The following is a 71893-nucleotide window of genomic DNA, read 5'->3' on the forward strand; positions in this document are numbered from 1 at the left end:
TCCCAGTGTTGGGGGCTGAGGAGAGACAGGAGGATCTCTACGGCTTCCCAGCCAGTCTTGCTGAACCAGTGAGCTCAGGATACCTGTAAACAAGGTGGAGAGTGACTGAGGGATACACAGATCTCGACCTCTGACCTCCACGGACACACTTGTTCACACATGTACACACATGCATTGGCTCCATTTGTCACATCAGAACCCCTCTTTGCAGAGGAGAAGGGCTTGTTAGATATGCAGATTGCTGAGCTCCACCCCAGACCCTTGGAAAGCTCAGCAGCATCCTTAGAAACAGGCTGAAGAAATTTGCATGGCTGATGACTCACAGGGGCATTTGTGTGCGTATAGGGCTTATGTTTTCTTCCTCTCCCTTTTATTCAGGTTGTGTTCCCTTTGTGGCCACTCTATTGTGTCTCTGCTTTTGATCATAAGCTACCTTAAGCTTCCCTTTGGAATCTAGATAGAAGCAGTGAATGCAAGAGCTTCTCACGTGACCAGGTGTTGCAGGGAGACACCCAGCAGCCTGGATATTCTTGTCAAGTAACCCACTAGCAAAGCACTCCTCAATTTACAGTTATTCAGACAATCTATCCCTCAAGCCTCAGGGGAGCCAGTGGGTCTGAGACCTGCCTCAAAAAAGCATCTTACACCACCAGATGTGCCCAAACAAGAGCCACACCTTCCTATTTGGTCCCAGAGAAGTGTCCATTGCATCTGACCCCTAGTAAATAATATGATTTTCTCTAGACAATCACTGGAAACTTTGAATCTCTTTGGGTTAGTCTTCTCCCAGACCCAGAATCACTCCAAGGTGGGGGCTAGGGATGCAGTTCCGCTGGTACAGTATTTACCACATATGCAGAAAGCCCTGGCTGGGTTCAATAGCACCACATAAACCTGGTATGGTGATGTTTGTCTATAATCCCAGCACATGGAAAATGGAAGCAGTAGGATCAGAAGTTCAAGGTCATCATCAGCTACATTGAGAATAGAAGACCAGCCTGGAATATATGAGACTCTGTCTTAAAATTAAACAAACAAATAAAAAATAAATAAAACCCACCAAACCTAAAGTAAACTAAATGAAGTGTGAATGAATCTGAGTTCTGGGTTGCTATTGTTTCACACATTCAGATTTTTCCATTGAGTCCAGGTTCATCCTCCCTATCCTTCTCTACATAGCAATTCAGTGAAGACCGTCACACTTGTGGCAAGCTGTCTCTTTCCCCTCTCTCGATTATCTCTGCAGCCCATCTTTGCTCTGCCCTCTGTAGTCTACCTTCCACACTCTTTCCCACAGGGCCTTTGCACCCACAACATCTTATTTGCTGAACCAACTCTCACTGACTCTTCAGATGGCAGACCTAACTTCCAACACGGCTGCCTTGAGAGAGACCTCTCTGGTATCCCATGGGAGGTGGGGGTTGACAGCTAATATTGGTTGCCAGTTTGACAGGATCTAGACTCACTTATGAGCATGTATGTCTGTGAGGGGCTGTCTCCCATTCCCCTAAGTCCGAATGGCACCATTCAGTGGGTGGGGTCTTGGACTGAATAAAAGGAGGAAGCCAGGGGAGCACCAGTGCCCTTCTGTCTTCTTCTTGACCACAGAGTCAATGTGACCAGCCGCCTCATGCTCCTGCTACCCTGGATTCCCTGTCAGCATGGACACTCCCCTCCAACTGTGAGTCAAACAAATATTTTCCTCCTTAAGTTATTTTTGTCAGTTTATTTTATCATGGCCGTGAGACAAGTAGCTAACACAGGGAGTGAAATTTTCTTAACATCATCTCATAAACTGCTGGGCTCCCTTTTGTCATGGCACTCTGTCATGTATGTTCACGTATAGCTGAGGAATTATCATTAATTACCTCTGAGGTGACTACACATTTCAGTTTCCCTGGACATTTCCCCACACAACTGGTCCAATGAAGGGTGCAGCTATGAGGCAGGAGAGGGACCCTTGTCTGAGTCCCAGGTTTGGCTTGGTGCCAGAATGTCCAGTAAGCAGTCCTCCAGGGAACCAGATCAGCCTGCTTCACCTCTTATGACTCAGTCTTGGAGAGTCATTGATATGGTCATATCAATCATATTCTATTGGTGGACCACAAGCCAACTGATAGAATACCTCCCAACAGTTTGAGTGTCAGAGAACATGAAGACATGTTTTAAAACAATCACATATCCCCAAGGATTTACCCATCAACCACCCATCTTTCTGTCCATCCATCCATCCATCATCCCTCTATCCAAAGTTGAATGGGACCTTGATGCTCACCATGCATCAGATGTTGCTAACTAAATGGTGAGCAAGATAAACAAGGCCTCTGCTTCCAGGAAGTGCATTTTCTGTTGGGGAATGAAGATGATGCATAAGAAGTGTGTGTGTGTGTGTGTGTGTGTGTGTGTAATAGCATACAGATAATTACAGCCAGTGAACAGCATTACCATGGTCCAGATGTCATCTGTACCTCCAAGGGATGAAGCTCCAGATGTTCTAACCCCAGTGTGGCAATGTGAGAAGTTGGTGAGACCTTTAAGAGGCAGGGCCTAGGAAAGGTCTTTGGGTCTCTGCCCTTAGCAGGGATTAGATCCCCCCCCCAGCTCTGACTGGTTCCTGTGAGAGGGATGTTACAAAAACAAAACAAAACAAAACCCCCACAAAACCAAAACAAACAAAAACAAAAAAAGCACAGCTGGCTCCTCCCCTCTTGCTGGCCTCCTGTTCCACCACACTTGTCACCCTTTTGCTCAGGCTCCCACCACTGCAATGCCATCAGCCCAGAAGACTTCACCAGAGCTGAGCTGGTACCTGTACGTGCCCCTGAATTTCCAGAACTGTGAGTTAAATAAATTACTATTTCATTATGTTACCCAACTCAGATGTTTCATGAAGTCATGAATAATGGATGAATACAGGTGTTGTTGACAGAAAATCAAGCAAAATAAACTTTTAAAAAATACGAGTTACCCAACCTCAGGCATTTTGTTACAGTTGTGAAAAATGGAGGAGTACACGTGTTAGAGAAGGAAGTCCTTTGAGTGAGCACCCTGCACACACCAGCTGCTGGAAACAGAAGCCAAAGTCTGGATCCCTAACCTCTGGGTGGGGTGCAGGAAGCATTTGAGGGAGGAATGAAAGAAAGCAAATACACCCAGACTGTAAACAGAAATATTTCAATTCCATCTAGGAATGGGGCCCCAAACGTGCTTTGCAGATCGAGAGTTTAGTTAGCCATCAAGGTTTCTGTAGCTGTCTGCACGGAAGCGTGGGAAGGGCTGAAGTGAGAATGTATAGGTCTCATCCAGCCCTGGAAAGCTGTGACCTTTGAACTCTCAAGTGAGATGGAAGGGTGACTCCTGTTGAAAAGGAGGGATTTCCCTACCTTCCTGTCCTAGTTTGATTTGGTTATAAATGCTGCGATAAAAGCAGCTGATGGAGAGAAGGGTTACATTAGTTTACACTTCTGGGTCACAGACCATCATTAAGGGAAGTCGGAAGCAAGAACTCAGGTAGGAGCAGACGCAGGAAGCACAGCATGAGGCTGCCTGCCTAGCTCTAAGGTGCATGCTCAGCTAGCTTTCATAAATCTCGGGCCCACCTTCCTAGGGCCACTACCTTAGCTGGACCCTCCTACACCCATCATTGGTCAAGACAATCTCTCACAGATGCCATGCTGGCCAATCTGCAGCAATCCTTCCATTGCGGTTCCCTCTTCCCAGGTGACTCCAGGTTGTGTCAAGTTGACAATTAAAACTCTCCGGCACACTGCCCATATCCAAAGCTTCATTGGGACTCATGAGTTCAGCCCAGACCTTACACTTAGATTTGCACAGGGGACCTAAGGTCGGTCGTTTGAGGGGTTTCCCATTGTCTTAAGGTGCCTTAGATATCACTCACACAAAAGCTCCTTGGTGAGCTTGGAAAGAAAACACACGCAGCAACAAGCAGGGTAACAAGTAGAACTTTCTAGCATTGGTTACCTTGTTCCATAAGATAAGAAATGGGGATGCATTTATTACTGCTCTAGTCCCAGGGCCTCAGTGTCTGGTGCAAAGAGGAGTCATACTAAATATATGTTTAATGAATGACTGGGGGAAAAAATACAGTTTCCTTGAGACATTGTTTGACAGAGGGGAGGATTTTGTTTTGAAAAAAGTAGAAATATTTAGAGAACACAAAGGATGCTCTCACAGGCTGAAGGAAGTACATTCATGATGGTACTAAAGATGTCTAGACAGCGACTGCCCAATCCTGGAACATTGGTAACAAGGATTCTCTCTCTCTCTCTCTCTCTCTCTCTCTCTCTCTCTCTCTCTCTCTCTCTTGGTTTTTCAAGACAGGGTTTCTCTGTGTAGCTTTGGAGCCTATCCTAGGGACCAGGCTGGCCTTGAACTCCCAGAGATCTGTCTGCCTCTGCCTCCTGAGAGTGCTGAGATTAAAAGCGTGCGCCACCAATGCCCAGCTCTTTCTTTTCTTTTCTTTCTTTCTTTCTTTTTTTTAAACAGGGTATCATGTATTCCAGATCCCAGATTGTACTCAAACTTACTATGTTGTGGAAAATGTCCATGTATTTCTGATCCTACTGCCTCCACCTCCAAGTCCTAAATTTACAGGCATGCACCACCACACACAGCTTATGGGCTGTGGGGCTCAAACCCTGGGCTTCGTGCATGCCAGATAAAGTACTCTACTAATGAGCCCCATCTCTATCCTAGGCTTTTCCCATCTTTTTCAGGACTTTTCAGTGTCACACTGTACTCTGCTCTTTCTTAAAGGAACAGCCTCCTCACTGGGCTGAGGGACACATTGGGGCTCTCTCCCCAAGCCATCTTTGTCTCCAGATGTTTGGGTCCTGGTGTGGTTGATAGTGGCAGACAGGCCACTTCGGGCCCACTTCTTGCTTCCTGCTATCCACTCTGCTTCAGAGAACTTGAAGTCAGGGAGAAGCCTCAGCTCTGGCCCTATGGTGCCAACGAGCCTGATAAATGAGGGAGCCAGAGTCGGAGCAGCAGGTAATGGCACACATGCACCCAATGACGACAGCAGGAAAGTCCTGGATACACCTTGTATTTCACAGGAAATGTGTGTCCTGTATCTATTATTGTCATAGCTTTAGAAGACACAAGCCAGCCCAAGGCAGCATGCTTTGAGGCTATGTCTCCAGGGTCTGGGAAATTCTGTGATCATTGTCTTTGAAAATTATCAAACCTCTTTGTCATAAGTTAAGCAGACAATATCATAACATTAACGTTTCTGGTTGAATTTCTGAACTTTATGGGGGGGGGGGGAATCACAAGACAGCCAGTCAGAACCAAACCCCCACGGTCATCCATTTCCATGAAGTATTCCCTGAACTGCCAGCTCTAGAATCCCTCACACATGGTCCTTCATGATGCTGATGGCTGGGGACAGAGGATGTAGTTCAGTTGATACAGTGCCTGCCTGGCATTCCCTGGACACTTGTTCCATACTCAGAGTCACAGAAACTGGGCATACTGATGCTTACCTGTAATCCCAGTACTTGGGAGGTAGAGGCAGGAGGATTGCTCAGTATCATCCCTGGCTACAGAGGGAGTTAGAAGCCAGCCTGGGCTACATGAGTCCTTATCAAAAAAGCCAAACAAACAAACAAACAAACAAACAAAACCAGAGCTAGTGGGAGACATGTGCTGCATGGCTGAGGAAATGTGAGTCTGCAGAGGTTGGCTCCTCAGCTCAGCCTCCTCTTCCCTAAGATTGGGCAGCTTTCAGAGAGAGGTGTTCCATCATGTGATAATTGATATCAGTTGTCAACGTGACAGGCTCTAGAATCACCCAGGAGACAAACCTCTGCATATGTCTCTGAAAGACTTTCTAAATTCAGTTAATAAGTGGGACGAGTCACCTTAAAGTAGGTGGCGCTGTCCTATGGGCTGTTTAAAAAGGGGAAAGGGAGCTGAGTGCCAGCGTTTATCTCTCCCACTCCTGACTATGGATGTAGTGTGATCCATAGCCAGCTTATGTTCCAGCCATGGTGGACTGTACCTCAAACTGTGATCCAAATACACCCTTCCTCCCTGAAGTTGATTTGTCAGATATCTTGTTACAGCAAAGAGAAAAGTAATGGAAAGAACCAGCCTATGGGCCATGGTCTCATTCAATCCTTGATGGACATATGACACTTGCAAGAGGTATGGACACTTGTAAGCCATTGGGATTGATATGCACAATCTTGCTTATGCTAATGGGTGCAAAGGCAACAACTAGAACTCAGCCTCCAGATCTGAGTCACCAGGGTTTATTCTATTCTTTGTATATCAGTTATATATTGTTGTGTAACAAATTGCCTCACAATTTAGTATTCCCCAAACAACATGTGTTCATTATCTCACAGTTTGAGTGGATATGGAATCTGAGCAGGGCTTAGCTGAGCCCTCTACCTCAGTTTCTCACAAGGGTTCCATCAAGATGTTGGCCACAGCTGGGGTCTTATCTGAAGTTCAGGTGGGGAAGGATTCACTCACATGATGTTGGGGGATTGTACTTCTTTAAGGAGGATGGGTTGGTCAGACAGTGGTGGCGCATGCCTTTAATCACAGCACTCGGGAGGCAGAGGCAGGCAGATCTCTGTGAGTTCGAGGCCAGCCTGTTCTACAGAGTGAGTTCTAGGTTAGCCAAGGCTACACAGAGAAGCCCTGTCTCCAAAAACACAAAACAAAAAAGGGATGGTGGGCTGAAGGTTTCTGTCCTTGGTTAGGTGTTGACTGAAACGTCTGTCAGTCTTTATCAAGAGTTATCGCAAACAAGCTAGCTCAGATGCATGCAAGCCTAGAAGGCAACAGAGAGCTTGGCTGGTGAGACAGCTGTCACAGTGCTTTGCAACTTAGCTGAGTGGCAGCTATCATATTTAATATGCTCACTAGAAGTAAGTCATAATATCCAGTCTGCTGTTGGGGAAGATGAATGCACACCGACATGCCAGGCACATCAGGTGTTAGAGGTCAAGCATAGCAGCCTAGACACCAAACTTTTCTCCAAAGAAATGGTCCCTGAACAGAAGTCAGTAAGCTCCTTGGCATCTGCAAGGACTCAACTCTCCAGCTTGATGCTTGAGCCACACTCATATCTGATTATTCCCTAGTGACATTAGGACCTAAATCACAACTACTTTAAAATCTCCTTCCTTTTTGATAAGAGCCAATGCTGTCCTCCTCAAGACCTATTCTGTTAATCTGTGTGATGGTTCTATCGATCACCAACTTGGTGAAACCTAGGCTTGTCAAGGATACAGACCTCTGAACTTACCTGTCAGGGGCTTTCTAGATTGAGTTAAAGGAGGTGGGAAACCCACACTGAATGTGGCACCTCTTGATGGGCTGAGGTCACAGACTGAATAAAGAGGAGAAAGAGACCTGAACACCAGTGTCCATCTCTCACTGCTTCCTGCCTGTGTTCTCGGTGTGACCAGCTGCCTCACACTCCTGTTGCCACAACTCCCCATCATGATGGACTGTACCCTCATACCTGGAACCAAAATAAACTCTTAAGTTGTTTTGTCAGATATTGTCACCGCAATAAGACACATAACTGATGCAGGCTGTTTAAGGCCATGATCAGACATGCCCCAGGCTTGTGTAACTCTACACATTCCTCTTAAGACCAAAGAGGAGCCAACAGAAACATTGACAAGAAACTGACAGGACTCTTCAGTGTGTCAGCTAGAACACGACCAACAAGTGATCATTGCATTCTCTAGCTTTCTTTTTTGTCTCTCTTTTGAGATAGGTTCCCACAATGTAGCCCTGTCTGGCCTGGAACATGGAGGTCTGTCTACCTCTGCCTCTTGAGAGCTGGGATGTAAGGCATGGGGCACCAAGCCCAACTGGTCACTCTCTTTAAGAAGAAAATGTGTGTGTGTGTGTGTGTGTGTGTGTGTGTGTGTGTGTGTGTGTGTGTGTGGTGTGTGTATCTGTATGTGCACATGTGTGCAAGGACACATACAGAGGACAGAAGAGGCTGTCAGGTGTCTCCTCTATGATTCTCCACTTATTATTCTCTTGGAGCTTTTACTAGATTAGCAGCCAGCAACTCGCAGCAATCCTCCTGTCTCTGCCCCTCTGAGCTGCAGTTATAGGCATTTTCAGGGATACCCAGCTTGTTACATAGGTGCCAAGAACCTAAACTCCAGTCCCCATAATTCTGGATTAAGTATCTTAACCACTGAGCCATATCCTTAGCCTCTCCAACTCTTTCCTCAACCCTGAGCCAACCCCTAACGTTGTCATTGTCCATGGATTTCCACATCTTCAGATGCCCTCTCTCCAAGCACGATGATCCTGTTATTAATTAGCTCTTGACAAATAGCCAAGAGGCTACAGTGGCATACAGAAATGTCCATGTGTATCTTGCCCCCCTCTCTGCAGTGCTGTGCCTAAGAAGGTACCTTGCAGCTTACCTAGGATAGCTATGCTCCAAGCAGCTTTCATTTTTCTGGGCCAGTTGGGTACCAGAATGCTATTTTACTCATGGAAATGGCAAAACTGTGACAGGAGCAATCTGCTGCCCAAAGGCTTGCCAGCTTTCCCAAGTGCCTTGTTGTTAATTGCTCATTGGCCGAAGTAAATCACATGGCCCAGCTGGAGCTCAAGCTTAAATCACATGTGGGAGAATGCACCCTGCCCACCTGAGGCAGCGAGAGTGGCATGTGTCCTATGCTATCAAAGTGAGTGATGGGAGTGAGAACTCTCTAGGACTACCTTCACATGCCCTCCACACCATGTTGGGGTCTCAGGTTCATCACTGAGATACCAGGAGCAAGAGTGCAGCATATATAAGGCAGGCTTCTGCTCCCCCAACCCTTGAAGAGAGCTGTGTACAAAGAAAATAAAGACCAGTAAGCCAAGGTGAAGGGAACAGGTGGGTGGGGCTCCTCTGAGAGTCTGGAAAAGCCAGAGACTCAGCCCATTCCTTTCTTCCATTCTGTTCAGGACACACCCATCAGCAGGAGGCCTGGGAGAAGATACAGGGAGGAGGCAACACCCAACTTTCTCTCAGGGTGAGGTCCTGGTCCATTTTCAGTGAGTCTGCCTGAGCTGGGATAGCAATCTCCTCTAGGCCCGCCTGCTGTCACAGCTTCCATCGCCCTTTGCAGTAGACAGACCCAAGCCTTGGGCTTGTAGTCCCCTCAGTCAACACCATCTGGCTTCTGTTTGCTAACACTTTTATTTCGGTGATGTTTATATTTGTAAGTTTGTCTTCTATTTTTGGAAGATGCCACTGACTTCCTGTTTGGCAACACAGTTTCCTTTCAAATAAATATATTCAAACAAACAATTTATGTTATTTGGCAAAGAAAGGGTAAAAGGGGGGTTGAAGCAGTCAGCCTGCATTCAAATCCACACTTTGTCATTCCTCTAGGGCCTTTGAACAGGTTCCTGTCTCGGCTTTCCCCAAATCTCAGCTTCATGGATAGAATGAGGCCATCTTTTGCAGGGATACTGTGTTGAATTACAGCTGATGTTTGTCAGACATAGGACATAGCAGTTCGTAGAGGACTTGCCCAATATCCTGGAGCTTTGTGTTCCATCCCCAGCACCACATAAACTGAGTGTGGGATGCACGTCTATCATTCTGGAGTAAAGGCAGGGGAATCAGAAGTTCAAGGTCATCCGTGGCTACATAGTAACAACTTGGAGGCCAGCCTGGGCTACATAAAACCTTGTCCCAATAACAACAATAATAAGCTATGTTGGCAAAGTATCTGACACGTCGCCAATGCTTATTAAATGATAGTAGCCACTGGAACTCTCCCTTCTGGCAAAGCCTTTGGGTTTTCTGTTTGCAGATGACTGTGGAACAGACAGGCCTCAGCTCATAGTAGTGCCTGCTGTCCCCTGTGTGAAGGTTCTCTTGCTTGGGGAAGGAGTGTACATCTGCTTTGCCCCTGCAAGTCAGATATAAGACCAACTGCATCAGCTGGAGGCCCGTGGGAGTGACTCTTTGGATGTGGAGTCTCATGCACCCCAGGGACTCTCTTAGACCCTCTACAGAGCTCTGCAACCAGATTTTAAAATGATGCCCATGAACACTGAAACATAGCAAACTGGGTTAGGGTAGTAGGGGTGGTGGTGTTTGCCATGTGTAACCCTAGCTCTTGGAAGGTGGAAAGGCAGGAGGATTGAGAGTTTTAAGGGCAGCCTGGTCTATATAGCAAGATCTTGTCTCGAAAAATAATAAATAAACAAATAAAACAAATTAGGGGCTGGCAAGATGGCAGTCTTAGTTAGCTCAGCTGTCAGCTTGACACAAACCCAGAGACACCTGGGAAGAGGGACTAGCAATTGAACAGTTGCCTCCATCAGACTGGTCTGTAAGCATGTTGGTGGTATATTTTCTTGACCATCTCTGTGGGCAGTGCCATCCCTGGGCAGGTGGGCCTGGGCTATATAAGGTAGCCGAGCAATCCAGTAAGCAGGATGCCTCCACAGTCTCTACATCAGCTCCTGTCCCCAGGTTCCCACCCTGAACTCCTTCCTGTGTCCCTCAGTGATAAACTGTTCCTGAAGTGTCAGGAGAACTCAACCCTTTCCTCTTTAAGTTGTCTTTGGTCCTGATGTTTATCACAGCAACATGCTAAAGGCACTTGCCACTAAGTGTGAGGACCCGAATTCTATACCCAGCATCCTTATGGTTCTCTCTGATCACCATGTGTGCTATACACACACACACACACACACACACACACGTGAATAAATCAATAAACAAGTAAATGTAATAAAAATTTTGAAAACAGGGAGAAATAAGTGAACCAGCAAAATGGCTCAGTAGGTAAAAGCACTTGCCACCAAGCCTGATAATCCCTATAAGCAACATAAAGGAGAAAATCAACTCTACAAAGTTGTCTTCTTACCTCCATATGTATAAACACACACACACACACACACACACACACACACACACACAGAGAGAGAGAGAGAGAGAGAGAGAGAGAGAGAGAGAGAGCTTTAAAAGTATGGAAAAAAAAAGAAAAAGGTAAAGAAAAAAAATGCAGTGCCCAATTGAGACTATACAACTGCATGTAAGTTCCCGTTTGCTGTTAGAGGCACAAGCCTTTTAATTTTGGTTTATATAAGGAACACAAATCTGTGAAATTAAAAGTCTAAAATAATGCTGTAATATGCTGGGCCCTGTGTCTGAGTGTCTTCAATTTTAAAACATACCCTTCAACACATAGGATGAGGCGAAGGCCCCTGGCTTACTTCCAGAGCCTCGTAAGAGCCTTCTGGGCTGTCCATCTGCTGTTTCAGATGAGAAACTGAGGCAAAAGAAAAAGATAGTTATGGGTCTTTTGGTCATTTTCAGGACCAATGAATTCCCAGGAGTTCGAAGGACTTTGGGAGTGATTTGTGTGAGGATGTGTCTATGTGTATTGGTTTGGGAAGGCTGCAGGGAGGAATTAGAGGAGGGTTTATTAGGGTGGAACCCAGGTTCCAGGAGAGAGTGAGATCATGGAATCCCATCCCTGGCCTTCTTTTTAATTTTTGAGTCGAGGTCTTTCAAGAGTTGGCTTTGAATTAATCGCATGGCTCACCTAGGCCTTGAACTTGGATCTTATACTTCAGACTTCTCAGTAGGTGGGATTTATAGGCTTGGCCATAGTTGGAGGAATCTTATCTTTTTCAAATGATTTATTTATCTTCATTTTATGTGTATTGGTGTGTCTGTGTGAGGGTGTCAGAAACCCTGGAACCAGACAGTTCTGAGCAGCAGCTGGGAAATGAACTTGGGTCCTCTGAGGTTAAGAGGTTAAGCTTGGGACGAGCGCTTAACCTCTGAGCCATCTCTGAGTCCGATTTGGTGGTCTTACCTCAGGGGAGGAACTCTAACCTCTCAGTTTCAGCCACACAGCCTCTCCAGGAACCAGGCACTGTGTAAATATTGCTTTTAGGCCTCAGAACAAGGTCCCACCATGCCTTCCGTTTCCATCAGAGGAAATTGAGGCAGGAGACATTAACAACCAGCTCACTAAGTTAGTAAGAGAAACAGAGAGGATGCTAGGAAGGAAATGGGAATCACGGGGTCCTAACCCTGCAGTCAAGAGAAGAAGGGAGAACAGAGATGAGGAGAGGAGCGATGTCTCCAGCGGGAGGCTTCCAGCTCCCTTGAACTTTGAGAGTGCGAGTGCAGCAGGACGGCGGCAGGGGCTGGGGGTCCCGGACTGTCTCCCGCGGTCCCGCCCCCTGCCTGGATCGGCCGCTCCTGACATCACGGCCCGGGAGGCGGGCTCCGGAGAGGGCGGCGGGGAGGAGGCTCGTCGGCCAGGAGGGCGGAGGAGGCCGAGCCGTCCCAGCCCCGAGCTTCAAAACAGCCGGCGCCTCACCCCGCGCGCAGCCCGCCACTGCGTCTAGACGCCCGCGACCGGTGAGTTGGGGGCGCACCCGGGGACATCAGTAATGTCGGGGATCCGGGCTGACAGGGGAGCAGTCCGTCTCTTTAGGCACAGGCCCGAGGATCCCTGGGTGACAGGGAGGGGCCGGGATGCGGTCTGTGCGGCTGCCCCGCTGCTCTTTCTCCAGACCCCTAGGGCGCAGGCCTTCCTTTTCGGGCCCCCAAAGCCACTGTGACACCCCTGGGTGGCATCCGTCGCCTTTTGCGTCCAAACGGGCGGGAAAAGTTTGGAGAAGAGTCAGGGCGGCTCCCCTCTCCGCCACCTCTGGCCCAACGCTCCGAAAGTTTAGGGTAGCCAGTCCACTTGTCGCCTATGGTACTCAGCGTCTGATCCCCAAGCAGTGCTAAGCAGGCAGGATCTGCTGCGCCCAGACGCGGTACGTGGGTCCCCGTGGGCCGCTTGCTCCTCTGTACCTGGGCTCCCTGGCGCCCCACAGTGGCGAGGGGCAGTTTCTTTGGGTTCTTAGCGGTGTCCCAGAATTTGGGGGTGGGGGTGGGGGAGCGCCAAGGATAACTCCTTGCCTGCTCTTACCTACTATGGCAAATATGGGGGCTTTAAAGGCTAGGAAGCATGCCACCCATGATTCCACGCAAAGTAGGAGGTATAACTGAATGTGCATGCCGGGCTTGGAGAAGGACTGAAGCGTCTAGCTTCAATTCAGGAGGACCCCACTCATACGAGGCACCTTCAATCTGCAACTTCAAAGACAGACTAGTGGGTGGTGGTGGTTGCCAGAGGATGGGAATGGGTGGGATTTGGTAATATTTAACAGGTACAGTTTTGGTTGAGAACGATGGAAAGTTTTGAGTATAAGTAGTTGTGAGAGTTACTCAACATGGCTGGCTTATTTTAGGCCGTGGGCTTGTACAATTACAAATTATTTAAATAATAAACACTATGTTATTTTGCCACAGTGAGAGGTACAAGAGACACCTCTAGCCACCTCTGCTTGGTCATTCTGAATCAGAGAGAAATCCCAAAACCCAGCCATGGAGGCTGTCCACCTCTCCCTGGAATATCACTTTCAAGTAAGGATAGAGGTTCCATCGAATGTATCCATCCAGATTACCTGGAAGACCCAAGGGAAGAGGATGTGGAAGCCCATGGGAGTATACTGTGGGCTCCACGTGCCTCCTCCTCCCAGAGAGCCTTATCCTTCCTTGCCTGTCCCTAGCACAGCACACCCCCCTGTTGAAGGTGGAGAAACCTGGCCCAGAGACCTGGCAGAGTTAGATACTCAAGGCTGTGGAGCCAGAACTTCTCCCTGTCTCCACTGTATCCTCCCTCGTTCTCACCAGGAGATACCTCAGTGGCATGCAGGAAATGGGGAGAGACCCTTTAAGAGGTGTGGGTCCCCTCCAAGGTACGTGGGCAGATAGATGCCCAGCCCACAGCCTAGGTTGGCACTAGGGGTGGCCAGAAGGTGCTGAACCTGTTTTTCCTCCAAGGGGTTTTGGATCCTTACCACCGCCACCCCCACAGGAACTGAGGAGTCAGACTGGGAGGCAGAAAGAACAGGTCGCAAAGCCTGGAGCCTTCTCTGTCCCTCAAATGCAGAAGCTGAGGCTGGCCTGCAATCTGGGCAAGGGTGTTTGTGTGGGAAGCTGGGGAGGGAGCCAGGAGAGGGGGAGGGGAGGGCAAGGCTGGGCAAAACAGTCCTGGGAAGAGTTAGCTTGGGTGGTGCTGCCCCACCTACAGGGGAGGCCCCCTCTGAATCTGACACTGCCCCAAGGGAGAATTTAATTGTAAATACAGAGTGTATTTATTTAGCAGCCCCCAAACACACACACTCACACTCACTCACACACACACTTAAATACTCATAGGTACACTCAAACACCCTCCTTACGGGCATCTAGATTTCTTTCATACCTTCACAGTAGGCATTGATCGAAGGGAGGGTCAGTTTGTCAGTTTTTTTGTTTATGCGCGGGTACTGACCGACAGTCAGCTGCCCAGTGGTTTCCTCTCCTGTTCTCAGAGCCTCTCTGCTCATCCTTAAAATGCACTGGAGGAGGCAGTTCTTGGTCACAGTGAATGAACTCTAAGGGACACTACGTGGAAGGAAGTCTGTGGAGACAGAACTATATAAATACCTTTGCAGGCTACATGGGATGGCTTGGGACTCTGAGGCTGACCAGGAGACTGGAGTCCAGCCACCTCCTGGGGGAGGTGCATATTGCAATGTGTGGCTGATGCCCAGGTCTGATGTCAGGTGGGAGCTCTGACACAGGTTTCAAAATCTAAGGTGGAGCAGGTGCTTAGGCCAAGGGTGGCTCAAGCAGAGCTGGGCATCAAGACCCAAAGGTGAGCTTAGGACCCTGTTCTGGGACTGGGGAACAAAACTCCAGAGAGAGAGGCCTGTGCAGGAACGATGTTCCTGTGTGCTAGAAAGAACAGGAGTCTGCACTTGGAATGTGGTACCCGTAAAGGGGAGGTACCCCCTGCTCACCCCATCACTGGTGAGATGTTGTCTTGCTCCTCGCAGGTGCTGGCCTATGAGCAAGGTTTAGGTAGATGTAGACAGGCCTTTGGCAGAGTCAGGGATTGAACACATCTGACTCTTGTTAGACCCACAGGAGGACACTAAAAATATCAGCGGCAGGGCTGCCACTCAGCCAGAGCAATCGCTAGTAACCCGACACCCCAAGTGAGGCTGGTGGCTGTGACAGATGGTGATGACAACACAGGACCTCTGGATTCTAGAGTCACTTGGACTCCTCCAGGATAACCAACCTGGGGACAGATGCCTGCAAAGGGTGAATGCTGTCTGCATTCACTGGCATGGGCAAAATTTGGAGAATTTCGGGATCTAAAGAATCTAGATTTTTGAGAGCTAGGCACAAATCCAGAGAGGTGGTATGAGTTGTCCAAGGTTGCACAGCAAGCTGGTGGCAGACCTAGATCTCAGGAAGTGGTCCGTGGGATTCCAGCCTCATGGACTGAGAGACTCTTGCAATATATGTCTTTTGTCTAGTTCTCTGGTGGCTGAATGTTGGGCAGAACACTCTCCAGTGTATCACTTTTCCTAGAGCATCTGGGGACTTTCAGATGCAGCTGCTGGGCTCTAGAGAAGCTGGCTCATCTTGGGGCAGGATGTAGGGAGGAGGAAAACCAAGCAGATGGTCTTTCCTCTTCCCAGCTGAGGTACTGTTGGCTCCATTGCTTAATAAGTACCTGTCAGATGCCGAACTGAACTCTTGCCCTGGCCCTCACCTTCCTTGGGCAGCCAGGCTTCTGTTCATGGGGGCTTAGGGCTCTAGAGGGAAGAGAAGTCTGTACCATTCTTTTTTGTTTGTTTGTTTGTTTGTTTCGAGACTGAGTTTCCCTGTAGCCCTAGCTGTCCTAGAACTCCATCTGTAGACTAGGCTGTCCTCAAGCAGAGAGATCACCTGCCTCTACCTCCCAAGTGCTGGGATTAAAGGCTTGCGCCACCACAGCCCAGCTTGGCTGTTCTATTCTTGCCAGGCTTGACTGCACCAGTTTTCAGAAGCTTCCTAGGACTTAGGGTTCAGAGCTGAGTGAGGAGTCACCAGTGCCCTCAGAAATCTGGGACACAAAGCAGCTGTTATGAGGTAGGATATAGGTGCACAGTGTGGCTCCTCACTGCAAATTGCTCCTAGACTAAGATGATTTTCCCCACAGTTGAGTCCCTCATGTAACATATTGTGTGTGTGTGTGTGTGTGTGTGTGTGTGTGTGTGTGTGTGTGTGTGTGTGTGTGTGTGTGGCATGTACACATGTGTGGAAGTCAGAGACAACTTGCAGAATTTGGTTCTCCCCTTCCACCTGTGGCTCCTGGCTCTTTGGGCTTGACTTCCTGGCAAGTGCCTTAACCCACTGAGCCATCTTGCTGGCCCTCAATTTTCCCTTCTGATGTGCTGTCACAAACTCATCTTGTGACCTTGCCTTTCTTGAAATGAAAGTATTTTTAAATATCTCACTAAGTGAATACGGCGTGATTGATCTCATTAATTTAAATTAATGAATTCTCCTCAAAATGTTACGCATTTCTGTTTGTGCCCAGGTTGATTCCAAAATAAAAGTCTATGGCCTGACATAAAAAGAAGAAATATTAATAATGTATTTTCCTTGGTTGGCATTTGAAAAGAATTGCAAACAGCACATGAGCCTACAGTTTCACAGATACTTCTGTGTGGGGTCAAATAAAAGTTAATGTTTCTTAAACTCTACATTTTCTTAATTAATCAATAAGCACAGGTTGTCCAAGTTTGGTGAAAATCTTAGTGTCAGAGTAACTGCCTTTATGGAAGGTGTTTTCTAAGTGTGAGCCTGGAATGGACACATTTCACACGTATTTAATATAACATTTACATTAATTTTCTGAGAATTTGATACATGTAAACAGTATATCTTGATCATTTCAGACTTTAAATAATAATAATGATTATTGTTGTTGTGTGTGTGAAGGCACATACATGCCACCATGGGCATGTGACAGAGGAAAACTTTGGGGAGTTGGTTCTCTCTACCATAGATAGGTTCTGGGGATCACACTCAGGTAAGTCAGGCTTGTGCCACAAGCACTTTTAGCCTGTAGGGAGCCATCTCACCAGCCCCATTTCACACTTCAGGTTTTTATGTTGCTTTTTTATATCTTTGAAGACACTTTTGACGAGAGAACTAATCCACAGACACCCATGAGCTACCATACACTCTCCTCTTCAGCAAAGCCCTATATTCTGCTTCTGACAGAGATGGCTGACTTAGTGCCCAACAGTCTCTTCATCTTCAGTGAGGGTCCCATGACCTTCACTGGTTGCTCTGAGGGTCAGAGTAGGTGGTCTGTAGATGTCTGAGAAGTAACTTGAGATATGGTTTGCTTGACAGATGTGAGGCTGAGGGAGATGGACTTGTCCACTTGAGTCTTAGTGAATATTATTAAGCAGCTGTCTGCTATGAGGAATCTGGAGAGGAATTCCCCATCTTCCAAAGGTGATTATCATCTAGTCAGAGGTGCTGAGTTCAAGTGTACCTGCTCCAGGGCTCCTGGATTCCACTTCCAAGAAGCTTCGAGTGTGGTGGGCAAGAGTTTCCTTAAGCCTATGAGGCTGGACATGGGCTTGGGAGGCCCTTTAGTGTCCACCCCACCCCGGTAGTCACACTTCAGTCATTCTGTAGAATATTTTATAGCATTAAGAAGAACTAGGTTTGGGGGCTGGAGAGATGGCTCAGCGCTTAAGAGCACTGACTGTTCTTCCAGAGGTTCTGAGTTCAATTCCTGGCAACCACATGGTGGCTCACAACCACCTTGAATGAGATCAGGTACCCTCTGCTGGCATGCAGGCAGAAGACTGTATACATAATAAATAAATAAAATCTGAAGAAGAAGAAGAAGAAGAAGAAGAAGAAGAAGAAGAAGAAGAAGAAGAAGAAGAAGAACAACAACAACAACAACAACAACAACAACAACAACAACAACAACAACAACAACAACTAGGTTCAGGCTGTCTGCATGGTCCATGGGGAAAGGTGCACTACCACTTGCCTGCATTACTGAATCTTGTTTTTGTTCTTCTTCTTCTTATTATTATTATTACTATTTCTATATGGGATGTAGCAATAGCTCAGAAAAAAAGCAGCCAGCCAGCCAGCCAGCCAAACAAACTCAAATGGAGTGTTTTGCAATCCTAGTACCGGGCAGATAGAGCTAGTGGACCCCTGGGGTTTGCTGGTGGGCCAGCCTGGACTACTGATGAGTCTAGACTAGTGAAAGACTCTGTCTCAGAAAGAAGGAAGGAAGGGAGGGAGGCAGGGAAGTAAAAAACACTTGAGGTCCTCTGACTTTCATTTATACATGAGCCATTTGCACTTGTACACATATGAACACACACATGCAAATTACTAAGACTATATGTGAAGGACAGTAAAAGGGCTGACTGGGTAAAAACACCTGCTGTGAAAGCCTGACACCCTGAATTGGGTCCTCAGAATCCACGGTGGAAGGAGAGAACAAACCCTGAAATTTGACTTCTGACCTCTGCATGTATACTGTGGCGTGCATACACCCACTTCACCACACATGCCCACCCCCCCCCACACTAACAAAAAAGCAATATATCAAAACATGTACTATTTATGTAAAAAAAATAAACAAGAAATTTCATTACATGGTGTGTCCCCATATGAATTGTGTGTGTTTAAAGAAAATGGCCAGAAGGGTGTATCAGATAGATTAACATGATTACCGATGATGAAAGGGAGGCCAGTGAACTGGTGTAGTCTGAATGAGTGAAGGACTTCCCATCTCATCTATATCAGGGAGTGAATGCATGAGTTACTTCTGTGTCTGAACTGCAATAACAATGAGTTGGTCTTTCCTGCACTGGGGTTTTGCAGGTAAGAGAGTGGGAGCTTCATGGCTTTGGGGCATCAGTTGGACCACAGGCAATCACAGTTATCCAGGAACAAGATGTTGAGCTGAGGTGTCATCCAGCCCTGTGAGCATCTCTGTGGAATGGTACATAGTGGATGCCCAATGAGTAAAATAAGTTTTGTTCTGGGTGCTGTGGGTGAAAAGACCAGCTAGTATTGTCATGGTCAGTCATCCAAGCAGGTGATAGCATCAGAACTGGATATCCAGGGCTTGGCAGAGAACTCAAGCAGATGGGTGAAGACCTGAGTCTCACACTATGCATTAGCTTGACACTACTTAGGGCAGGAGAAAATGGCACCTACTTAGCAGCATTATCAGTAGTAATGACAGTAATTACCATGGCTGCCTTTGGAGCAGTTTGCTGGCCACGTGCAGTACCTCCCTGCACTCATTTAAAGGTAGAAACTGTTATTATCTCTGCTCTCAGAGATAAATGAGCCTGTTAAGGAACATGCTCCAATCTCACAGCTTGCAAGTTAGGATCTGCTTCTGGAGCTCCTGGGCACCATTAGAAACACCGATCACCCTTCTGTTCTTGTCCAAACTCAACATAGGCTTTCTCTTCTTGAAATAACCCTGGTCTTCTGGGTCCAGAATGTTCTTTTGGTCTTCCTCCAAAATAGGTGGTCTCAATCCTCCAAGGCCTTCTATGACAAGATGACATGAGTCACCTCTTTCGCCTGCTCCTTAGTGTACTCTGTATGTGAAAGTGTGTGTGTGTGTGTGTATTCATGCTGGTATGTGTACATGAGGCCGAAAGACAGCCTCTGCTATTGATTCTCTTCTGGTTCCCACCTTCCAAGTAGGCTGGGCTGCATGACCAGTGAGCCCCAGGGACCCACCTGTTTCTGCTTCCCCAGCACTGGAATTATAAGCATATACTACTATTCAAGGGTTTTTAAGACAAAAAAAACTCCAAAAACATAAATTCTGAAGATTGAACTCAGATCCTCCTATGCAAGGCAACCACTTTACCAACTGAGCTATCTCCCAGCCCCTCCTTCATGTATGTCTGTGAATGCATTTAATGTCATTAGATGATATGTTTTTTTAAATCAAGAGAATGTGTAGAACTGTAGGATGTGTCCCAAAGTCCAGCCAGATAGGCGTGAACCCAAGTGTCTAGGGAGGCAGCTGAGGACAAGGCTCCTAGCCCTCAGTGAGTCTCCTGACACTCAGCCTGCCATGGCTGCTAGGACCCACCCTCCACTTTTTCCTGCAGGCCCTATTTCTGAAACTATCCCTTCTTTCTTCACCATGGGCACCATCTTGGCCCAGGCCACCAAACTCTTTTTATTATATTATCTTTTCATTGATAACTACCCAAACTCTTTGATTGTTGTCCCCACAGCCACTCATTCTAGCCCTGAAATTCACTTTCCATATTCATGCAGAAGGATCAGAGACGAAGTTAGCTAGGTGGCTCTTACTTACCCTACTTAAAAACTCTTCAGTGGTTTCAATTGCTCCTAAAATAAAATAAAGAAAATCATCTCAGGCTTTGCATGATCTGGCGCCAAGGTCCTTGGCTGGCTGCCCATCAGAACCGCCCAAGGAGTCGTGATAAAATGCAATTTCCAATCCCCACCTGGAGAGAATGACATCAGCCTCTCAGGAGGGTGGGGCCATTCACAGGTAGTTTTTCAGGTCCCCCAAGTGTGGTTGGGCACAGTACTGCTTCCTTTCCCAAACTCAACAACTTTATTGTCATTCTGCCCTGTCCTTCTTGCTCTGGCCACCTGGCCAGACTCTTTGGTGATGCGGGGATTGAAACCAGTGCTCCTTGATGTTAGACAAGCACCGTCACTGAGCTAAACATCCCCAGCCCTCTTTCTACTTCTTAAAAATTTGACACTGGATCTGAGTTGCCCAGGCTGGTTTGTACTGTCAGTCCCCTGCCTCAGCCTCCAGAGCTCAGATTATAGGCTCCAATTCTTTTTTTTTTTTAAGATTTTATTTATTTATTATGTGTACAACATTCTGCTTCCATGTATATCTGCACACCAGAAGAGGGCATCAGGTCTCATAATGGATGGTTGTGAGCCACCATGTGGTTGCTGGGAATTGAACTCAGGACCTCTGGAAGAGCAGTCAGTGCTCTTAACCTCTAAGCCATCTCTCCAGCCCTAGGCTCCAACTCTTAAGGTGTCCTGTAGCCTATGATGTCTGGAATTCAACTGTAGATCAGGCTGACCGAAAACTCCAGTGTAGCTGAAGATGGCTCTGAACTTGTCATCTTCCTGTCTCTACTCTGGAATGCTAGGATTACAGACATGTACCACTCTACCTGGGATATGCTAATGAGGCCAGCACTGTACCCCTGAACTATGTTCCCAGACCTTACAGGTCTCTTCAGGCTCACCAACTCTTTTTGTTTGTTTGTTTCTTGGTTTTCTTGAGCAATTGTTTCTCTATGTGGCTCTGGCTGTCCTGAGAATTGCTCTGTAGACCAGGCTAGCCTCGAACTCAGAGATCTGCCTGCATCTGTCTCCAGAGTGCTGGGAATAAAGGCGTGTGCCACCACCGGGCTTCAACTCTTTTTGTTTTTCTTTTTTTAATAAAGTAATTCTTTGTTGATTATTTGGGAGTTTCTAATACAGCTCACCTCCCAGTCTCTCCATATTCACTCCTTACCCCTGCACCATCCCCTCCCAAAAGAACCCCCCAAATTAACAATGAAACAAACAAACGAAAACACCTTGCTCCTTCCTTCTTTCAGAGGCACACATTCATTCTTCATGGTACTCTTCTTCCCCAGGTCAATTCAGACAGTTCTTCCGAGGTCACTTTCAGTGGCGTTGTTTTAAGAGTGGCTAGTGACAGCAGGCACAGGGACCTTTTGTCTGTCTGCTGAATTCACTGTTGCATCCCAATAGTTACCAGGGGTACTGCAACCTTTTCAGGCTCCTGGGAGGAGTCTCAGAAGACAGGTTCTCTGAGCTGGGAGAACAGTGAGTTGGAAGCTACAAGCTGTGGGCTGCCTGGATGAGAGAGGAGATGGGACAGCTTGGAAGACCTAAGAGATAACAGCCAGGGGCAGGGCTGCTAGAAGCATGGATTGCTTGTATCTCACAGCTTCCCTGCCATCCTCCCTCTGGGAAATTGTACTGTCATTTGAGGCTCAGGCCCTGGGTCTCAGGACAGGACAAATCTGTGGTGCTTCTCACTTCTGGGGTCCCCTGCAGGGTTGGCAAAGGTGGGTCTTCAGCAAGCCCACCCTACTTCTCTCACTTTTTAACCAAAAAGCCAGCCATCACCAGAAAAATCTCACCAGCTGCCCCATGGCACTCAGTCTCTGCTGCCATTCAGGGACTGACATGCTGCTGCCCTCCAGCCCCTCATTCTGCTGAGCAGTCCAGGGCCCACTTAGTTTAGCAGATGCAATCTACATAGGTTGCTCAGAGACAGAGTTTGTTAAAGGGAAAAGGAGGTGAAGGAACCCACATAAAGAGCTTGCCTCGCCCGACGGTGTGATTGGTATGGTGTGCACCATCCTATCCATGGGTATTGGTATTAGAAACAAACCAAGCCAAGCCTGGTGGCGCCAACTTGTAATTCCAGCTGTTAGGAGGCTGGGGCAAGGAGGATTGCCAAGTCCAAGGCCAGCCTAGGCTATAGAGAAAATTCCTGACCAGCTTGGGCAATGTAGTGAAACATTGAGAAGAAAGCTGCGGATACAGTTCAGTGGGCAAGGACCCGACTTAGCAAGGGAAGGCCCGGAATTCTACCATCTGCGTTGCACAAAGAAACCCATTTCCTCTTCCTGAAGGCAGCATTCCTTCCTTGAGTCTCGAGAGAAGACTGTGCTTAGAACGGGAGGTTTCTTTTTACATATAGCGTATGGAAATGTATTCTGTTTATTTTTGTGTGCACATTCTAAACTCAGTCTCAGTTCACAATGTGAGGCAAATAGTCCTTCAAATATTACTACATAAGGGCCAATGAGATTGTCCAGTGGGTGAAGACGATTGCTGAGAAAGCCTAGTGACCTGAGTTCAATCCCTGGATCCTACATAAAAGTGGAAGGTGAGAATTGGTTACACAAAGTTGTCTCTTACCTCTACATGTGTGCTGTGGTTCACACACACACTAATTAATATAATAAAAATGTTTAAGTAGGGCTGGAGAGATGGCTCAGCAGTTAAGAGCACTGGCTGCTCTTCCAGAGGTCCTGAGTTCAATTCCCAGCAACCACATGGCTCACAACCATCTGTAATGAGATCTGGTGCCCTCTTCTGACCTGACGGGATATATGTAGACAGAACACTGTATACATAATAAAAAATAAATAAATCTTTAAAAAAATGTTTAAGTATGGTAAGAGGACAAGCTGTGGGAGTCAACTCCTAGGAATCAAACTCAGTTCTTCATTCAGGCTTGGTGTCAGGGCCCCCATTTTCTCTGCCATCTCTCTGGCTGCAGCCTGACTTTTCTATAACTCTTATATGTTGGTTGGGTCCAGCCTTGCTGTTTTCTGTGTCTTTCTCTTTGTTCTTTGACAGCTGTAGGAAGGTGAGGGTTCAGGGTGTAACTGTAATCCCAGCTCTTCCACTCATGCTCGCCTGACCTTGGGCTCCCATCCTCAACATCCCTCCCTTTTCTTACCTATGAATTACATGTGGTAATGACTCCCAGGAAATTCCAATTTCAACAGTATCTTTAGGGCTTCCATTCTTCATTTGCTTTTTGGTTTTTATGGGTTTTTATGCCAGACACAGGAGAAGCACACATACAGGCATCAGGATGGGAATTAAAAAAAAAAAAATTCCTTGAATGTCAGGCACAATGACTTAGACCTGGGGTATGGAGACAAGGTCTTACTCTGTAGCTTAGGCTAGTCTTGAACTCACAGAAGCTCTCTTGTAGTAACTTTCCAAATGCTATACATGACTGTTTGGTGATTTGAAGAATCACCTTGAACACAGGGCTTGAGGGAACAAATCTCTTGGGGAAGCTGAGTCTAAAAACATGAATTATATCTCAAATTCCCCCACTTAATATTTTCATGCTGTGGTTGGTTGATGGAGTAGTTGCAAGTAGAAGTGAAATTGTGGGTAGGGGAGGGTCTACAGTGTGTATATATATATGGAAAGAGAGAGACGGGGGTTTTACTTTAAGGGTCTGCCTCACAATGGTTAGGACCTGCATGTAAGTGTAGGGTGAGGTGGCCAGCAGGAAACCCAGGGAGGAGCCTGTGCCTTTGCTGGCCCATTTGGGGAAGAGGGGAAGTGGGGGATAGGGTTGGTGTGAAAGGGGGATTCTGAGGAGTCTATGTAAAACATAGCTCTAGGTCAAAGGAAATGGGAGCCATGGGCCAGGGAACACAAACTTAGGTTGCCCTGGGTGAAATATTCTCCATGGAAGTAGTTACATGAGCTTTTTGTAGTCACAGAATAGAAAGTCATACATCAAGGCATTTTTTTCAGATACACCTGTGAAGGCTGCAGGTAGGTGTTGGGGGAGTCATCTCTGGTAGACATTTCAGATGCTGTCTTAGCTTGTGTGGCTGGGGACTAGTGCTCTGGTAAGCATGTATGTCCCAAAAGGATTTCTCTGATGGTCACAGGATGTTACAGGTCCAACATGAGGGTGGCAATGGCTGGCTAAGGGGACTAAAGATAGAGCAAGGTAATTTGTCTCTGGACCTTCCTTGTTCTAACTCTCTACACTTATCAGTCAGCCTTGTGGGATCTTTCCCATAGATGTAGCCTTGTTCTGGGTACCTCTGCTCACAAAGGTCTACTCCTTGACTGGTGACAATCACAAGCCCACAGTATCTGCACTATGCCAGGCTCTGGCCAGAACGATTTCATTTAATTATCCCCCAGTCCCAGGAGGTGGCTATACCCATGTCACCCCCACTTTCTTGAATGGGGAAACCAAGGCACAGCAGTTATGCAACTTGACCCATCCGTTCTGCCAGACTTCGGCCTTTGGCCTTAAAAAAAGACAGGTCTCCGGTAGCCCAGGCTGGCACCAAACTTGCTATATAGTCAAAGATGACCTTGAACTCTTGATCCTCCTGCTTCCCTGCCTCTCCTTTCCAAGTATTTGGGTTCACAGGCATGTGCCACTCTGCCAGTTGTATGTGATGAGGATCCAACCCAGAGCTTTGAGCATGCTAAGCAAGCATTCTACCTCCCAGGCCACATCCCAGCCCAGCCTGTGTTCACACTTCCTTTTGCTAGAATTACTTCCTGTTCCTAGTCTGCTTTCCTGCTCCAACCTCTATTAATTTACTAGTTAATAGGATGGATTCCTGGCTTTCTGGATGAGTTGCCTGGAAAGTCCATCTACAGAGTGACAGCTCTTACCCCTTATGAAAGAGAACGTGGCCATTGAATGGAGTTCATCTGGGAACTTCCAAGTTACTAATACAAAATGCTGTAGAAAGAAAAGAATATTGCTAATGGGTGCATGGACTTCGAGCACCCCCCCACACACACACACACACTGTATGCTATAAGCACCCTCTCTGGGCTGCCTGGTGGGTTTACTGAGTAGTGTTAATTACAGGAAGCCCCTGGGATGGTCACAGCTGGTGTGAGCTCTGTCATTGTCTGGGGCAGGAAGCAGTATTTAGCTGTTGTGCGGTGCAGACTCACAAACATTCGACAAGTATTGCATGTGAGGTCATCCTGGATTGCTGGGGGTCCCCTTCCTCCCTCATGTTCCATGCCACTCCTCCAAGTTTCATATGTATTAGGAAAAGACGTTCTTCCTTGATGGAGGAAGGCTGACTTTCACTCAAGGGTTTAGAAGAGCTCCTTTCTAGAATCTGGTAGAATGAGCTAGAACATGCGAAAATGTGCTCTCTGCTAGGACCTCCACATAAACTCAACAAGTACTTGCTGAACAACCTCAACACTGGGTGAGATAAGAAGTGCTTTCTGTCCTTGGGGAACTTGGGCTATGATTAAGCAGTATTCTCTGGTATATCAGTCAGCTCCCACTATATACAAGTCTTTCTGGAATGTCACAGCTTCAACAGAACTTGACTGTGGTTTATGGTTCTCCTGGTGGGCACTCTGGGTCATGGTCATTTGGGCTCTTGGGAGTGGAAAAGCTAGGGGCAGGTTCTGACTCTGTGTTCAGATAGAGGCTGGGTAGTCTTTTCTGGAACTGCCCAGTCTGGTCTTGTTCATGTGGTCTCTGGACAGAATACAAGGAGTAGGGGACTTATGTACCTCTCAAGGCTGTCATTTGGAATTGGAGCAGCATCGTTTCCATCACCTTTTGTTGTCATAACAAGTCACAAAGTCAGTGGGGTTCAGTGGTGGGAAATATTCCATCTGTCCAGCAACTTCTGTGTTCCTGACAAAAACAACCTAAGGGGAGAAAGGTAAGGCCCAGATGTCAGAGCAATTTCAATCTGTGGCAATGGGGAGGGCATGGCAATAGGAATGTGTGGCAGAGCTCCTCAGTCTTTTTTTTTTTTTTTTTCAGTTTTTCCTGACAGGGTTTCTACATGTAGCCCTGGCTGTCCTGGAACTCACTCTGTAGACCAGGCTGGCCTGGAACTCAAAAATATCCATTTGCCTCCTGAGTCTGGGATTAAAGTCCTGGGCTACCACTGCCCTCCTGGCTTCTCAGTCTTAATGGACTAGGAAGCAGTTAGGAGTGAAGGAACCAGGGGCCAGGCTGTCACCTTCAAAGGCCCACCCTTTGTTACCTACTTGTAGCCAGGCCCTATTTCTAAATATCTTACAGCTTGGGACAATGAGATGACCTAGTGGGTAACCTAAGGAGGAGAGAACTGACTCCCAAAACTTGTTCTCCCACCTCTACATGTGAACTGTGGTACATGTAAACACCACACACACACACACACACACACACACACACACACACACACACACGAATACCCCACAGCTCAACCAATGTCCCTAGCTCAGGACCAAACATTCACAACATGGGCTTGTGAGAGCCATTTTTCTTCTTTTTTCTTTTCTTTTCTTTTTTTTTTTTTTTTTTTTTTTTTTTGAGACAGGGTTTCGCTGTGTAGCTTTGGAGCCTGTCCTGGAACTTGCTCTGTAGATCAGGCTGGCCTTGAACCCACAGAAATCTGCCTTGCTTTTGTCTCCCCAGTGCTGGGATTAAAGGCGTGCGTCACCACCGCCTGGCATGAGAGCCATTTTAATTAAATAAGTAGCACTACTTTTTCATGGGGACAGGGTCACTTGATCATCTTGCTTCCGTCTTCTGGGGTTCCAGGGCTCTGTGCATGCTAAGAAGCATTCCAGCAACCAGGCTGCAGCCCCAGCATACTTCCAGTTTTCTGAAATTTAATTATTTTTATCATTAAAACTTGGGAGTTAGATATCAGTGATTTGTGGCCCTTTCTGTCTCTGTCTCTGTCTCTGTCTCTCTCATTTGTTCCTCCATCCAAAAAGGCCGATACCCTCTCTAAGCCCTCCCTGCTACTTCCTGTTTCTCTATTTGTCCTCAGTCCTCCAAAACCTCTATGGTTATTTTTGGTCAGCTAGTAGCTAACTCTGCCCTCTGATTCAAAACAAACTTTATTATTAGTCTTGAGAGTGTCAGAATGAGATTTAAAAAAAAAATCACAAGATATTTCCCCCTTTTGTCTAAATAAAAGGGGAAGTTTTAACTCTGACAGAAAAACTATATACAATAAGAACAATTATCAGGTAAGAATTGCATTCACAATGTCCAGTCCATTTGCATTTGGTAAATTCAGAGAAAATACTCCATGCTCTATTCTATCTTTGTAAGTACAACGTTTTATTCCTAATTCACTTTCTATCCTAACTTGTACTACCAACCCAAAACTATTTTTGTAGACCTCAAACATTTTCTTAAACAATTTAAGCTTTTATGTCTCTCAACCTTATACACTTTATACCTCTTTTGTGAGTTTCTTTTCTGAATTTTGTAACAAGGAAAACTATAACTACCTAGTCTTTGGTCTCCATTAGAGACCCAAAAAGGAAATAATATCACCTGAGTAAACAGGAAATGCAGAGCTAACAGATTCTAAAACTATAGAAATGACAGAAACAGCTAGCTGCCTGGGCAGTCACCCAGGCTTGCTCTGTAATGTTGGGGCATCCCTCTTCATCCTACAGACCTAGAATATCTAACACTTTTCTGTGAAGCAGGAATTTTGAAAACTGTCCTACCTTGTCTTGGCAAAGTTCAGCAGTCACTTTCTTTTGTGTCCTGCTTGTCCAATTTGGACAGCGTACTGTCAGCAGTCAAGGTAAAGGAAATTTCTTGTCCAGTGGATAACTTTTGCCACACAGAAAGCAAAGTCCATACAGAGGTTCTTTGATGCCCATCATCTTCTCTGAAGTAGATTGGTGCTGCCAGGGGCAGATGTGTCTCATTGTCATGAAAAGCCTTATGTTACTAAAACATCTTAAATGCCATAGTTTGTAAATCTATGAAGTGTTTGAAGACCACCTATCTACCTAAAATATATCTCTGTTTGATGTTGAAAACAAACCTAACATAACTACAAGTTTAATTTTTAATAGAAGACTAACAACTAGCCTGCATTTTTAATATCCTAAATAGTTTGTAATAATACCTTTCAAGGACTACAAATTTACATTGCATTGTTAAATGAGTTGCATAGGTACAATACCTTAAGCAAGAGTAGAAACTGTGTACAGTATGTTCTAATAAAAATAACCTTAAATTTGTATCAATATATAAAAATCCATACCAATGTAAAATATTGAAGATTAGTAGTTGCTTTTTTTAGTTTAAAAGATTCAATAATCTACCCTTTTATCCTATCATTTCTATATTCCTCCCTTTTCTTTTCAGAATGAGATCCCTGACTATAATCTCCTTTGTTTAACTTTTTCCTAATCATTACCAATAACAACTTGTAACCAACCTCCCTAAACAATGACAAATATCCAAAACACATCGGATGACCAAAACCACCTACCCCACTTCTTGGGAATGTGAGTGTTGTGTTCTCTAGATTGCTTCCTGTTGTGTGGGGGGGGGGCAGTGTCTCTAGGGGATCCTGAGAAAATTGAGATAATGGTCAAGTCCTGGGAGAGCTAGCTTTATCGCTTGTTGCCAGTCTCTATGTAATGGGAAAGTGTAGGGCATATCTGAAGTCCTGGCTGGAGTAATGCATGAGGCTGGACCATTTCAGTTGGCCACTTGGGATGGTTTATGAAATTTTATCCTGTTGGAGATGTGATATACCAATAGGCCAATTTACTCTTTTTCTTGAGGCATTTTCTCTGATGACTCATCCATTTTCTTCAGATGTCCCAGTTGTCCAGTTGTCTTCCAATTCCTTATCTAGATGCCTCGTTCTCCTGGAAAGACAAAAACAAAACCCTGCCCCAATTGTAACTTTGGGGAGTTTCCTTTTTGGCAGGCTATACCTGATCAACTTTAAAAGGCATTTGTTAGTCTAATTTTTTTTATGTGCATTGGTGTTTAGCCTGCAAGGATATGTGTGAAGATATTGGGTTCTATTGAACTGAAGTTACAAACAGTTGTAAGCTACCATGTGGATGCTGGGAATTGAACCCAGGTCCTTTGGAAGAGCAGTCAGTGCTCTTAAGCACTGAGCTATCTCTTCAGCCCCCTTTTTTATTAAATATTTGTTTATTATGTATACAGTATTCTGTCTCCATGTATCCCTGCAGGCCAGAAGAGGGCACGAGATCTCATTACAGATGGTTGTGAGCCATCATGTGGTTGCTGGGAATTGAACTCAGGAACTCTGGAAGACCAGCTAGTGTTCTTAACCACTGAGCCATCTCTCTAGCCTAGGCACTTGTTAATCTTATAAGTTAGTTTAGATTGATTGGTCACACTGTTTGATTAACTGTTGACTCTTTTAATCAAGAGGTCTCTTCTGTTCAAATCTAATCTAATCTTTATCAATTTTGATGATATCCATAGCTTTTCTTCTCCTGTGGAAATAAAAGCAAAACCTCTTCCTCAATGTAACACATGTCCTGGCTTCCATTCTGAGGTCAACACATCTTTAAAGTATAGACGCTGATTTAATTCAGCAGTTTTTTTCTATTATATGATATCTCTCCACAGCTGTCATTCCTTTCTCATTAGCATTTAAAAATTTAAGTTAATAAAGCATTGGGCAATCTATTGCTGAGGGTCTTTATTATCCCTTTCTGTTTATTAAGCATACCTTTTAAAGTGTGATTAGGTCTTTCTATAACTGCTTTCCTGTAAGATTGCATGGATATCAGTAATATGATTTATGTTATAATATGCAAAAAACTGTTTCACTTTACTAGAGACATATGCTGGAGCATTGTCAGTCTTAATTTGTACAGGCATACCCATGATGGCCATAACTTCTAACAAATGTGTGATTACAGTCTTTTCAGAATTCAAAGCAATTGCCCATTTAAATCCTGAATATGTATCAATGGTGTGGTGTACATATTTTAATTTTCCAAACTGCAAAATGAAACACATTCATTTGCCACAATTTCATTTCTTAGAGTACCTTTTTGGGTTGCTTCCTGAAGGTAGTAGAGTTTGTTTATACAAAGAATAAGTAGGACATTTCCTTATAATTTCCTGGGCTTGTTGACAAGTGATAGAAAATGATTTCTTCAAATCCTTGCTATTAACATGGTGCTTCTTATGAAATTCTGAGGTTTCTAGCACATTCTCTACCAATAACCGATCAATTTCATCACTACCTTATGCTAGAGGACCTGGTAGATCCATATGGGATCTGATGTGTTATATACAAGGGATGATTTCTATTTCTGATTATTTCTTATAATTGGATAAATAACAAAGTTAATTCAGAATCATCTGAAATAAGTTCGGTAATTTCAATATGTAAAATAACTCTTTTTGCATATTGAAGTCAATAAGTATATTAAGAGGTTCTGGAAAATCTAATAATACCACAAGAATAGCATATAATTCTGACTTTTGAACAGAATCATAAGGACTTAGATTTTACTTAAATTTTCTGATTTGTAACCTGCCTTTCCTGATTTATTTGCATCACTATAGAGTGTAGGGGCTCCAGAAATTGGTATTCTGTGTACAATGTGAGGAAAGTTCCATTTAGTTCTCTTTATAAATTGAAGTCTCTTGCTTTTGGGATATTTGTTGCTAATCTCTCCCAAAAAATTACTGCAAGCTCTTTGCCAATGTTCATTTTCTGTTCATAATGGGGACATTTCAACATTAGTAAAAGGTGCTACAATTTCTGCTGGGTCTCCTCCTGCTAATTGATAAAATCTTGATTTCCCTTTCAAATCAATTCAGAAGCTTTTTCTAATAGGAATTTAATTTTTAGTCTGTTTGTGTGGCAAAAATATCAATTCTAAGATATTCTTTCTGTATAAGAATTTCTGTAGGATAATGTGTAGGAGGTAAAATAACTAGAATACATTGAAGCTTTGGATCCAGATGATCCACATGTACATCCTGTAATTTTTTTCTACCAAAACCAATTCTCTCTCAGCCTCAGCTGATAATTTTCTTGGACTGTTTAAGTCCTTATCACCTTGTAAGGTTTGAAATAAAGTTCCTGAGTTGTCAATTCAATTGCGGACTGTAGCCAGTTAATATCTCCCAAGAGTTTTGAAAATTATTAAGAAATCATAATTGATATCTCGGGATTTGGCCTTTCTGTGGTTGAATTTTTTTGTAGACCTATTTTATATCCTAGGTATTTAAAGAATCTCCTCTTTGTATTTTTGTCAGGAGCAATTTGTAATCCCCAACATGGCATTTTTTTTTAACTTCTTCAAACATTTTCTCTAAGGTATCTGCATCTGAATCAACTTGTAAGATATCATCCATATAATGGTAAATTAGAGATTGAGGAAACCAGAGTATGAATTATTTCCAGTGGCTGTTGTACAAAGTATTGGCATAAGGTAGGGCTGTTTAACATCACTTGTGGAAAATTTCCCACTGATATCTTTTAACAGGATGGGAATTGTTATAAGTAGGCACTGTGAAGGCAAATTTTTCTCTATTCTGTTCTTGTAAAGGTAGAGTAAAAAGCAGTCTTTTAAATCAACTACCATATTAGACCATCCTTTAAGTAATAGAGAAGGCAAGGGAATTCCAGGCTGTAAAGAGCCCATTGGCTGAATCACCTTATTAATAGCTCTTAGATCTGTTACCATTCTCCATTTCCCAGGTTTCTTTTCAATGACAAATTAGGAGAATTCCAAAGACTGGTCAATTTCTCAATACATTGAGCATTTAGCTTCTCCTGTACCAGCTGCTCTAATGCCTTTAATTTTTCTGATATCAAAGGCCATTGTTCTACCCAGTCAGGTTTGTCAGTTATCCATATTAAAGGTAGGGCTGTTGGTACCTTTGAAAAATCAGCAGCTGTTGTGACCTGTTTATGTACAACCCAAATGGTCAATGACTGTTCTTGATGATACATTTTAATATTTTTCTCAGAAACATATGTTAGTTTATGGTTTGTTTCTGAGATTGGAGGAATGTTAATATGGGTTTTCCATTGCTGTAACACATCACAGCTCCATTAATTCATTGCTGTGTTAGCCACACATGGTTTTAATTTTCTTCTCTGTCCTCTGACCCTATACACTCAACCCGTCTTGCCAATTTGAATGCCAAGATTTTGGTGCAATTATTGTTACATCTGCCCCTGTGTCTACCAAACCCTCAGTTTCATTACCATTTATTTGTATTTTTAACCTTGATCTCTGTATTTATTTGTATTTTTAACTTTGATCTCTGATCATTTATAGAAGTTTGCCAAAATACTTGTTTTTTGGTCTCTCCTGTAATTTTTTTTGTTTTTTTGTTTGTTTGTTTTTTCGAGACAGGGTTTCTCTGTGTAGCTTTGGAGCCTATCCTGGCACTCACTCTGGAGACCAGGCTGGCCTCGAACTCACAGAGATCCACCTGCCCCTGCCTCCTGAGTGCTGGGATTAAAGGCGTGTGCCACCAACGCCTGGCTGTAATTTTTGTTTTATCAAATGAAGATTTTCTGTCATCCAGAGCACTATGGTTTTTCACACAACAGGCATTAAGTCTTTTAATTACTCTGTGAAGGAGTTTCCCCAATGCTGACAGGGAATGATTGAATCAAATTTGACAGGGACACCTGCAAGAGGCCTCCTAAGGCATTTCCCAATGGCAAAGTGTTGCCTTGCCTGTCCCATGATGCTCTGCATTCATTAGTTCAATGCCAGCCTTAGCCACACCTTCTACATATTCCAGAAGGCTGAGGCCTTCTGTTTGGATTATCTCTAGAAAAAAGCATTGTTCCTTAGGAACATCTTGCCTACATTCCCTTTCCAGATGACCTGGCTTATCACAATTAAAACACCTAAACTTTAGATTTTTTTTAAAATTATTTTTAGAGCTGAGCATTGGTGGCTCACACCTTTAATCCCAGCACTCAGGAGGCAGAGGCAGGTGGATCTCTGTGAGTTCGAGGCCACCTGGTCTCCAGAGCAAGTGCCAGGATAGACTCCAAAGCTACACAGAGAAACCCTGTCTCAAAAAACATATATATAATATATATATATTATATATATATATATCCAGTATCTATCCAGTATGTGATATCCAATATCAACTATATTTCTAATCCATTCATATATTGGTGCTGATTTTGCCTTTAACAGCCTAATAACTCTTTTATATTCTGAATTAGCATTTTCAAAAGCCAAGGATTCAATTGATATTTGTCTTACTTTGGGATATGATAATATTCTACTTACAACTGAAGTCAATCTTTGTAAAAAAAAAATAAAAAAGTCAGTGACGGCTTCTTTGGGGCCTTTTATAATTTTAGTCAATGACTCAGTCCTGATTCTTCAACCGTCCCAAGCATTTAAAGCTGCTGTATGGCATAGAGTCAAGGTGCGATCATCAAATCTAATCTGTCTTTGCAAATTAGTAAACTGGGCCTCACCAAGAAGCTACTCTTAAGAAATTTCCTTATCTCTAGCCCTACTTTGTTGTTCTATGATCCTTGCTTCATCTCTCTGCCAAATTTACCCATGTAACTGAGGACCAGCTTCCAATGCTGCTGTAACGAAATCTTCCCAGTCTTGTGGAATAATTCTGTCCTGAGTGGTCCATGAGTTTAACATCTGCTTCACAAAAGGTGAATGCATACTATATGAAACTAGTTTCCTTGAATCTCTTCAAATCTATTATTTCTACAGGATCCCAGTTAACTTCTGAGTAGCCTTAGGGGTGCCTATCATCTGGTGGTCAGTCTTGAATGGTAACTGGATAAATTAGGATTGATTTCTAATAACCTTGGGCTTCTCCTCTTCAGTTTCATAGTGCAATGGTGAGGTAGGTTCTGCTCTAAACTCTTCTGTGTCTGTGTGAATATTTTTCTTAGTTTCATCAGTAGTATTTTTTTTTTAATTTGGAACCAATATCAAACAACTTTTTTTTTTAGGAATAAGACATGAATTACCAAACTGATAATGATTACAATTGACATTATATCAATCCCATCTAAGTTAATTATCCCTTCATTTAATTATTCTGTTTTCAAACTATCCATTGTGTAACTATAGACCTAACTCCCTGCATCATAATATTATTCCCCATTTTTAACATGGGGAAAACCTTTTTCTTTTAACTAATCCCCACCTTTAGGAATTCCCAGGTGTCTCACAAGATCTCCTGGTGATGACAGTGAAGTGTGAGTCTGGCTGTCGCTGTGTATACAGCATGGCTGGGCAGAGAACACAGGCCGTGCAGAGCCTGGCTGAGGTCAGCTTCAGTAGCTTGCAAGTACCAGCGTGGGTGAGAGTGTGTGTCAGTGGCAGCAACAATAGAAGCCAGAGTGGGTATTGAGGTGGATGAACTTGTGTGGCAGCAGTCCAAGGAGGGGGTCCAGGGGAAGCCTGCAATCCATGGGGAAAGGGAGTCAGCCACCTGGAAAGTGGACATGGCAATGTGCAGAAGCAGCGTGAGTGGCGGGAAGTGAGGGCACAGGCTTCCTGAAGGCTGAGCCAGCCGGCAAAGGGCAGCTAACTCCAGCAGCATTTGGAGCCCAGGCACCTGTGGAGACTGGGGACTGTGGAGTTTGGGGCCAGGAATGGGTGGCATCTGAAGGCTGTTGTAGAGAGGCTGCAACAGGAAGATGCAAGGCTTGCTCAGAGGGCTTAGGGAAGGGGGGGAGGCAGCCACAATGGCAGTGACTAGAAAGCCAGGGGTGAGTGGCTACCTCATGATTTCATGCCCCAGATGATGTGTTTATCTAATTATTCTTTACCAATAAAAACTCAGAGACTTTGGGGAGCCCTTTTTGAGGGCCTTACCCTGCCTGGGGAGTGGAGGGGGGATGGCTAGGGGCAGGTGGGTTGTTGGGGGGAGGGGAGGGAAAGAGAGAAGGGATTGACATCTGAAGCAAGCTTGTTCCTAATTTGAATTAATAAAATAAAATAAAACAAAACTCAGGAGTCAGATGTTGGGGTAAGAAGCTGAATGGTCAGAGAATTGGTAGAGAAGTGATGGTGACCATCTTTCTCTCATTCCTCCATCCAAAAGGGCTGAGGCTCTCTCCAAGCCTCACCCTACTTCTTCCAGTCTCTCTGTCTGTCCTCAGTCCTCCAAAACCTCTGTGGTTAGTTTTGGTCAGCTAGTAGATAACTCCACCCTCTGATTCAAAACAAACTTTATTGTCAGTCTTGGGAGCATCAGTGTGCAATCAAAATATCACACAACAGAAATATTCACCTTTTTTCCTTCATGCATGTGAGAAATTCTGGTCCATCACTTTAATTTGAGATTCTAATTTAATTACAATAGTTCTCTCTTTCATTTCCTCTCTCTAAACCCTTCCATATTACCCCTCCCTGCTCTCCTTCAAATTCATAGCCTCTTTTTTCCACTGTTATTGTATTTATATATGTACATGCACATGTATTCCTAATTATAACCTGTTGAGCCCGTATCATTTTACCTGTATATATGTTTTAAGGGCTGCTCCTTCTTGTAATGTTTTTGTCTCTTGGTTATCAGGGTCATGTTAGCCTCACAGACTGGCCAGTAAGTAGGGAGGGTTGTTGACCCATCTTCAACTTCCTGGAATTAGAGTTATTCCCTTTCAAATGTTTGGCTGAATTCAGAAGTGAGGCTGTCTGGGCCATGAGCTTTCTCCCTGTGGCTGCCCCACAGTTCTTCAGGCCTATTAAGCTTCTGCCAACAGAGCGTTCAGCTCCTGTTGGGTACATGTTCCCCTTGCATGGGTACACCGTGGCATCACAGGCATTCTCTGGTTCTGCCTGACTACTGCTCACCTGGGAGACCACACTGGAGTGTTATTCACCTAGGCCTGCCATACCACCATACATGCTGCCAAGCCACATCTGAGTATTTATACACCCTTGAACTTCCTGGGCCCAAACACGTGTAGGATGCACAGAGCCCACAGTACTGAGGCATCCATGTGTCATAGTGGTCTGGTACACAGTAGGTGCTCAATCAGTGCTCGTCACGTGAATGATGACTCCTTTGGGGGAATCCAGTACACTCTAGACAACACATATTGGCTGCTTTTATTGTTGATGTCATGGTTATTATGCCACTGAGTTGGAAGACCTACAGGGGTGCAGACAAGTCATTCATTCTAATGGCTTCTGCACTGGGGCTCTGCCAAATTCCAGTGTCCCGCCCGTGGCCATTTCCTGACAGGGCCAAGTGCTGGCCTTTATCCCAGAGCCCCAAAGTGAAGCCCGAGTGTGAAGCTGGGCCGCCTAGGGTCGGTGGACTTCCCCTGCTCCTAATGCATCCCGGAAGCCTCACTATTCCCTTCTGGCAGGTGTTCAAACTCTAAGATAGGAGGCTAAGTTGATCTCTGTCTTCCTGAAACAGAGGCCAAAGCTTCTTTTGGCTACATACTGAGGGAGCAGGAGAGGCCTGGGTTCCAGGCAGACATGGGTGGAGGCACCAGCTCCAGGGTGGGAACCAGATTTCCTCAATCAGTGTGGCCCAGAATCTCCCCGGCTAGACCAGTACCCAGAGAGCAGGTCTGTGGGCAGAGGGGTTCTGACTGGAAGACTGGCCAGACCTCATCAAGTAGCTCAGATCTGCTGTAGAAGGCCCCGCAACTACGGCTTACCCTTGTGTCTGTCCTTCTGGGAATGGTCCTAGTCCAGGCCTCAGGGTCAGTTATAGAAAGGTGTGGTGGATTGGAGCTGGATAGACAGAGCAGGCATCCAAACAGCAGAACTTCCCTGGGCTTTTGGTTCCTCTCTACGGATGTGGCCTGTGCCAAAGCCACTTCCTCTTGGCAAAAGCCAAGGTCCTGGGCGCCTGCCCTGGGGATTATGTGAAGGAAGGACAGGAGGAGACCCAGGCTGCCTGTAGGCCGGTCGTGAACTCTCCCCATCATCAGAACCCTGCTAGCAGTATCCCACAGTTCTTGACAAGATGAGTGTGGTGTCTGGACAAAGGAGGATCACAGCATCGGCAGCCATTCTATCCTTCCTTTAGTTCTTAAATATGAGAAAGAGCAGGAGAGAGGAGGGCAGAAAAATGTCCTGGATGCAGAATTGGAAAACCAAGGGTTGGGCCCTGCTCTGAAGCCATCAGAAGCCTCAGTTTATCATCTGTGAAATGGGGATAATGAGCCCTTGCTCAGCTAGCTTCATGAGGCTTGACACCAAGACACACTGTGTAAACACAGCCCCTCCCTCCATCACACTGCGTCTGTTTTTCATGTGGGTTGCCCCTCTGGGCACCCATCTTCTGGAATCTGCTCCAGCTCCTATAGATCTTAAGAGTTCTAGCCGCCTACAGTGGGATTTGCTGGTCTTCCCTGAAGAATGCCATATGTGGATGGCTCAGCCTGGGGCGGCAGCAGCTGCTGAGGCTGCACATGGCAAGGAGCCCAGGAGGATGGAGCCAGGAGAGGGACAAGGACAATAGGAATGCACTGCCAGGGGTGGGCTTGTATCTGGAACTCTATAACCAAGACCCTGGGGTGATTTGAAAAAGAAAAAAAGTAGGAAGAACATAGAAAGAAACATGGCAAAAAGAAGGAACAGAGAGTGATGGGGTAAAGAGACAGAGATGGGGGAGAGAGGTAGAGAAATGGGGGAATAGAGACAGAGAGATGGGGACAGAGACAGAGAGATGGGGACAGAGACAGAGAGATGGGAAAAGAGAGAGAGATAAGGGAACAGAGAGAGACAAAGAGGTGGGGAACAGAGAGACAGAGAGATGGGGAACAGAGAGAGATTGGGGTAGCATTCTCAGGGGGAAAGAGGGCAGAATGTTTGCTTGATGACCAAACAATGATGACTGTCACCTACATAGAGACACTTAGGTGACAGAAGGGGAGGGACAACTGATGACAGGGAACTTCTCTAAGCAAGAAGTTAATAAGGGTGTGTGTGTAGGAGGAGGAGCCTGGAGGTCAGCAAAAATGAGGCCGACACCTCAGCATAGTGGAGGGAGAGAACCCACTCCTGAAGGTTGTCCCTGACCAGCATATGTGCATCAACAGATGAAACAAATAAACAAATAAATAAATAAATAACATCAACCCAAAGAAGTTAACAGGCTATCAAGATGGCTCTGTGGGTAAAGGTGATTGCCTCCAGTCATGACTGCCTGAGTTCAAGCCCCAGGACCCACATAGTGGGAAGAGAACCAACTACTATAGTTACTCTCTGATCTCCACAAGCACACTGTGGCACAAACACACCCACAGTCACACATAAAAGAAAGAAATAAATGTAACAAGCATTTTTAAAAGGAAGCTAATAAGGGTGCTTGCCTTGCAAGCATGAGGACCTGAGTTCAGAGCCCCAGAATCCACGTGAAAACCAGTCAGGAGCTGTAATCCCAATGTTCAGCAGCTTTCCTTCCCCTCCCCTCCCGTCCCCTCCCCTCCCTTTTATTTTCCCTCCCCTCCTCTCCCCTCTACTCCACTCCCTTCCCCCAGCCCTGCCTTTCCCTCGCTTCCCCCTTCCCTCCCTTCTTCTCTCTCTTTTCTCTCCACTACCCCTCCTCTTTTTCTGTTTTAGAGACAGGCTTTCCATGCTGACCTCCAACTCACTATCTATGCAGCCAAAGCTGCTTTTGAACTCCTGATGTACCTCCATCCAAACGAAAAGCTTAAATTAATTAATTAAGCTTAAATTAATTTCTTCAATTAATTGTTTTAAAACCTGACAAGGTTTGTTTGAATGGATGCAGGTCAAAGTGTCCATTCTTTTTTTAGGAGGTTTCACCTGTGTGTGTGTGTGTGTGTGTGTGTGTGTGTGTGTGTGTGTGTGTGTGTGTGTGTGATGTAAGCAGAGTGTTGAAGAACACCATTACAGTCCTGAGATTTTAGCCTGGTGAACGGGCCTTTGGGCATATGACAGTGCTGTGGCATTCATCCTGGCTAGTGAGCTTTGACTGGAAGGTCAGAAGTGCAGTCATTTGGAGGCAGTGTGTGGTGGCCCTGGGCATAATGCAGGCCTCAACAAAGGGGAATTTGTCCCTTAGCAAAGAATTGGAGGAATCCCTGAGTTGGTGAGGCGATGGCTTGAAGAATGACTGCCTGGACCTCCCTGAATGTGTTCTATGGCTACACAACGCCTGACTCACGAGAATTCTGGTGTCAGAGACAAGCCCCTGTGTGAGCCTTGGCCAGTCCCCCCCACCCCGGAGGGACTAATGGAGGAGCAGTGAGCAAGTCAGGGAGGAGAGCTGGCAGAGACGGGTGGAGGGTTTGTCTATGGCGTGTCCACCAGAGAAGGCAGCAGGACGGTTGGTGCCAGAAAAGTGCCATCTTGAGCAATTACATTTCATAAACACCTGTGGCACTCAAACTATTGAGGAGAAAGCTTCGTGAAAGCTGGGTCCTTGCTTTCTCAGAATCCCCTGCGCCCAAGCTATAATGTGGAAAATACAAAGCTGCGTGGAGAAGCCAAGCACAGAAGCTCACAAACGTCCCATTCCATTATCCAGTGTGCACAGAAGACTTAGGGTTGAGTTGGGTGGGGAGATTGTATAATGGGCAACAGTTTCACGTTAGAGAGATGGGTGTGCTAGAACTGGGTAGTGGTAATAGAGACATGGTGTTTGGACATAATGCTGCCAGGGCAAATCATATTTTATTCATATTTACCACAATAGAGCATCTTTCCCTGAAAATAATTGTATGTGTTATGCATGTGTATGTGTATGAACCCACTCACCTGTGTATGTACACACATGTATTGACCAGAGGCCAATCTCAGCTGTCTTCCTCCACCTCATTTTCTAAGACGGGATTTCTCACAAACTTGGAGTTCACCATTTTGGCTAATCTGGCTGGCCAGGAAGCCCTCAGGGTCTGGCCAATTCCTCCAAATTGCATGGTATGGGGGTAGGGAGTGAGCAGGTACACTTCACCACACCCAGCTTTTTGTGTGGATCTTTTTATGTCCTCATGTTGGTGCGGCTCCCTGGCCTACAGATGACTCTTGGAGTGTTGCATTTTTCTTCTCTCCCTTTCCTCTCTTGGTCTTGTTTTCTGTATGTCTTTCTATACCTGTCATTTTCTCTCTGTGTCTCTGTTTCTGTCAGTCTCTGTCTCTGTCTCTTTCCTCTCTCCCCCTCTCTCTCTTCTCTTCCCTCTCCTTTGGCCAGAGCCCCTAAAACCCAGTCACTTCCCAAGTGCCTACCAGCTGGTAGCCAAGCACTTCATATTCAAACCATAGCAACCAGACATCCCACAAAGATGGCCAATTCTCTTAAACCCTGTCACCGTCATGAAAAAGAGTGAGGGGCAATTCTAGATTGAAGAGATTTAGGGCCAAAATAGAGACTGTCATCTTGAAGTAGAAAAAAATTACAGAGATATGACTGGGCTGTCCGGAGATGAGTAATATGGATGACATTGTGTCATGGTAGATCTGGTGGTGAGTACATGCATGTACATACATTTGTGTATGTGAAAGTGAGTTCATGCGTGTCACAGTATGCATGTAGAGGCCAGAGGACAGCCTCAGCTGTCAGTTCTTGATTTCCTCCTTGTTTGAGACTGGGGTCTCTGTTGTTTTTCTGCTGTGTAATCCAGGTTAGCTGGCCCCTGAGCTTCCAGGAATTCCCTTGTCTCTGCTTCATATCTCGATGGAAGAGCACGGATGCTTGCATTACTTCACCCAGCTTCTAACTAGGATCTGGAGATTTGAACTCAGGTCCTTACACTTGACTGGCAAGCACATTTCCACTGAACTAACTCTTCAGTCCTTAATTAAATTCTTAATTATGATTATCACACTGGTTGTGTAAGGAAACATCTTCATTTTCCAGAGACACACGGTAAAGTAATTAGATAAAAAGAAGGTAGGGTTTAAGCAACTCACTCTCAAGTATTTCAGTATACATACACACACTTACGTGTATATACACTTGTGTGTGTGTTAGTCCACTAAAAACTAAGATTTCATCACAGCATAAACAAGGCCTAGTCTGAAGCATTGTGTTTAGACAGTGAGAGTAAAAGTTAATTTTATTTCCTACAGATTTAAGTCATAGAATCAGGTTGCAAATTATTGACATGAAAGAAGGAGCCATGTATGATTTGGGGGGTGAACTTTTCCAACCCCATTAAAGTGACATGGTCAAGTGACACAAGTTTTGTTGACCAACACAATGGCCATGTTTGTAAAACTCTCAAAGGTTTCAACAGTTTTCCCACATGTGACCTTTAACTCTGAAGTATTCAAAGCATCCCTTTGAATGCTTTTTTCCTGTCCACATCACACATCACCTGTGTTTGCTCTCTCCCTCTTTTGCTATGAAGCAGCCTGGCTTGGACAGGTTCTCACACCCTGCGTGTCTCCCTTCCCCAAGAGCAGGCCTGTCTTTCCTGAGTGTGGCACAGCGCTTTGATTTCACTTTGCAGTTGAGTCCTGTCCTATATTATTCAGATTGTCCACTAGAGTTTTTAAAAATTACCCAGAAGTCTCAGGAGCTGAACATCCAGAGTCTTGTCAGTCATAATCCCAGTCCAACGTATGAGGCTTCCACGTTACCTAGCTGTACTGGCCCACCCTAAGTACAAGGGATTCTGAGAAATGCAGTCTTCATGTGAGATCAGAGAGGAAAATGAAATCACTGCCATACATTGTATGGTGTATTTCAGGAGTCAACATTGTTTAAATATATATGTAAGTTGAACTCAGTGGCACATAACTTTAATCTCAGCACTTGGGATGCAGAGGCAGGTGGATCTTTGTGAGTTCCAGGCTAGCCTGGTCTGCATAGTGAGACCCTGTCTCAAAAAACCAAAACCCCCAAATCTAAAACAAAATGTCCAGTGTACATGTATGTTGTGTGATATGTGTGGTCATGGAACAACTTTGTGGAGTTGTTCTCTCCTTCCACCTGTAAGTGGGTTCCAGGGATTGAACTCAGGTTATCAGGCTTACATTGTTGATGTGACAATAGGGGCCATGTGTCTGGCCCCCGTTGCTTTTGAAACGGGTTCTTGCATAACTCAGGCTGGCCTGTGGGCCTCTAACTCACTGTGTTGCTAATTACATGGAATTGTCCTCCTTCCTTCACTTGCCAAGTGTAGGGATTGCAGGATGTGCCCCACGTTTATGCAGTGGTGGAGAATACAACCCAGGGCCTCATCCATGCTAAGCAAGCACTCCACAAGTGTCCCAGCTCTGAATTCGAGATTTTAATTGTCTTCACCCTCCTGCCCCACCTAGATCCAGCAGCTCAGAGCCTCTGGACTTCGAAGCAGGAAAAATAAGAAGAACTGTCCTAAATTTTCTGAGATTCTGTTAAAAGCTGCTGATTTGAATTTTGCCTTGTCGTTGGCAGGTTTGGATTTGTCTCTCCCATCCTCTTTGGGTCCTCATCCCTCCCTGGACTTTCCAGCTGCCCCCTCAGCCTTCACTGCCCTGTGAACATGTTGGTGATTCTTGCCTTCATCATCATCTTCCACATCGTAATTTTGTCGCTGTTGTTCATTTCCACCATTAACAATGTAAGTTTCTGTTCTCATCAACCACCTCGGAGTCATGGGCAGTAGAGACCATAGAGCAGGGTGGAGAACAGGAAGGATGTGATTGAGATCTGGGGTGTCCTCTTTGCTAAGGCATCTCCCCAGCCCAGGCCTGGGTGCTCTCATCCTGGGCATGGAACTTTGGGAGCATCCTGTGCTCAGGTTTGGATGAGGTAAGACAGGGCTAGTTGATATGATGCTTGCCTGCCAGAAGCCCCCGGGGAAGGTCCAGTTCTCTGCAGTTCTCAGCCTCAGAACCATTGGCATTAGGAGCTAGTAATTCTTTTTTTTTTCTATTGAATGTTTCTATTTTATTCTTTAAATTTACTTATTTTGTTTTGTGTGTATGGGCGTCCTGCCTACATGCTTGTCTATGAACTACCTGTGAATGCCTGGTGCCCGAACAGGTCAGAAAAGGACCTTGGACCTCTGGGACTGGAGTTACATATGGCTATAAGTCACTGTGTGGGTGCTGGGAATCGAACCTGGGTCCTCTGCAAGAGCAGCAAATGCTCTTAACCACTGAACCATCTCTCTACCTCCTATTTTATTTTTAAAATTAAGAAACAAATCATGTTTTCTAAAGTTTTGCCTGTTATACTTTAGACAAGGAATTAATATCTTAAATACAGAAAGAACTGCAAAACCTGCTGGGCAGTGGTAGTGCATGCCTTTGATCCCAGTACTTGGGAGGTAGAGGTAGGGGGATCTCTGTGAGTTCGAGGCCAGCCTGGTCTATAGATTGAGTTTCTGGACAGCCAGGGTGGCACAGAAAAACACTATCTCTGAAAACAAAAAGAAGCAAACAACAGAAGGACTGCAAAGCTTAAACACACACACACACACACACACACACACCCATGTATGTACGCACACGCATGTACACGTGCACACATACACACCCAGACAGTTAATAAATGGACCAACAAACTGAACAGAGAGTTCTAAAAATAAAGAAATATATGTGTAGTGAGTCAGTAAATATTTTTTTAAAGTGCTCAACATCCTTAGCCATCAAGGTAATGCAAATTAAAACTGCTATGAAATTCCGCCTCAGCACTGTCAAAATGACTACCGTCAAGAAAACAAATGACAACATTCCCTTCAGTGGTGTAGCCGCTGGCAAGTCGCCTGTGTAAATAACCATGACCCATGCTCACACAGGCACCACCAATTAAACTCAGTGGGAAAGACATGAAAGTATGAAGGAACTTGTTGGCAAGAAGAGGGGTTCTATGAGAGTGGGGAGTAAGACAGTGGTGGGGGAGCAAAAGTAACCCAAATACATTGCATACAAGTATGAAACAGTCAAGGAATTTTTTAAAAACAACCCCCCACCAAGGTTCTGAGGTGGTAAGGAAGTAGCATGACAGGGTATTGTGAGGTGGAAGAGAAAGGAGCCAGGGGTGTGGGGATGCTAAAGGGTAGGTCAGGGGGATGGAGAAACACTGAGAACAGTTTCACTTTTGACAGTGGCATAGTGAAACCTAATACTGTGTCCTGATTAATTTTTTTAAAATAAGGTGGAAATTAACTAAAAACAGAACTGCTGCATGCCTAACTATATTATACACCTAGGAGGGTGTATTCCTATACCCTACCGCAGAGCTGCTTGCACACCCATGATTATTGCTGCTCTGTTCACGGTGGCTAATGATGTGATTAATTCATGTCAAAGGCCTCTGGTACCTTGCAATGGCCTAGCAACATCCCTGGCCTTTGTCATTAGGGTCAGTCTTGCACATAGCTGAAGGAGTGTTTTCTCCAGATGTTGACAGCTATGTTGACAGGGAGCAAAATCAGCCTGGATAACCCATTCAGGCCATCTTCTCCCTGTCCCCTGCATCTTTTTACTAGTCAGGCACACGTGTTACTAGTCACTCACAGACGTTCTGGCAGATCTTATGATTGGAGCTTTCTAAATTCTCCACAGGTCCCTGACATATAACTTGTTCTTTCAGGGTCCAGCTAGCAGCTGTATTAGCAAGAGAGTATTTGATAACCCCTTGGCCCAGGCAGGAGGTGATGCTTCTAATAGAGACCTGGTCTTGTCCCCAGGGCCTGGCTTCATCTGGTCATTTCAAACTACAGAGACCTTTAAGGGGAAGAAAACTGCTCAGAAGGCCAAGTCAGTTGGGGATCTCTAGGTGTGTGTATGTGTGGTTTCCTGCATCTGGTCCTTTAGGATCCCAGACAAGTCTGAGGCTTAGAGAAAGGGTTGGATGGGCATGGGGGGGGGGCGTGTGTAATGTGCTCCCACACCTGGTGTTTATATTAGCATGACACTAAGGGGGATGGACGGAGGTGTGCCAGCCAGTGAGTCAGCCTGTGTTTGCTATGCACTTGAAATCAGGCTTTCCTTTGAGGGTGGATGTGAAGTGGGGACAGTGGTGTCTGTGGGCCCAGTAAGTGAAGGAGGCATCCAGCCTTTGAGGGATGGAGAGTGAAAGGCAGGACTCAAGGGAAGGGGCAGGGACAGAAGTGCAAGGGGAACATGAAGGCACTGGGCTAAAAGGCAGAGTGCTTCTCTCCTCTGTCATCACAGGGTGCCTCCTTTAATTTTAATTTTAATCTTTTTATTGTTTGAATACTTTTTTTTTGATTTTTCAAGACATGGCTTCTCTGTGTAGCTTTGTAGACCAGGCTGGCCTCCCAAAATTTAAACATTTATGTTTTTCATTCCTTTTGGGGGGGAGTGGGGGCATGTGCTGTGGCACACGTGTGGAGGTCAGAAGACAACTTCCTGGAGTTGATTCCCTCCTTCTACCGTGTGGATCCTGGGACCTAATTCAGGTCCCAAGGCTTGGAAGGAAGAAAGTGCTATTCTTCATTCTTGAGCTGTCTCACCAGCCCATGAAATTAATTGAAATTAATTTTTAGGTTAACAGACAGTGTAATGAGTTTCAAGGTGGCATCTTCATACATGTGTGACGTTACACTTTACCCTCATTGGCTCCCCTCTCTCACTACCCTTCCTTGCCCCCTCCAACTGGCTCCCTCTCCTTCCTGCCCCAGTTAGCCCCCCTTCTGCTGTCTTATCATGTGAATTCCATTACCTTCTATTTCCCACCTCTCTTAAGTCCTCTTCTCGGCTCTGATCCTGGTCTTTGTCCCATGGCCTATGAGTGCGCGCGCGCGTGCGCGCGCGCGCGCGCACACACACACACACACACACACAAACACAATTGTGAATCTAGTTCTTCATATGGGCCTGGTGTGTTCCCCTGTCTCCCTGCAAATGTTATGATTTTATTTTAGTTCCATTGTGTATGCGTGTCACATTTTTAGTATCCAGACATCTAGGCAGGTTCCATTCCCCAGCTACTGTGGCAGGCTGTCCCCATGATGTCATCCTTTCTTCTATACCTTGTCCCTGCTGTTCTGATGGAACTGGCCTCTGTTTACTCTGATGGCTGCTACCTCAGTATGTTTTCCCCTATGAGTCATGAGAGCATGGAACACCTCAGATCCTTCCGCAGGCTTGCCGCCCGGCATCCCATGGGGACTCAGTAAAGACCCAAAACTGAACTGACGCCTTTGGACTCAGAGTGTGCATTTGAATGAAGTCCCCGGGAGACCTGCCTGTGGTCTGCCCTCTGAGAAGCTGTGAGTCCTGAGCGGGGGCCACATTTACTCCTTGACCCAGCAGGACTCAGGAACTGCGCCCTTCACCAGCAGCTTGCGTTCCCTTTGCAGGCCTGGTGGGTAGGAGAAACCTTCTCGGCAGACATCTGGAGACTGTGCTTCAACGGCACCAACTGCACAGAGATCACCGACCTGAGAGGCAATGATGATGGGTTTGCAGGTGAGTGCGTGTGAGCGGAGCTTTGGGGCCCCATCTCCCTGACAGCAGACCCAGGCAGGAAGGACCACCTCAGCATGCCTAGGTAGCTCCACTTGCTCGCTGTCCCTGTATGCCATGCCATTGTGAGCCCTGGGAACAGTCAGCTGTGGTGGGAAACAGGGCTAGCAAGGACAGCTCGCTGGGCCCAGAGGCAGAGGTTTGGGGCCTCTGCTGTTTGTGCTCCATGCTCTCCATGTGGGATTATCTCCATGTTATTGCTCTAAAATCAGGGATCTGTGCCCTATCAGCTAAACTCAGCCCAAGGCCTGTTTGGTATGGCCCATGAGCTAAGAATGGTTTTGACATTTTAAAAGTTGTGAAAGAACAAAATCCCCAAAACAAAGAAAAAAAAATCAGAAGCCTGAATTATTTATTGCTTGACTTTTTCTTGAAAAAAGAAAATCCTGCCAGCTCAGACTTTTTCCACATGTAAATTTATTATGCTAATTTATTCCAGTCTTACCATCTATGGTAAACTGGTGTTATGTGCCGTGAAAACAGGAAAAAATGCTAGGCTAAAAGCTGGAGACCCTCAGTGAAGTCTGACCACACTGGCTCCCCCTGTCCCTGTGTATCAAAGGACATGTGTGGACATCAAAGGACAACCCATGGGAATCAATTCTCTCTGTCTCCCCATTGAGTCCTGGGCTCTAACTCAGGTTGTTCAGAATGGGGGTGGATGCTGAGCTCTCTCCCCAGCCCAGTGTTAAAACAGAAATATAAGCAACCCAAATGCTAGCTGTGACTCTGGATCTGCAGAAGACTGGCTCTGAGACCCTGTGAGGATCCCAAAGGATGTAAAATAGCAAAACTTTACATGGAACCTATGCACACCCTCCTTCTAGATTATTTATGACATCGAATATAATCTTTCTATGTCATTTCATCTGTGTGGATCTGGCCTGGTACATGGAAAATTCAAATTTTGCTTTCTGGAACTTTCTGGGTTCTCCCCCAACCCACACACCTCAAAAATGTTTGTTGAGTCCAAGAATGCAGAAGCCCTGTGGATATGGAGGACTATTTTAGCAGGTGTTATGAGATGTTAACCCTGCAAGTGAGCTGATTCTGGAGGCCTCCAGAAACACCGAAACCACAGCAAGGTCTCTCTCTCTCTCTCTCTCTCTCTCTCTCTCTCTCTCTCTCTCTCTTCTCTCTCTCTCTCTCTCTCACACACACACACACACACACACACACAGCTTCTGCTTTTTGTGCCCTTCCTGGGCTTCACCCCCACTGCCAGCATGGCCGCCAGTGCCACAGTCTGCAACTCAATGCGAAGAAACCCTATTGTAAAAGCACATAGCCATTTTTCCCTCATTAAACCAGTTTCTACATTTGCCTCATCACAAGACATGAATCACCTGGGATACTTGCTAAAAATATGGATTCTTGGCGCCCACCCCACAGTGATGGCAGCTTAAACAAGCCACCCTAGATGGCTCCTTGGAAAGTTTAGTAAGTAATGTTCAGAGGCACAGGGTCACAGCCATGGCCCACTTTGAAATTTCCCAGCAGACTCTAGAAGCCCACAAATGAGTGTTCTCTGCATCTGGTGTTCTGGTTCTTTTTATCTCAATGAAGTCTGGTAATATTACTCTAGAGTAGGGCTGTCACTTACAAACATGGAAATACACACTTCTAAGGGCTCCTTGGCTCAGTGACCTTTGAGAATTAAATATACTCCTAGCAAACTACATTGAAAATGAAACAGAGCACATTCTTAACACCCCATAAGGTCCTTTGGTCCATTCCCCCCAATCCCTACCCAGGGAGCCCTGCCTGCCTGAGGTGTGGTTTCTCACTTCTCCCTGGCAGCTTCGGAGGAGTGGAATCAGGCAATGTGTATGTGTTGGAGAATATATTTGTTCACCATAAAGAATAAGGAAGCAGGGCCAGGTGTTCTCTACCAGCCGCAGCTGTGCAGCTGGGATCCATGCTGTAAATTTTTCATCGGGCCTTTAACAAGCTGTGTTCCCTCTAGTCGGTTTCAGGCAAACTAGGAAGCTGCAGGTTGAGCTCCACTTTTAAGTCTCCCGGCTCCTGAGCCAAACAGGTCTGAGCCATGACCCAGAGCAGGAAGAAGTCAGAGTAGTGGGTTCTGGCTCCATCTTCTGGCCACATCGGTATTTTGGCAGGTGCCTGACAGGACACTAGAGGGAGATGGGAAGATTGGGAGATGGAAGATTCCATAGCAACACTCACTAGTGTTCAGCTGGCCAGGTGTATCCAGTCTGTGGCCTGCAGCCCACAACAACTAATGTTCAGAGGGCCCAACCAAGGCTGCCAATCTGCTTAAGATAGGAGCTTTCCCTTGACTGTGCAGATCTCAGTGTGACATCTATACATGACAGTGTTGTGTTGCCATGTCCAAAGGTTGAACGGACATGCCTGACTGTAGGCAGTACTGGGACCCCTCTGTGATGCTCGGTCCTCAAACATGCCTTCGCCTTCTACCCACAGATTACTCCATCATGCAGGCGGTGCAGGCCACCATGATCCTCTCCACCATCCTCTGCTCCCTCTCCTTCCTCATTTTTCTGCTCCAGCTCTTCCGCCTCAAGCAGGGAGAGAGGTTCATCCTGACCGCCATCATCCAGCTCATGTCATGTAAGTGAAACTGGAAGCAGTCTCTACTGCCTGCCACGGAAACAAAAAAGTCTAGAACTGAATCTTTAAATCGTGCGTTGTTCAGGTAGCTGGCAGTCTTGGGGGCCAGAGCAAAGCCTGCCTTTCGATCCTTTTCCTGGGCTCCTCCTTATGCAGAGCCAGAACAAATGAAAAATCAGTTCCAAGTTCAAGCATATCCTTCTGGCTGGGCAGCTTGTTTCTGAGATTCCCCATTCCCATCATCATCTCTCTTGCAAACACCAAGGCCACAAGGTCTTGCATTCCTTTTTAGTCATCAATTTGAATGACATCTAGATTTAAGGTTAACTCGGAACAAACAGACCATTAGCAACACGTACATGCAGATTCCTTCGTGCAGAAAGGACTCAAACACTCTCTTCTTAGGGTTCTTATGTGTGGCCCTGCACTGTGCCCCCACCAAAATCACTGGAGGAGGGAAGTCGGGGAACACACTTAATGTGGAGGAGTTTGGATTTAGTTGTGGGGAAAGGGAAGGAGTCCCCAAAGCATGAAGCCCGCCCGAGCTTGGGTTTTATGAGAGTAACAACTGCAGTCTACAATGTGTTGTCTGGGTACACAGTAGAAGGAACAGTGTGCCAGGTAGAAGTCCTAGGATGAAGAACCCAGAGCTATGAGAGCTGGAATGTGGAGGGGCAGAACGAATGGGTTCTCATAAGCTGTGGAGGGGACTTGGGGTCCATGTCCTAAGCTGGTGGGAATCCATTAACAAGTGTTAGGCTAGTTCCCAGATACACCATGGTCTGCAATATATCTGACCCCTGGCTTGGTTCCTACAGGTCTGTGTGTCATGATCGGGGCTTCCATTTATACAGACCGTCGCCAAGACCTTCACAAACAATACAACGATGACGTCTATTACATGATGCAAGAAGGCACCTATGGCTACTCTTTCATTCTAGCCTGGGTGTCCTTCTCCTTCACTTTCATCAGCGGCCTCATGTACATGATCCTGAGGAAGCGCAAATAGGTTTCAGGAGCCCGGCCACTCTCCCCACAGTATGGCATACACATTCACGTAACCATTTTGTATATAATCATTTTTTTGTGGTTTTTCTAGCAAACCTATTGTTTCCTTTAAAATCTTTTATAAAAAAAGAAGAAAAGAGAGAGAAGAGTTTCTTCGTTCTTGTGATCAGAGACTACACCACAAAGGCTGGCATTCAGAATGCAAGCCCACTGAAAGTCTCTGCAAGGGCCAGCAAGATCCAGCAATGTGGAAATCTGCAGGAAACCTCTCACCCAAGGACCTGGGGTGGGGTGTGGCCAAAGGTGGGAAAAGCCTGTCTTCAGGGACAAGTTCTCTGTAGGTTTCTGCCCCGCCCCCTCCCCCTGCTCACTCTACTCTGACAGTCACAGGTGGGATGATGAGGAGCCCAAGTGAGGGCTGTCTATCCTCAGATATTAACCCCTAGTTCGTGTAAGAAGGCAAAGACTGGCCCTGGTTTGTCTGTATGGGACCTAGAGCCCCAGTCCCCCTACAGTGAGTTAGGTCATCATGCAAACTTTCTGACAGGCTCCTGTTTACCTTAAGCTTAGTGACCCTTAACTGAGATGTCATGTGTAGGCATTGAGTCTCCATAGGTAATTCCTTAGGGCATCTGTTACATGCAGTCTCAAGTCCACTTCAAAGACCCTCAGAATCATTCACCAAAAGGGTGGGCCTGCAGTATACTTAGATGAACTAAAACTGGGGGTCAGAGTCCTAGAGCGAGGGGAGCAGAGCCACCCTGTAAATGGTAGCAGTCTCATCACACTGAAATGGCCCCACTGCCAGCCACATCTTGGCCTCCACCAGCTCTTGCTACTTCTCCCACAGCTGCTTATATTGGGGCCACTTGTGCCCCACCCCCAGGCCATAAGCCTCCACCCGGGAGGTGGGCTGGGCAGCTTCCTCCCTGTCCTGTCCTAGAAGGGCTTTCCTTTTCTTCTCACTCTTCTTTCTAAGGTGGGTGCTTCCATTAGGCCCCTATTTCTGGAGTCTCAGAAGATCCATCTTCCATTCATTCATCTACCTGTCATTCAACATGGATTGGTCTTGCCCTGTGTCAGGTCAAGGGTTACCTTTCAAAACAATTCCTTGTGAGACTCAGTCTAGTGAAGAATACACACCAGAAACCAACTATAAAAACTACCAACCGTGATGGAGCAGCAGGGACCCCACCAGAGTCAAAACCTCCCAGGGCGATAGGAAGCCCACTTTCTGCATACTTGACTATAAGTGTCTCGAGGTGCCTGTGCTTCTGTAGAGGATCCCACACTTCCCACAGTGAGACAGCGGGAAAGGATTCCCAGAGCCATGGCTCTCAAGATGGGCATTGAAGGAGAATCCGGCTGTACTCCAGTCAATTCCAAGGATGCCCTGATAAATGTGGCCATGGGAAGGTTGTTAGTAGCACTGGAGGAGTGATGTGCCATACCCGAGGCCCAAGAACTCTAGGATGGCAGCTTTCTCCCTTTGGTACCCTTTCCCATCTTTTGAGCATCAAGTCGGAGAGGTGACTCTGGGACAGGGTGTGCAGATTTGCCTTGTTTAAACATATTCACATGTGAGCTTCTGTTGAGGGGTTGTTTACCTTTAGCTCAGTACCAGTGAGGCTGGGGGATTGGGTCTCAGTGGCTTTAGGGCTACCACAGACACCTCCTCAGTACAAGCCTGGCTTCCCTCCCTCCATCTCTCCTATCCCCTTTCCTTCCTTCCCTTGAAGACCTGCCAAGGAAAACTTCCCACAGCTCACTGTTGGCTATATTGTAGGGTTGGCTCACTGTCTTGTGACGCTCAAGGAGGTCGGCCTGTCTAAAGTGTCCTCTACACCTTCCCTGTGGGGACTTTTCTGCCATAACGTCCTCTAGTCATGATAGAGACAAACAGCCCAACCCACAGGCATGGAAGTGTGGCCTGAGCCAGCACAAATACCCACCTCAGAAACCCAGAGCTGCAGAAGGAACCGTCTGATGCGATGGGGATGGTCCTGTGGGTTGTCTTGGCTGCTTGCCACTGTGGCCAACATCCAGTGCCCACATCTAGCTGTGACATGAGAGGTGCCTCTCCTCTGCTCTGTGCCCTGCACTTGGGATGCTAGAAAGAGATGCGGGTGTGAGGAAGAACAGATCCACCCTTCTATGTAGGATCAGCTCTCAATTGGTGCTTATCACTAGTTACCAAAGATCAACGACAAAGTCAGCTGGGATATCCAAGAAGCATGTATTAGGACCAAACCCATCACTGTATTTAAAGGAACTCTAGTTTGCGCATCTTACAACATTTTTATAAAGTACTGTAATTCATGGGGTGGGGCATGTGACAGAGACAGACTAACCCATGTTTGTCATTTGCATTAAAATTATTTTGGGTCTCTGTTTAAAGAATTCAGATAATGTTTGTGTGTTGTGTGTTCATGGTCCTGGATGCAGAAGCAAGATGTCTACTGTTCCCTTCTGCCGTATTCCAATGGCTGTGGGCCTGTGTATACCCAAGCAAACAGGCTGACATTCCAGAGTGTTCCCTATGAACTGAAGCTAGATGGGGACAGTCTGAATGTGTACCCACTATGCCCAAATGTAGACCCACTGTACACAGCCACCCCCTCTCCTCCAGGAGCTCTACCAGCAAAACCACCCAAGTGGGGGTTGTCACTTGCCACATAGCAAAGCAGAGGTGACAGGGAAGTGCTACAGAAGCTGAGAGCTTACTGTTGACTCTTGTTTGGGGACAGGTGTGATTTCAGGCAGTAAGATGCTATCTAATATTCCTTCAGGGCAGTTTTTCTTCTGTTTTCTATAACCTACAACTGTACATGAAGAATTGTACAACCAAATTCCCCAAATTCCCTATGAAGATAGCACCTAGAGTCAGATTCTGGAGTGGGGGAGAGCCGTGGGAGATCCCATCAACACGGTGACATGAGCCCTGCCTGGCTGTACAGGCCTACTATCCCAGTTCTCCGGAGGCTGTGTCAAGTTCAAGATCTTCCTGGGAAACTTGGTGAGACCCAGGATGGAGGTGTAGCTCAGAGACAAGGACTTGCCTAGCATACAGGTGCTGGTTCAGGCCTCGGTACTGGGAGTATATGTGGGGGGTAGGGGTGGTGTATGGATTTTATGGCAAGCAACCAGTGGCTGACAGTTCTTCACAAGATAAACTCCACCCCTTCCATTGGTGTAGTGGCTGCTCACACCTGTACACAGAGCTTGGTGGCTGTGCATGGTGGAACACTCTCTGAAGACTTCCAGTGATCACATGCGATCCTTTCTCAAAAACAAAAACCGTCGTGATCTTGGGGCCAGTGGCCCCACATGGCCTTCTTTTCTTTCTTTCCCTGCCTTTTTAAAAACAAAAACAAAAACAAAAAAACACAGGTTCCTGGAATCAAACTTAGATTTTTGTGTTAGCAAGGCAAGCCAGTACTTGATCTATAGATATGTAGCCCCAGCCCAAATTGAAGTGTTGTTTTTTTTGTTTGTTTGTTTGTTTTGTTTTGGTTGTTTGAGAAAGGAGAAAGACAATATGGACACAAAACCTAAAATATTTTGTTGGAGGAGCCAGTGATACCCACCACCCTTGGAGTGGTGCTGGATGGCACCAGCAGCAAAGACCACCCCACCCCATCCCACCCCCACCCCACCTCTTTGAGAAAATCTCCTGATGAGGTTGTGGGAGTTACTAAGTCTGCTACCAATGGAACACAACCTTCGCTGATTTCTCCTAATCTCAATGTATTCATTATTAGCCATGGGGCTATGTTCCATTTTTTCCCCTTGTAGCATACTCCCGCATTGATAGACATTTATAGTTTGTGATTAGATACCAACTCAAAATTTACCAAACAGTGGCCCCATTTATCTGTAGGTTCCACATCCATGTGTCCTGGATTCAGTCACTCTCCAATAAAAAATAGGGAGCTGGAGAGGTGGCTCAGAGGTTAAGAGCACTGGCTGCTCTTCCAGAGGTCCTGAGTTCAATTCCTAGCAACCATATGGTGGCTCTCAACCATCTGTAATGAGATCTGGTGCACTCTTCCGCCTTTAGGCATACAAGCAGGCAAAATACTGTATATAAATAAATAAACCTAAAAAAAAAGGGATCCCATCCAATAAAAAAATATTTTGGGGTTGCTGGGCAGTAGTGGCACACACCTTTAATCCTAGCACTCGGGAGGCAGAGATAGGTGCATCTCTGTGAGTTCAAGGCCAGCCTGGTCTACAGAGCAAGTGCCAGGATAGGCTCCAAAACTACACAGAGAAGCCCTGTCTCGAAAAACAGGGTTTATGTTTGTGTGCTGTGTGGTGTATGTACGTGTGTGTGTGTGTGTGTGTGTGTGTGTGTGTGTGTGTGTGTGTGTGTGTGTGTGTGTCAAAGTGTCTTTCCTCAATTGCTTTCCATTCCTTTATTTTTAAATTAATTTGTTTTAAAGTTGTTTAAGAATGCATACTGCTCTTGCAGAGAACCTAAGTATAGTTCTTAGCATCCTCGTGGTGGCTCAAAACTGTCTATGGCTCCAATTCCAGAGGATCCAACACCCTCTTCTGGTCTCCATGAGCATCAGGTACACAATTGATGCTCAAGACAGTCAAAAAAAATTCACACCTATAAAAATTAAATTTAAAAAGTGCTCTAGGTGCAAATGTGCTTGGTTCATAGACACACAAACAACACGGTTTTCTACAAGGGATGTGAGCATCCATGCATTTGGCTCTTTGAGTCTGACCTCTGCCCATCAAGTCCCTGGGCCACTGGATCCCAGCAGAGTAGGCTATGTGTCTGTGCATTCGGGTCTAAGTGTTTGGCTTGTTTGTCCTTGTCAGACACGTGCAAGGGGAGCCTCTGGTTTTGGTGCAAACATCTTTAATGCCATTTTGAATGGACACACTGTGAAGAGTGTTTTGTGCATTTTTCTTGGGTGAGTTTTCCTAGCAAGTGCTTCATGCTGTCTCTCTGGGCAGAGTTCTTGGCCTCAGTACACTGATATTGAGGGTGCAGAATTCTCTGGTGTGGGCTGTGTTAAGCACCCCCGTAGTTCCCTCAGCATCTGTGGCTTCCTGGATGAACACAGGGCACTCTCCCATGCCACTGTGTCACAACAAAATCTCTTCACACATTGCTAAATGTCCCTTGTGCAGAGCTGGGGCACAGCTGTCCTGATTGGTCCCTGCAATGAGGGGTATGTATGCACAGGTGTGCGTGCGTGCATGCGTGGGTGCATGCATATGTGTGTGTGTGTGTGTGTGTGTGTGAGTGTGTGTGTGTGTGTGTGTGTGTGTGTCTGTGTCTGTGTGTGTTTACATGTGTTTGTTAGTCTCTGCAGAGGCCAGAAGAAGGTGTTGGATCTCTTGGACCTGGAGTTAGAGAGCTGTGAGCTGCCTGATGTGGGCTCTAGAAACTGAACTCCCGTCCTTTGTAAGGGGCAGTGTTAACTGCTGAGCAGTCTCCTCTGCCTTGGGTCACATCTCTTTAACCGTCCATCTATTGTTATTCATGGGAAAGCAAGAACAGTAGGATTGGATCTAACCAGCTTCCTGGAGGCAGCAGTTGCCTTCACTACTGATGGATGAGGCAGAACAGGAGAGTGTGGACTGGGTGTGGACAGGAGCTGGGACCAAGGCCCTGCCTCTGGGAAAAATGACAGGGCTGAATGAAGAAGGCCTTCCAGCAGGGTCTGCAGTCGCCTAGAGAACTTCAGACAACTCAGTAGCCTCCACACCTTAGAGAGAACTGGCCTGCAGGCTGCATCCAGGCCTGGTCATAGTTGTAGTCACCACCAGAATCCCTCTAAGGGGACTCTGCCTCCACATGCCAGTCAGCCTGACAGCTTGTTTGTGACACAGGTACCGGCCAGACAGGCAAGTGGCAAGGCAGGGCCTCCAGCAGTGCGTTTCCTGGGTGGGTTCCTCCTGCCCCATCTCCGTGTTTGGAAGGCTCTTCAAGATTAGCCAGCTAAAATTAAGGTCACTTTCCAGACGTGTAGTGTAGGAAGCCGGTTCCTGCATTATAATGCTGCCTGAAGACACCAAGGTGTAAATTACTTCACAGGCGCTGGGTAATCTCCATTCCTTTGATCTCTGCCTATCCCGTGGCTCATTTTGCCTGAGGAGCTAAAGCCATTCATAGGGTAATACGTCCCAGGCGGCTGGTCAGCCTTTTATATAGGGATGGTTTTCTTAGTTCAATGTCTCTGCTTAGTCTCTGCTCAGTCTCTGCTTAGTCTCTGCTCAGTCTCTGCTCAGTCTCTGCTTAGTCTCTGCTTAGTCTCTGCTCAGTCTCTGCTCAGTCTCTGCTTAGTCTCTGCTTAGTCTCTGCTCAGTCTCTGCTCAGTCTCTGCTTAGTCTCTGCTTAGTCTCTGCTCAGTCTCTGCTCAGTCTCTGCTTAGTCTCTGCTTAGTCTCTGCTCAGTCTCTGCTCAGTCTAATGCATTAAAGCTTGTCTGCAGAAGGATCCGAGTGTCCTGCGTGTATTTCTTGCTGGCGAGGAATACAGAGAGCGCGCGGGACATATGGTGCCGAAACCCGGGACGCTTAACATCTCCAACACCTCAGAGACCCCTCTAACGAGGCGGATTCAGAACTGCAGGGTGGTAAATTCGGAGAGGTATGATTTTTCTGGACTTTGGCTTGGGAATGTTGCTATTTTGGGAGGTTAATCTATTTTGACTTTTCTCACTGTTGTAACAATCTTAAAGAAGTCCAAAATTACATATCAGAAACCGAATGTAATGAGAAAAATTCGGAGAGGTATGATTTTTCTAGACTTTGGCTTGGGAATGTTACTATTTTGGGAGGTTAATATAGAGGCTTCTATACTTTTACTAGGAGCTATTTTGACTTTTCTCACTGTTATAACAATCTTAAAGAAGTCCAGAATTACATATCAGAAACCGAATGTAGTGAGAGATGGGGCGCGCCTAACAATAAAATATAAGAAAAAAGGACCTCCCGGGATGTCTAGTGACATGGGAGTGTATGTAAAAAGAAAAACTACAACGTATAAGAAAAAAAGACCTCCTGGAATGTCTACTGACAAGGGAGTGTATAAAGCTTTAAATCTTGATAGCCCTAATGACTCTAAAAGCTCAAGAGATAAAGTTTTAAAAGAAACAGCTCAGCTAGATGAGGGAAAGACAAAAAAGGAGGGAGAAAGAATGGGGAATGGCCGGTCACACCCCGGTAAATTTAGAAGCTGCCCTACAACGAAACTAAAAGCCTTAGAGCTGAGCAGCTCAGACTCTGAGATTTTAGACTCTAACAAGAAAGCAGAGCTAGAGAAAGAAGCAGCACGGCCAAAAATGCCAGCGGGTGTGCTTCCATCAGCACCCCCACTATTTGGAACCGACTCCTTCTTACCATCAGAGGAGCAAAGAAAATTACAGATGGCTTTCCCAGTCTTTGATAGGGGAAAAGGCCATGCCTGCTATTCAACACTTCTTAAAGGCCTGGAATGCCTGGGGCTTTAAAGCCTCATTTACATTAACGCTGGGGGCCATACCGAGGCCAAGCGTCTCACCTCAAAAACTAAAAGGCCAAAAGGAAATGGTAAAATGGAAAGATATCTTAACTGATTTTTGGAAAGGCCCGGATCCTATTCTCATAAGATCCAGGGGAGCGATATTGTGTTTTCTCACAGGATGAAGAGAATCCCCTGTGGATCCCAGAAACCTAAAGAGCCTCTGCAGACCTTCAAAAGTCGAAACTCCACCCTCTACCCCCGGGAGTTGAGAGCCGCTATTGTTATCCAGATTAACTCCTGCCCTTGGCGGAGCGATTGTCTCTACTTAAGGGGTGGGGGTAATTGTTCGATGCAGCCGTTTACAGATTGCTGTTATTTTTGGCTGGTCTGTGAGAAAAGGGATGGATATGCAGCCGCCTGCGAAATGCTGTTACTCCTTTGGCTGGCATGTAAGCTCCAGGGCTCAAACCAAGAGATCATCCAAGCGCTTATATTTTTGGCTACTAAGCGATAGGCCGCCGGCCAGACAGCTCTTGCACACCCGGAGCCTAGGCTCACTGCACAGGGTAGAGTGTCTGGTTTGTGCAGCCCCAAAAAGAGGGATGCTGAGCATAGGCATCGCACAGAGTTGCCTATTATACAGGCTTCTCTGGGAGGTACGTTGACCTGCATAAGGGTTACCTGCCTTGAGAATTTCCCTTTCCCAGAAAAACGGCAGAGGACAGGTCGGGAGTACTTCGGGTCAAACTGACAGCCTGATGGTGACTCTCGTACACAGTCTTAATGTTTGATTTTGGGAAGGTCAACCCCTGCCTCTATCCCTCAACATATGGGTGACCTATTTGCTTGTAATAATATAAAGCCTTTTCATTAATTAATAAAAAAAGGGTGATATGTAGGAAGCCGGTTCCTGCATTATAATGCTGCCTGAAGACACCAAGGTGTAAATTACTTCACAGGCGCTGGGTAATCTCCATTCCTTTGATCTCTGCCTATCCCGTGGCTCATTTTGCCTGAGGAGCTAAAGCCATTCATAGGGTAATACGTCCCAGGCGGCTGGTCAGCCTTTTATATAGGGATGGTTTTCTTAGTTCAATGTCTCTGCTTAGTCTCTGCTCAGTCTCTGCTTAGTCTCTGCTCAGTCTCTGCTCAGTCTCTGCTTAGTCTCTGCTTAGTCTCTGCTCAGTCTCTGCTCAGTCTCTGCTTAGTCTCTGCTTAGTCTCTGCTCAGTCTCTGCTCAGTCTCTGCTTAGTCTCTGCTTAGTCTCTGCTCAGTCTCTGCTCAGTCTCTGCTTAGTCTCTGCTTAGTCTCTGCTCAGTCTCTGCTCAGTCTAATGCATTAAAGCTTGTCTGCAGAAGGATCCGAGTGTCCTGCGTGTATTTCTTGCTGGCGAGGAATACAGAGAGCGCGCGGGACAGTGTAGAACATGGACTAAGCCCCAGGCTTGTTATATGGGAGCCTTGGGGCTGAGACCCTGGAATCTGCTGCCTTAACAAGCCTTCCCAAAGGATGTTGGTGGGTTACAGCCCTGACTACTTCTCAGGATTCAAGGCTCTGCAGATGAGCCAGTTGGCTCAAATTAAGGGGGCAGTTATGACCCAGGGCACCTGAACTTGCCTCCTCAGTCATGTCTCTTCCTCCCTGAGGATGAAAGATTGTGCCCACAGGTCTATTTGTACACATACAAACATACAAACAAATAAATAGCATGCAGTAGAAGGGGAGTGTGTCAGGGAAGGAAGGGGCAGAGAGGAGAAGAAAATAAAAGAGAGGAATGTGGGAAAGAAGGACAAGGACAAAGGGGTTTTTTTCTCATATGCAGAAGCCAGGTGATATATATATGTGTGTGTGTGTGTGTGTGTGTATTTGTGTGTGATATATATGTTTGTGTGTGATGTATGTGTGTGTGTGTGATATATGTGTGATATATGTGTGATATATGTGTGTGTGTGTGTGTGTGTGTGTGTGTGTGTGTGTGATATATATGTATGGCATGACAGTAGAAAATATATATATGTGTGTATATATATGTGGTATATATATATGTGTGTGTGTGTGTGTGATATGTATATATATGTGTGTGTGTGTGATATATGTGTGTGATATGTATATATATGTGTGTGATATATATATGTGATATCACATATATATATGGCATGACAGTAGAAAATAAAAATGTTGTGACTTGAATGGTGCACTAACACACACTTGGGAGGTAGAGGTGGGAGGATCAGAAGTTCAAGGTCAGGCTGGTGAGATGTTTCAGCAGGTCAGTGTGCCAGCTGCCAAGCCTGAAAACGTGAGTTCAGTTCCTGGAACCACATGGTGAAGGAGAGACTAATTTGTCCTCTGACCTTCTCAGAAACACCATGTACCATGGCAAACACACACACACACACACACACACACACACACACACACGTAACAAATGTTTGTAAAAAGAAGTTCATGGTCATCCTTGGCCATGTGTTGGGTTAGAAGCCAGACTTGGCTACATGAGACTATCTTAGCACACCTACTCATAGAAAAAAAAAGAAAATAAATATAATGCCTTGAATTAATATTGTGGAGGCAAAAATACTTTTTATAAACAATAAACGGTTTAGAAATTTTAAAAATGCATGCTAATCCTCTGAGGTGGTATTTGCTTCATTTGGAGCTGCTAAACACTCCTTACTTTATTAGCTGTCCCTTCATGAGGCCACCTAACAGTTCAAAGTGTTTGACAGCACAGAACCCAGGCCTGGCCCTTAAATCCTCTGGCAGGCTCTTGGGAGGTGATGGGAGGTGACGGGGCTGATGGGGGTGACGGGGGTGATGAGGGGTGATGAGGGGTGATGGGAGGTGATGAGGGGTGATGGGGTTGATGAGGGGTAATGGGAGTGATGGGGTGATGAGAGGTGATGGGAGGTGATGAGGGGTGATGGGAGGTGATGGGGGTGATGGGAGGTGATGGGAGGTGATGAGGGGTGATGGGAGGTGATGAGGGGTGATGAGGGTAATGGAGATGATGAGGGGTGGTGGGGGTGATGGGAGGTGATGAGGGTAATGGAGGTGATGAGGGGTGGTGGGGGTGATAGGAGGTGATGAGGATTGGTGGAGGTGATGGGAGGTGATAGGGGATGAGGAGAGCCAATCATGAGTCTCTATAAGCTGCTTTCCTCCACCCCTGCTTTGAATCTCCATCAGGTCCTGAGCCTTCTGTAACATGCTCTGAGCTTTATGGGCTGTGTCCTTTCCGTAATTTGTCTTCTTGATTGGGCTCTGGACCCCTGGATAACTGGAGTTCTGACACCTGCCTCCTGTCTTGTTTGTTGGTTTGGTTTGTGTTGTTTTGTTTGTTTGATTTTTGAGACTGGGTCTCAATTAGCTCAGGCTCCAAGGCTGACCTTGAACTCTACTCCCAGGGGCTGGAATTACATGTGTGCTCTATTGTACCTGGATTTTTCCTGCTTTTTTTTCTCTGGGAATGAGAATTTTCTCATTTTTTTTCCCTGTGATATGAGAAACATTCTTTTTACTTGTGGTTTTTTTTTTTTTTTTTTTTTTTTTTTTTTTTTTTTTTTTTTTATCAAGGGCATTTAACCCAGTGAGGGCTCATATGTCCTGATCCTCCTTCTCATTTGTGACAACTAGCCACCCTGTCATATAGTGACGCTGAGTTCCCTCTCAGGAGATGAGTTGAAGTCACCACCTATGCTAGTGATAAAGACAGATGCCATTTTGGCTTGGTGTACTGCTCAATAGGATGCTGGTTGTGGCATGCGCTTATTGCTAGAACACATCACCTTGCCAAATTAGTTTCACTTGGCTCATACGTTCCTTTGCACGACACCAAGGTTTTCTTTCCAATGATTTCTTTCCAATGAAGCTCTCTGGGATTTCAGATACACCTGGGGATGTTCAGATCTCCTCCCCTGGGGGAGGCACACCCAACCCTTGTTGCAGTGACCCCCAGGATCTTGGGTGAATGACCTTCTTCCAGATCAATAAAGACCCCAGGACAGAAGTTTTTCAGCAACTCAGGGAAGGGCCAAGAAAATGCCAAGGAAATCAGGTAGCTCTTGTGCAGGAGACCAAAGTAGGGAGTACAAAGAATGGCCAAGTATTTCTTGGCTGGTCCCTGGAGGTTGAGTAAGAGTGAGCAAATTAGATGTGTGTGTATACAGTGGAGTCCTGAGCCATAGCTCTGTCAGTGTCTTGAGTAGTTTCTGATTGAGAAGTGCCTAACATAGATCCCAACCCATCCACCCACCCAATAAGGGATCAGATAAAACATTTGGAATTAGAATACAAGAAACTTCTGTTGCTCGAGGTTGACTCTGGTTATCAGGGTGTGAAAACTCTCCCTTATGAGAAGTTGAACCTTGAACAGCTTAGTTTTCACAGCCAGAATGGGAAGTAATTTGGACAGGGGAAGGGTTGGGGGGGGCTCTAATGAAACAGACTACCCAAGCTGAGGGAGCAGGCAGCTCCCCACTGTTATGTTTTTATTTAAAAAGAGGAAAAGAGAAAGCTTTAAGATGAGACATGTTGACTAGTTTATTATAAGGGCCCGGCAGAGTAGGGAGACTGAGAGAGAAGAGGAACAGGGGTAATGGCTGACCTCCATTGCCGGTCACCATAGAGACAGAGAGAGTGTGTAGCAGAGAGAGAGAGAGAGAGAGAGAGAGAGAGAGAGAGAGAGAGAGAGAGAGAGAGAGAGAGGTTGGAACTTTTAAAGGGAAGACATGCGCAGTGAGGTCCCACGTATGTCCAGAGTCATGATGGGTGAAGGGTGATGTAGCGATGACGTAGCACATTTTCTTTCACATGCCCTGAGTATTGTCAGGGGGTGGGGTCTGTCTCTTAAAGAGGTAGAGCCGATCAGCATCAAAAGCCTGAACCTTTCACCCACCCCATTCAGTATTCACAGATCCATCTGGTCTCAGCCCACATCATTCTTGGGTAGGACAAATGGCCCCAAAGTCACTTTCTCCTTCCTCTGTTTCTTTGCTTTGCTTGTTTCTGGCCCATATGCCTAGACCTCATCTGCTGTCTCATATCCATAGGGACTTATGCCCTGCTGGGGGATGGGCTCATTTTTATCATGAGCAGAGCTCACCACAAGGGAAAAGCAACCGTGTTGTTTTGTCAGTATCTTGGCAGGGAAACCTCATCAAGGTGGAGCTGGCCCTGTCACTTAGCCACCTTCTTGGTTAGTGATATCATCAAGATGGTGACGATCATGTGACTTCACTGCCAGCTTGGTTAATGGACCACATGACGTTAACCAAAATGGCGGCACCCATAAGACTTCCTGGTACCACTCAGCTGCTAAAGGCTCACCATACCCTAGTTTCCTGCACCACAGGCATACAGTCACATGCCCAGTCCTTTTCTTTTTCATTTTTGTGTGGTTTTCACTTTGCTGGATACCTAATGGGATCATGGGATAGGAGGGCCAGGAGGGACTACAACCTGGTCTGCATTGTAGTTTTACATCAGACGATGGAGGCAACACCAGACTTCCCAGGTAGGTTTTAGTTTTCCTCTGTTTCTTTTTAATTTTGCACATTGTTTTACATGATGTATTTCCTAGTTTCTAGAAGGAACTTAAGAGCTTTCCCAGCCCATGTGCATCCGACACTAGCCAGCTATCACAGGGAGCTGACATTATGAACTGTAGATTTAGAGAGCTGTGAATTTGCAGCAACCCAGGGAGAGCATGGACTCCAAAGGATAGATCACCAGGGGCGAGACTAGTTACCACCAGGGAGCACTTTGCTGGGTCTTCATTCCTGCTCCTCCTGCCCCTGCCATCTCCAGCCCTGGTTTTCTCTAACTGGTTTAGAGTGTTCTCTTCTCCAGATTCCTATACTCCATGTTTGCTATCTACTTCTCTTTCTGCTCTACTAAGCCCTGGATGCCCTGGCTTTTGTTTTTAAAGATGATGATGATGATGATGATGATGATTGTTATTTTGGTTTTTCGAGACAGGGTTTCTCTGTGTAGCTTTGGAGCCTATCATGGCACTTGCTTGGAGACCAAGCTGGCCTCGAACTCACAGAGATCCACCTGCCTCTGCCTCCCGAGTGCTGGGATTAAAGGCGTGCACCACCAACGCCTGGCAAAGATTATTAATTATTCTGTGTGCTTGTGTGTGTGTGTGTGTGTGTGTGTGTGTGTGTGTGTGTGTGTGTGTGTGTGTGTTCAAGTTTACCACAAAGGACAGAGGAGTATTATCTCCAGCTGCCTGACCTGAGTGCTGGGAGCTGAACTCAGCAAGAGCCACAGTGACTCTACACCAATGAACTATATCTCTTCTGTCCACCCCATCCTGCTTTTGTTTTTACTTTTCAGTTACAGTTTCTTGGGCTGAACAGGCTGACACCACCTCTGTCTAAGCTCATTAACTCATCATAGCTTTGAAAGGGCTTCCTTAGCTGGGTTCTGCTGGGTGCTGCAAGCATCCGTTTGCCTATGTTGTGCTGTTTCTCTTTATCGGCTGCATGCACTCATTCAAAACTGGATTAGTCAGGTTTTTTAGAGCTTTGACAGAACTGATAGAATAGAAACTTCCTCCTCAGATTCCTTTAAAGGGATGTGAACTGGAGACGGAGAGATGTCCCCAATGTTTAAGAACACTGGCAGCTCTTCTAGAGGTCTTGAGTGTAATTCCCAGCAACCACATGCCAGCAACCACGTGGTAGATAGCTCACAAACATCTATGGTGGAATCTGATGCCCTCTTCTGGCATGCAGGTAAACATAGAGAACAGCATATACATAAAATAAATAGATCTTAAAAACAAACAAAAGGGATGGAAAGTTATAGAATATAAACTTCCCCCTCGTGGACCATTTAAATATAGAATATAACCCCCCAACCATCTCTTGCCAGTCAACGACGACTAGTGAACTTTTGGGGATCCTTTAGCTATGTCCCTTAGGACATAGGAGTACCGGACTGCTATGGCTGAATACTCCATCCAGCTGGAAAAAGTCAGACTGGTCATTGACCCATTTCCATAATAACAGTTAGAGTTACCTCTGGGGGGGGGGGTAAAAATGTAAAGAAGAGAAATTGGTAAAAATGTAAAGAAGGGAAACAGTTTTTTCTCTCAAAGATAGTTAACCCAACAAGTACCCTTATTTCCTGAACCCTCCCCCACCCGTCCCCTCTGCCAATCATGTCAGACTGTGGATTTCCCATTGTGGGGTGAGAGGTACCATTACCTATGTCAGGGATAAAAGACAGAGCCCATCTTGGTCTGTTGTCCTGCTTGCTTGTCAGTGTTTGGGTTCTGGTATGCCCCTTTTACCAAAAGAAATTGCCTTCCTGAATTACTTTACCTTTGTTCACCACCGCCAAGATTGTACTTTCCCAACAGAATGGCTCATGTTGTCATCCCTGTGAGACGGAACCCACCAGCCCTGAGAATTTGTTTCTGGCTTTCAGGCTCCAGAACGGAGGCTGCAGGCAGGAAGCTACAGCAAGGTCAGTCCAGGCAAGCCTGGGATTCAACAGACGAAAGCAGCGGAGATCTGGGGAGGAGGATAATGCTACATAGAGATGTCAGCTGAGAGACGTCTAGCTCCTTTAGCATGCTGTGATTGTTTAGCAGCACTGCGGTGATCAGTGCCGCAAGAAAAGACAAAAGCGGTTTGAGTTTGGCTGCAGAAATGAGAAAGGCGCTGCTGTCCCCTGGTGGTCGTTTTCCAGAATTGTTCTCTTAGTCCGGGGACAAAATAGATAAATATGAAACAAGGGGTGTGGTTTAAGGGTTAGAACAGGAAGCCACGGGTTCAATCACAGCACCCCACAAAAACGGTGTGGTGGTGGCTGCATATCAGGAAAACAGGGGTTTGGAGGCTGGGCTGTGTGTATGAGACCTGTGCTCATGCACACTCCAGGTGAGTTTTGTGCCTCTGATCTTGACCTGGAAAATGCACATTTTCTGTTTTCAATTAAAATCTTGAGTAGAAAGGGCATGGTGTGACACATCTGTAATTCCAGTACAGGGGAGGTAGAGGCAGGAGGATAAATGATTCTTGGCCATCCTGGTCTCCAATTCCAGTTCCTGCCTCCCTGCTCACTATCCTCACAGACCACAACTCACTGCACTGTCTTGGCTGCACTTTCTAGTTGTCCTAGCTCTGTCGTCCCAGCAGATGGTGGGCTCTGGGAGGGCAGAGCCTACCTAGTGTTCTTCACATCAGTGCCTGGTGCAACATCTGGCCATAGGTATCCCATAAATGAATGACTGCATAGATATCTCTCTGAAAACTCAACAAAGGAATGATGGTATAGCTTAGGTTGCCTGAGTTTTGGTGTGTGTGTGTGTGTGTGTGTGTGTGTGTGTGTGTGTGTGTGTGTGTGTGTGCCAGGCCCTTACATCATAATTCTTTCAGCTCAGGCTGGCAAGAGGATAATGGTGTCTGCTGCCAAGGTAGGCAACCTGAGTCTGGGGTTCACATAATGGAAGGAGAGAGCTGGGCCCTGAAAATTGTCTGATGACTTCAGCTTGGTACCCAAGCACTCACATTCATACTCAGGCACACAAATTCAGTCAACCAGTCGATGTAAAAATCATTTAAAATCTAATTGCTAATTTATCTTTTGTCTGGGGCTATAATCCAACTCATCAAGGGACATCTGGGCCAGTCTGATTAGCCACTCCTTTTGTACCTTTGGCCTCCTGGCTGCAGAACCTGATTCTTCTTTCTCCTCTCTCCCGCCCCGTCTCCCACTTCCTGACATGGCCAGCTCAGTCTGGTCATGCCCACTCTCGACTCTTCCAGATATCTCTGTCTCTGGTTACGCTCTCCCTTTTATCTATAATAAACTTTCTCCTCAATCATACATGGGAACAGTCATGTCCTTTCCTTTTACTTGTTTATTTTTTCATTCATCTGGTGCTGAAAATCACGGGAGTGGCATAAATGAGCTCCCTTTCCGGAACCTCAACCACTCTGAGCCAAGCTGAGTCTCCTAAGGTGTGTTTGGATCATTAGTTTTTGCGGGCTTTTGCCAACCACCAAATGTGATTCCGGAGTCCACCTCTTCAGCTGCTTCTTTCCCGTATCTTACCTAACCATCCATTTCTCCTTACCTACTCGGTACATGTCCTCTCTGCCCGCTGTGCCCTTTTGGGCTGCCTACCACACAAGCTTCTCCCTGCTATGCCCTTAGGGGCACCAACAAATGAACAATTCTACTCACTAAGACGCTTGCACTTCTCCAGATGTTTTCTCCTCTACCTGCTCTAACCACTTCTCTCCCCCCTTCTACTATGGAGCTCCCTGCTTTGTCTATGAAAGCCGCACTGGTGTGCCAGAAAGCTTCCTCTCACCCTACCAGGCCCCCATCATGTGGTAAGGGACACCTCTCTGTGATTTGGGACATTTCTCTCTGACAAGTCTCTCAGTCCTCCTGGAGACACCCAGGATTGAAATTCTTGTTACCATGATACTTACCCCCTCTGCTCCCTCATGTCTCCTTCCTTCCTGGAACTTCCTCACCTCTCCCTAGGAGCTGCCTACTAAATTCCACAGCTTCTCTACACTCTCCAGGATCTGCGGTCCTTTCCTTGCCCCCTTTCTCCTGGAGCTACTTGCTCTATCTCTCCTTGTGCCCTCCATGGCCTGTACATTGTGTGTTTCCTTGCCTTCTGCTATTAAGTCCCATGGCTTCTTTATGCCTTGTGGCTTCTATGCTATTGGAAACCTCCCTTGGGTGGAGTTTCTGCTTGATCCTCCTAGTTCCTAAGGCTACACTTCTCTGTTTTTTAGGTGTCTAACTCTCCCTATGGTGGAGTTCATTCCTTTTCTCCTCTGACTTGGAGATTTTCTTCCTTTTTTATAAAATATATTCTTTATTGATTCTTTGAGAATTTCACATCATGCACCTCAATCCTGCTACCTTCCCAGTCCCTCCACACCCACCCCTCAGCCCTGCAGTATGCACCCCCAAATTAATTCAAAACAAAACAACAATAACAACAAAAAACCCCACCTTGCTCCTCCATCTTTCCAACACTTCTTCATCCTAGTGGCATCAGGAGTTGCAATGTGTCACACAGTATACCTTCTTGTTCAATCAGCCCTACCCTAAAAATGTTCATTGTAATGAGTGACTGGTCTAGATCAAGGCCTCTGACAACCATCACCACTGACCCTCACCGAAACTCCTTCACATATCCTTCTGTTGTCCTGAGTCATGGAGATGCTATGGTTATTGTTCCACAGGATCAGTCCCTTCACACTCCAGCAGGTCATAGATGGAGTAGATATTAGGGTGGACCAACCCACGGCCCAGGATATGGGTCTTGGTGGTAGCTGAGCTGGTCAGTCTAGGCCACTGGGACCGCCCCCTCAGGCAAGGGGTAGAGCTAGCTTTCCTAGGCCCATGGTGAGGTGTGGGGCTTTCTCTCCTGAGTGTGAGGGTAGGACCAGTCCTCTCGTGGTGGGGCAGGGCCAGCTCTCCTGCTGCAATGTCTATTGAGAGGCAGGGCCAGCTATCCCGAGCCAGTGATGGGTGGGGCAGGTTCAGAAAGGCCCTAGAATTTCAACACACATGGTTCCTATGAGCCCCTGTGGTAACAGAAGCCATGGACATCCTCACAGACTCCAGCTGCAGCAGGAACATGGATCCAGATATGCCCTTGGCAGCACAGGCCATCCAGATCAGTATGGCCCTGGTGGCAGCAAGGCCCTTGGATACCAACATGGTCTGCTCAGCCCCTGGGGGGGGGCAACAGGAGCCATGGACATCAACCTAGACCCTGGCTGCTGCTGTGTCACAGGCCCAGATGATACCATGACCCCATGTGATGGCACAGGCCAGATTGGCATGGCCCTTAGTGGCTACATGGCCCTCAGACACCAACATGGTCACAGGCTGCCACCCTAGGCATCCCTGTGGCCTTTGGTGGTACCATGGGCCACAGACATTAACACAGACCCGGGCTTTGGTAGGACTATGGACCTAGACATAGTCATCCATAGCAGCCTGGGCTTAAATGTCACCATGGCACCTTGTGGCGGTGTAAGCCACTCAGATCTGTATGACCCTGGCTGCAGCATGACCCTCAGATCCCTTCCTGGCCTCGGGTGATAGCCCAGATCTGGGAATTTGCATGGGCTTTGGTAGTATCAGGAGCTATGGATGCCAACCCAGATCCTGGATGCAGTAGGGTCATGGATCCAGACCTTTTGCCATAGCCCAGGCTTGGATGTCACCATAACCCTGGGTGGCAACACAGGCCATCCAGATTAGCATGGCCTCAGCAGCAGCATGGCACTCAGACACCAACATGGACAGAGGTGTCTGCCCATATTTCAGTCATTCACATGGCCTTCATTGGTTACTAAAGCCATGGACATCAGCACAGACCCTGGCTGCTGCAGGGCCATGGACCTAAACATGGCCTGTGACAGCAACTCAGGCCTGGATGTCATCATGACCCCAGTGGTAGTATAGGCCACTCAGATCCACATGACCACAGTAGCAGCATTGCCCTGGAACACCAAAATGGCCACAGGTGGCAGCCCAGACCCTGAGCATCCCCGAGGCCTTGGTGGCAACATGGATTATGAAAGCCAATACAGACCCTGATTGCAGTAGGACCACAGACCCAGACATGGTCCTAGGCAGCAGCCCAGGCCTGGATGTCACCCCGGTCCTGGGTGAAAAGCAGGCTGCCCACATCAGCCTATTCCTCACCATCCTCACTTCTTCAGAACCTCCTCTTACCACAGCACATGAACCATTCTGCCTTTTTCTCTACCATTTCTCCACCATATACTTGCTCATCATACTGGCACTGCCTGCACATCAGGCAGGCCTGTGGATCCTTCAGACAGGTAGGACCCTGAGGACCCTGGGCAGCCCTGTAGGAGTCTTTTTGCCTGCCTGAGTCTCATGGTATCAGGCAGGCCCGTGGATGCTTCAAGATTTTCTTAAAGCCTTGTTGTCTTACTGAAAATGGCTGGCCTTAATATAGCTTGATAGTCAAAGAAAGCTCACTCCAGTTTCAAATTGCAAAAGTTTTGCCATTGCACAGGCAAATGATCCCAAAGTCTCTTATTTCCAAGACTTTACAATTTTCCATTCTTAAATCTTTTTTTTTTTTTTTTTTGGTTTTTCAGGACAGGGTTTCTCTGTATTGGTTTGGAGCCTGTCCTAGAACTGGCTCTGTAGACCAAGAGCTAGAACTGGCTCTGTAGAACTTGCTCTGTAGACCAGACTGGCCTCGAACTCACAGAGATCTGCCTGCCTCTGCCTCTGCCTCCCAAGTGCTGGGATTAAAGAAAGGCATGCACCACCAACACCCAGCTCACTCTTAAATCTTTATCTCTATGATTTCTCTGAGTTCTACTCTCAAGAAATATTTTAAGACTATTGTGTAAACAGTCTTTATCTCAGGATTTGTAAATTCATTGGGTGTGATTAAAGAATCTGTAACAAAATTTGGCTCTAAACTAATAACAAAAGGCTTATAATTAAAACCTATACATAGGAGTTTTAGCTTGCTACATCTTATGTGTGTGATTCAACTCAGGCTTAGAATATACTATATAGGTAATTTGGACTCAGTTCTTTTTAAAAATGGATCTACTGGAAAAACATGTTTTAAACAGCAACCATGTGACTTGCCTCCATCTTAGGTGATGGCCTCATCGAGGTGGAAGCAACCATGTGACTGGGAGACATTTTTACTAAGGTTAAAGAGTACATGCCATATGACTTCCCCATTTTAGGATTACTGTATGGAATAAAGCAACAATTAGAAACTTCTCAGTCCTACCCAGCCCCTAGTTTATTATTTTATCTCTTTTTTAGATTAAGCAAGCAACAAGTCTCCAAAATGTTTTGGATTGGTATGGATTTTTGTATGGTGGTAAAACCTTAAGGTTTTATTTGCTACAATATACTATATGTGTAATTCAACTTGTTTAGAAAGAAGCAAAGTTGTTCAGTTTTGATATACTCAATAGACAGAAGGTCCTCAAACTCTTCAGAGATCTGCTGAGGATGGCATTTAAAATGTGTAATAGAAAAGCTTCCCATGATAGAGAGGAACTGCCAGGAGCACCCCTAAGATCTCCTCCATAGAAACAATGGGGCACAGAAGAACTCCACCTGGAGCCTGCTTTAAATGTGGCAAAGCTGGTCACTAGGTGAAAAACTGCCATTCACCTTGCCTGGTGCCAGGACCCTGTCCAAACTGTGGACAAGGAGGACACTTGGCTTTGGACCCTGTCCTGGAATTCGATCTGCTGGACCAGGCAGGCCTTGAACTCACAAAGGTCCACCCGCCTCTGCCTCCCGAGTACTGCGATTAAAGGCATATGCCACCAATGCCCTAAACTTAAAGGCGTGTGCCATCAACGCCCTAAAATTAACTTCCGAAAACATAAACTGTAACATCTTATAATAGATTAGCAGATTTTATAAAACAAGAACTTTACATTGTCAAGCTTTGCTTAAAAATGATTCTAAGTTGAAGCTCTTTAGTACAAACATTAATAAAAACAAACATTTAAAAAAAAACTGGTTTTAAAAAGAAATTTAAATTCCCTTAATGTCTTTCTGTAATATATAGAAGCATTAACATAAATGAAAAATTTGTTTCTAAGATGGTACCTCTAATTTCCATGCGGTCACCTTTAGTCAAGATGGCAGTTTAAGTATTTTTTTTTCTCAACTTCAGCAAAATGGCTACCAGTCAGCCATGTGACCAGTTTGCCATGTGGCTGGCTACAAAATGGCGGAATCTTGCACTATTTGTTTAGCTACATGCTTGTAACAGAACTTAGGTTATACCAGGAAACAGAACATTTTAAAACAAGTATACATAAATTACTTGAGAAATAAACAGGACTTTTTAAACAGAATTAGCTTAATATGGTTAAAATTTTAACATATCACCATTTTTAAAATTTATTATTTGTAGACATGAGAAACCATAGCATACAGTTTACATTTTTCTCTTTTAACAACCTTTTCTCCGACCTTCTATGACTTGCTTTAACTCTCTATAATTTTCTACATACCTTTAGTTTATTTCTCTGATTTTCTTAGACATTCTTAGACAAATTTTTTCCCTTTCCCTCTTTATTACTTTAGTACATTCTCATTTCTCAGTCAACATAAAAGTTCTTATCAAAGTCCTTTCCATAGTTTTTAATAACT

At 45.9% G+C, this 71893-nt stretch overlaps 1 protein-coding gene across 1 annotated transcript; it reads left to right on the plus strand.

Annotated features, from left to right (window-relative positions):
- Window positions 1-12272: 12272 nt before the first annotated feature.
- Window positions 12273-52649, plus strand: Emp2 (epithelial membrane protein 2). The gene is made up of 5 exons (XM_027423917.2): window positions 12273-12400; window positions 42600-42765; window positions 46480-46588; window positions 49091-49237; window positions 50056-52649. Exons 2-5 carry the CDS (start codon window positions 42688-42690, stop codon window positions 50244-50246), a joined length of 525 nt encoding a protein of 174 aa, XP_027279718.1. The 5' UTR covers window positions 12273-12400; window positions 42600-42687; the 3' UTR covers window positions 50247-52649.
- Window positions 52650-71893: the final 19244 nt, after the last annotated feature.

This window comes from Cricetulus griseus, chromosome 7 (genome assembly GCF_003668045.3).
Source record: "Cricetulus griseus strain 17A/GY chromosome 7, alternate assembly CriGri-PICRH-1.0, whole genome shotgun sequence".
Classification (NCBI taxonomy): domain Eukaryota; kingdom Metazoa; phylum Chordata; class Mammalia; order Rodentia; family Cricetidae; genus Cricetulus; species Cricetulus griseus.

What these genes read in the sequence shown, in the direction of transcription:
- Emp2 (XM_027423917.2), top strand. Translation starts at nt 42,688, where the DNA reads ATGTTGGTGATTCTTGCCTTCATCATCATCTTCCACATCGTAATTTTG. An exon ending in TCATTTCCACCATTAACAAT is followed by an intron (nt 42,766 to 46,479) that starts GTAAGTTTCTGT and finishes TTCCCTTTGCAG; the next exon opens with GCCTGGTGGGTAGGAGAAAC. An exon ending in CATCATCCAGCTCATGTCAT is followed by an intron (nt 49,238 to 50,055) that starts GTAAGTGAAACT and finishes TGGTTCCTACAG; the next exon opens with GTCTGTGTGTCATGATCGGG.